This window comes from Squalius cephalus (assembly GCF_949319135.1).
Source record: "Squalius cephalus genome assembly, chromosome: 1".
NCBI classification, from domain to species: Eukaryota; Metazoa; Chordata; class Actinopteri; order Cypriniformes; family Leuciscidae; genus Squalius; species Squalius cephalus.
This window is the reverse complement of record NC_137122.1, coordinates 20829736-20901824: the sequence shown is the minus strand read 5'-3', so window position 1 is coordinate 20901824 and position 72089 is coordinate 20829736. Positions and strand designations below refer to the sequence as shown.

Here is a 72089-nt window from a genome sequence, read left to right as displayed (position 1 = left end):
AGAGCCACCTAGAAACCATATTGCAACATATAGAAGCCATATTTCAGCTCCACAACATCGTACAGACATGGTTGTTGGCTTGTATGCAATCATGTACAACACCCTAGCAACCGAGTGGCGAGTTTTGCCACTGCAAGCACCACTTCACATTTTCTTCAGGAAATGTACATTCTAGTTAGTGGTGCTTTTTTAAAAGCATCACTATTGTTATTGCTCATACTTATTATTAGTGGTGCTTGCTGAAAGCAAGGCATCACTATTGTTATTGCTCATACTTATTATTCTTCTTCTTCTTCTTATTGTTCTGGACAAAAGTTTGGCGCGTAACTCGCCCCGCACCGTTTGTCACAGACCCATGAATGAGGTGTCAAATCGACCGGCTTATTGAGGAGAGGTGTGCTATGACTTTTATAAGCGATCGGGGGTGCGGTGTTCGCCCCAGGGGCGAAAAAGCGCCCCAAAAAGTTCCATTGACTTAACATTGCGACGAACTTTGAGCACTCATAGCTCTGAGCGAGGATTTTGCAGAAACGTGTGATTTGCCACATTTGAAGAGGCTGACAGGCTCTGTAAGAACATACCTCACAATGGGGTAAAAGTTGCACCCCTGGGGGGCAGGAGCGTCCCAAAGTTGTCCCATTGACTTACTATGGGGAAGGAATGTCCCGTGAAACACACATGCTTTTCCTACTATGGTAAATTGCATAGGGATTTTGTAATGAACGTAGCTCTGGATCACAGTGTCATAGAGACAAGGGGGAGGGCTCATCTTACTCAGATGACCAATCAGTCTCTCAGGATCATTGTGAAGCTATCAAGCCACGCCCTAGCAACCATTTAGAGCACCTTAGCAACAAGTCCCATAGACTTCCATTGAAAGAGATCAAAGGGATATCTCAGGACTGAATTGTCATAGAAACATGGGGGTGGTCTCATTTGACTCGGGGCAGCAAACAGCCAATCATGAATCACCTCACCACTTCCTAGGCCCTCCCTAGCAACCATTGTCGAGCACCTTAGCAACCAAAATTCATAGAGAGATATCTTCTATTCTGAATGTCACAGAGGCATGGGAGTTGGTTTATATCATACATACTGACAAGCAGCCTTTGGAGTTTCATGATTGGCAGCTGCCAAGCCACTCCCTAGCAACCAAACAGAGTACCCTAGCAACCATTTTGCAAGACCTATATCTCTGCATCAGAACATCATAAAGAGATGGGGTTAACACAAGTTTGACTCAGGGCAGCAAACGGCCAATCATAAATCACCTCAACACTTCCTAGCCCCTCCCTAGCAACCATTGTCGAGCACCTTAGCAACAACAATCCAAAGAGGGATATCTTCCATTCTGAATGTCACAGAGGCATGGGAGTTGGTTTATATCATTCATAGTGACAAGAAGCCTTTGGAATTGCATCATTGGCAGGTGCCAAGTAACTCCATAGCAACCAAAAAGAGTACCCTAGCAACCAAAATCCAAAGAGGCATATCTTACATTCTGAATGTCACAGAGGCATGGGAGTTGGATTATATAATTCATAATGACAAGAAGCCTTTGGAATTTCATCATTGACAGCTGACAAGCCACTCCCTAGCAACCAAACAGAGTACCCTAGCAACCAAAATCCAAAGAGGCATATCTTCCATTCTGAATGTCGCAGAGGCATGGGAGTTGGTTTATATCATTCATAGTGACAAGAAGCCTTTGGAGTTTCATGATTGGCAGCTGACAAGCCACTCGCTAGCAACCAAATAGAGTACCCTAGCAACCGTTTAGCAAAACGTATATCTCTGCATCAGAACATCGTATAGAGATGGGAGTTGGTTTATATCATTCATGCTAACAAGAAGCCTTTGTAGTTTCATCATTAGCAGCTGACAAGCATCTCCATAGCAACCAAACAGAGTACCCTAGCAACCATTTTACAAGACCTACATCTCTGCATCAGAATATTGTATAGAGATGGGGGTTGGCTCATTAGTTTCAGTTGTAAAACAGCCTGTAAATATCACCATGGTAACTGTGTATTCACACCCTAGCAACCATTTAGAGCCACCTAGCAACCATATTGCAACATATAGAAGCCATATTTCAGCTCCACAACATCGTACAGACATGGTTGTTGGCTCGAATGCAAACATGTACAACACCCTAGCAACCGAGTGGCGAGTTTTGCCACTGCAAGCACCACTTCACATTTTCTTCAGGAAATGTACATTCTAGTTAGTGGTGCTTGCTGAAAGCAAGACATCACTATTGTTATTGCTCATACTTATTATTCTTATTATTATTATTATTATTATTATTCTGGACAAAGTTTGGCGCGAAACTCGCCCCGCACCGTTTGTCACAGACCCCTGAGTGAAGTGTCAAATCGACCGGCTCATTGAGGAGAGGTGTGCTATGACTTTTCTAAGTGATCGGGTGTACGATGTTCGCACAGCGGACGAAAAAGCGGCCAAAAAAGTCCCCATTGACTTTACATTGGGAGTTCTAAAAACATTTGAATCCCAACTGCCGTTTTCACAGACTCCAAAGGGCCTGACACCCCTGCGTCTCTCCCTCTCTCTCTCCCTCAGAGGATTTATATTATCAAGCAGCCAATAAGTAATGGCCTAAAATCTTCATAGCCACACCCTAGCAACCAGTTTCAGCACCCTAGCAACCACTAAGAGCTCCCTAGCAACCACCCTATACCAAAAAAAAAAAAGTTTTTTATTTTTTTTTATTTTTTAAAGCAATATTACACTCGTGGCCATCCGAAATCACTCCATGCTTGTGCCTATTCGGCCATAGGCACGAGGCCGCAGGCCGAGTGCCGTACTGAACCACCCAGAACACCCTATTCGGCCATAGGCACGAGGCCGCAGGCCGAGTGCCGTACTGAAGGCACTCGCAACTACTCAGAACACCCTAGCAACTGCTTTTTTTTTAAAAAATTAAAGCAATATTACACTCGTGGCCTTGCGAAATTGCTCCATGCTTGTGCCTATTCGGCCATAGGCACGAGGCCGCAGGCCGAGTGCCGTACATAAGGCACTCGCAACCACCCAGAACACCCTAGCAACTGCCTAGCAACCACCCAGAACACCTAGCAACTGCCTAGTAACCACCCAGAACACTCTAGCAACTGCCTAGCAACGCCCTAGCATCTATCCAGAATACGATAGCAACGCCCTAGCAACCACCCAGAATACCCTAGCAACTGCCTAGCAACGCCCTAGCAACCACCCAGAATACCCTAGCAACCGCCTAGCAACACCATAGCAACCACCCAGAACACCCTAGCAACTGCCTAGCAACGCCCTAGCAACCACCAAGAATACCTTAGCAACTGCCTAGCAACTACCCAGAATACCCTAGCAACCGCCTAGCAACACCATAGCAACAACCCAGAATACCCTAGCAACCACCTAGCAACACCATAGCAACCACCCAGAAAACCCTAGCAACTGCCTAGCAAAATCCTAGCAACCACTCAGAATACCCTAGCAACCGCCTAGCAACATCATAGCAACCACCCAGAATACCCTAGCAACCGCCTAGCAACACCATAGCAACCACCCAGAACACCCTAGCAACTGCCTAGCAACGCCCTAGCATCTATCCAGAATACGATAGCAACGCCCTAGCAACCACCCAGAATACCCTAGCAACTGCCTAGCAACACCCTAGCAACCACCCAGAATACCCTAGCAACCGCCTAGCAACACCATAGCAACCACCCAGAACACCCTAGCAACTGCCTAGCAACGCCCTAGCATCTATCCAGAATACGATAGCAACGCCCTAGCAACCACCCAGAATACCCTAGCAACTGCCTAGCAACGCCCTAGCAACCACCCAGAATACCCTAGCAACCGCCTAGCAACACCATAGCAACCACCCAGAACACCCTAGCAACTGCCTAGCAACGCCCTAGCAACCACCAAGAATACCTTAGCAACTGCCTAGCAACTACCCAGAATACCCTAGCAACCGCCTAGCAACACCATAGCAACAACCCAGAATACCCTAGCAACCACCTAGCAACACCATAGCAACCACCCAGAAAACCCTAGCAACTGCCTAGCAACATCCTAGCAACCACTCAGAATACCCTAGCAACCGCCTAGCAACATCATAGCAACCACCCAGAATACCCTAGCAACCGCCTAGCAACACCATAGCAACCACCCAGAACACCCTAGCAACTGCCTAGAAACGCCCTAGCAACCACCCAGAACACCCTAGCAACCACCTAGCAAAGCCCTAGCAACCACACAGAACACCCTAGCAACACCCTAGCAACCACCTGAACAACACGAATAAGCCATATCTCAGCACCAGAACATCGTACAGACATGTTTGTTGGCTTGTATGCAATCATGTAACACACTCTAGCAACCGAGTGGCGAGTTTTGCCACTGCAAGCACCACTTCACATTTTCTTCAGGAAATGTACATTCTAGTGTTGTGATTACTATTCACCTAGACAAAACTTTGGCGCGTAACTCGCCCTGCACCGTTTCTCGTAGACCCATGAATGAGGTGTCAAATCGACCGGTTTATTTTGGTGAGGTGTGCTATGACTTTTATAAGCGATCGGGTCTACGATGTTCGTCTGGCGGGCGAAAAATAAGCCGAAAAATGTCCCATAGACTTAACATTGGCACAAAATTTGTAAAATCATATCTTTGGCTCAGAAGGTCATAGAGGCTTGGGGTTGGGCTCTTTTGATTCGTCCTATCAAGCAGCCAATAAGTAGTGACATAAAAACTTCATAGTCACGCCCCTAGCAACCAGTTACAGGCCCCTAGCAACCATTGAACAACATTTACAAGCCATATCTCAGCAACAAAACATTGTAAAAACACAGAGTTGGGCATTTTTTGACCCAGACTCCCATACACTCTTTAAATATTACCCCATAAATTGTATAAACAAACCTTAGCAACCATTTGGAGTACCCTAGCAACCGTACAAACACATGACTGGGCTATATCTCATCACCAGAACATTGTATAGACATGGGGATGTGTTTGTTTGTTTCGGTTGGGAAACCAGTCTGTAAATACATCATGGTAACTGTGTAGCCACACCCTAGCAACCGTTTAGAGCCACCTAGCAACCATATTGCAACATATAGAAGCCATATTTCAGCTCCACAACGTCGTACAGACATGGTTGTTGGATCGTATGCAATCATGTACAACACCCTAGCAACCGAGTTGCAAGTTTTGCCACTGCAAGCACCACTTCACATTTTCTTCAGGAAATGTACATTCTAGTTCTTCTTATTATTATTATTCCGCCCAAAGTTTGGCGCGTAATGCGCCCCGCATCGTTTGTCACAGACCCCTGAGTGAGGTGTCAAATCGACCGGCTCATTGAGGAGAGGTGTGCTATGACTTTTCTAAGCGATCGGGTGTACGATGTTCGCACAGCGGACGAAAAAGCGGCCAAAAAAGTCCCATTGACTTAACATGGGGAGTTCTAAAAATATTTGAATCCCAACCGACGTTTTCACACACACAGACTCCAAAGGGCCTGACACCCCTGCATCTCTCCCTCTCTCTCTCCCTCAGAGGATTTATATTATCAAGCAGCCAATAAGTAATGGCCTAAAATCTTCATAGCCACACCCTAGCAACCAGTTTCAGCACCCTAGCAACCACTAAGAGCTCCCTAGCAACCACCCTAAACCAAAAAAAAATTGTTTTTACATTTTTTTGTATTTTTTAAAGCAATATTACACTCGTGGCCTTGCGATATCGCTCCATGCTTGTGCCTATTCGGCCATAGGCACGAGGCCGCAGGCCGAGTGCTGTACTGAAGGCACTCGTTATTAAAGATTTTAATAACTCTATAAAAACTCCATAGTAACCATCTTTGACACATACCAACCACCTAGTAACACCATAGCAACTAACAAAAATACCTTAGCAACCATCCTGAACACCCTAGCAACGTCTAGAAATGCTCTAGTAACCACCAAAAATACTGTAGCAACCACCCAGAACACCCTAGCAACTGCCTAGCAACCACCCAGAACATTCAGCATCTTGCTAAAAACATGCTATCAACATGCTAATCATGCTAGCAACATGCTAATCAAGCTAGCAACATGCTAATCAAGCTAGCATTATGCTAGCAACATGCTAATCAAGCTAGCAACATGCTAATCATGCTAGCATTAATGCTAGCAACATGCTAATCAAGCTAGCATAATGCTAGCAACATGCTAATCATGTTAGCATCTAGCCAAAAACATACTAACAACATGCTAATCATGCTAGCATTATGCTAGCAACATGCTAATCGTGCTAGCATTGTGCTAATCATGCTAGCATTATGCTAGCAACATGCTAATCAAGCTAGCATCATGCTAGCAACATGCTAATCATGCTAGCATTATGCTAGCACCATGCTAATCATGTTAGCATCTAGCTAAAAACATGCTAGCAAACATGCTAATCATGCTAGCATCTTGTTAAAAGCATGCTAATCATGCTAGCATCATCCAACCAACATGCTAATCATGCTAGCAACATGCTAATCCTGCTAGCATCATTCTAACAACATGTTAATCATAATAAATCATGCTGGAATGTGGTAAATCGTAGTAAATCATCTTAGAAACATGGTAAATCATGGTAAATGATGCTAAAATGTGGTATATCATGGTATCACAACATGTCAATTGTGTTAGCATCTGCCCAGTGGCGAATTTTGCCACTGCAAGCACCACTTCACATTTTCTTCAGGAAATGTACATTCTAGTTAGTGGTGCTTGCTGAAAGCAAGGCATCACTATTGTTATTGCTCATACTTATTATTCTTATTCTTATTCTTATTATTATTATTATTATTATTATTATTATTCTGGACAAAGTTTGGCGCGTAATGCGCCCCGCACCGTTTGTCACAGACCCCTGAGTGAAGTGTCAAATCGACCGGCTCATTGAGGAGAGGTGTGCTATGACTTTTCTAAGCGATCGGGTGTACGATGTTCGCACAGCGGACGAAAAAGCGGCCAAAAAAGTCCCCATTGACTTTACATTGGGAGTTCTAAAAATATTTGAATCCCAACTGCCGTTTTCACACACACAGACTCCAAAGGGCCTGACACCCCTGCGTCTCTCCCTCTCTCTCTCCCTCAGAGGATTTATATTATCAAGCAGCCAATAAGTAATGGCCTAAAATCTTCATAGCCACACCCTAGCAACCAGTTTCAGCACCCTAGCAACCACTAAGAGCTCCCTAGCAACCACCCTATACCAAAAAAAAAAAAGTTTTTTATTTTTTTTTTATTTTTTAAAGCAATATTACACTCGTGGCCTTCCGAAATCACTCCATGCTGGTGCCTATTCGGCCATAGGCACGAGGCCGCAGGCCGAGTGCCGTACTGAACCACCCAGAACACCCTATTCAGCCATAGGCACGAGGCCGCAGGCCGAGTGCCGTACTGAAGGCACTCGCAACCACCCAGAACACCCTAGCAACTGCTTTTTTTTAAAAAATTAAAGCAATATTACACTCGTGGCCTTGCGAAATTGCTCCATGCTTGTGCCTATTCGGCCATAGGCACGAGGCCGCAGGCCGAGTGCCGTACATAAGGCACTCGCAACCACCCAGAACACCCTAGCAACTGCCTAGCAACCACCCAGAACACCTAGCAACTGCCTAGTAACCACCCAGAACACTCTAGCAACTGCCTAGCAACGCCCTAGCATCCACCCAGAATACGATAGCAACTGTCTAGCAACACCATAGCAACCACCCAGAACACCCTAGCAACCACCTAGCAATGCCCTAGCAACCACCAAGAATACCCTAGCAACTGCCTAGCAACCACCAAGAATACCCTAGCAACTACCTAGCAACCACCCAGAACACCATAGCAACTGCCTAGCAACACCATAGCAACCACCCAGAACACCCTAGCAACCACCTGGCAACAGCATCTTGCTAAAAACATGCTAGCAACATGCTAATCATGCTAGCATCATGCTAGCAACATGCTAATCAAGCTAGCATATTGCTAGCAACATGCTAATCATGTTAACATCTAGCTAAAAACATGCTAGCAAATTGCTAATCATGCTAGCATCTTGTTAAAAGCATGCTAGCAACATGCTAATCATGCTAGCATCATGCTACCAACATGCTAATCAAGCTAGCATCATGCGACCAAGATGCTAATCATGTTAACAACATGCTAATCATGCTAGCATCATTCTAACAACATGTTAATCATAGTAAATCATGGTGGAATGTGGTAAATCGTAGTAAATCATCTTATAATCATGGTAAACCGTGGTAAATAATGCTAAAACGTGGTATATCATGGTATCACAACATGGTAATTGTGTTAGCATCTGCCCAGTGCCGAATTTTGCCACTGCAAGCACCACTTCACATTTTCTTCAGGAAATGTACATTCTAGTTATTATTATTATTCTGGACAACTTTTCGGCGCGTAATGTGCCCCGCACCGTTTGTCTCAGACCCCTGAATGAGGCATCAAATCGACCGGCTCATTGAGGAGAGGTGTGCTATGACTTTTCTAAGCGATCGGGTGTACGATGTTCGCACAGCGGACGAAAAAGCGGCCAAAAAAGTCCCCATTGACTTTACATTGGGAGTTCTAAAAACATTTGAATCCCAACTGCCGTTTTCACACACACAGACTCCAAAGGGCCTGACAGCCCTGCGTCTCTCCCTCTCTCTCTCCCTCAGAGGATTTATATTATCAAGCAGCCAATAAGTAATGGCCTAAAATCTTCATAGCCACACCCTAGCAACCAGTTTCAGCACCCTAGCAACCACTAAGAGCTCCCTAGCAACCACCCTAAACCAAAAAAAAAAAAAAAAAATACATTTTTTTTATTTTTTAAAGCAATTTTACTCTCGTGGCCTTGCGATATCGCTCCATGCTTGTGCCTATTCGTACTGAAGGCACTCGTTATTAAAGATTTTAAGAACTCTATAAAAACTCCATAGAAACCATATTTGACAACTACCAACCACCTAGTAACACCATAGCAACTACCAAACATACCTTAGCAACCACCCTGTACACCCTAACAACGTCTAGAAATGCTCTAGTAACCACCAAAAAACTCTAGCAACCACCCAGAACACCTAGCAACTGCCTAGCAACCACCCAGAGCACCTAGAAAACACAACACCCTAGCAACTGCCTAGCATCCACCCAGAATACCATAGCAACTGCCTAGCAACCCCATAGCAACCACCCAGAACACCCTAGCAACCACCTAGCAATGCCCTAACAACCACCAAGAATACCCTAGCAACTGCCTAGCAACGCCCTAGCAACCACATAGAATACCCTAGCAAACATCCTAGCAACCACCCAGAATACCCTAGCAACCGCCTAGCAACACCATAGCAACCACCCAGAATACCCTAGCAACTGCCTAGCAACGCCCTAGCAACCACCCAGAATACCCTAGCAACTGCCTAGCAACGCCCTAGCAACCACCAATAATACCCTAGCAACCGCCTAGCAACCACCCAGAACACCCTAGCAACCGCCTAGCAACACCATAGCAACCACCCAGAATACCCTAGCAACGGCCTAGCAACACCATAGCAACCACCTGCACAACATGAATAAGCCATATCTCAGCACCAGAACATCGTACAGACATGTTTGTTGGCTTGTATGCAATCATGTACCACACTCTAGCAACCGAGTGGCGAGTTTTCCCACTGCAAGCACCACTTCACATTTTCTTCAGGAAATGTACATTCTAGTTAAGTTGGCTTGAGAGAGCCAACATATTGAAATCCTATTTAAACTTATTATTATTATTATTAAGTTGGCTTGAGAGAGTGCCTCAAAATCACATGGAATGATGCTGATAGACTTAAAAGATCGTATTAAAGATCTCTGTGAGGCATTACTGAAGGAACGGTTCATCTTCAGCTTCAGAACTGCTCTGGAGATTTCAGCCTACAGGAAACTGGAGACCGAATACAGCAAGTGGTCCTGGAGTCTTCGCAGTGCCATGATGGAAACTGAGAACAAACTACACAACAAAATAGAAAATGAAGCAATTCATGAGGTTGAGGAAACTGATCTTCAAACCGAACTGAAAAAGACAAGTGAAGAGGTGGAGAACTCAATATCAGGATTCTTTGAGAAAGACACAGATGCAGAAATGCTGATTCAGTGGAAATCATCATTTGACATAAAAATGTATGAGACTCAGGAAAACATTGTGAGAGAAACAAAGAGGAAATTAACTGCGATTCTTCAGCAGCGAGACCTGAAGAAAAAGATTGATGCTCAGAGGACAAATCATGAAAACACTTTCTATGAAAAGAGCAAAGAGCTTGCCTTACAACTCAAAGACAAAGCAAATAATGAAGAAACACTGAAGAAAGAATTTGATTTGTGTTGGGAACAGAGTGTGAATATGATTATCTCAGACACTCCTCCAATCAAAGACATTGACATAATGAGAGATGTGAGAGAGATCCTCAAAAACATCTATAGAAGTAGTCTTGTATACCATTGCAGTGAGAGCTGTGATATTTTTACTGTGTCAACATTCTCTCAATATGTTATTTTCAGAAAGTCCACAAAAACAGTTAAAGAAACATGTGGATTTGTTCAAACTCTTTCTCCAGAAGATGCATCTGAAATAAGATCATTAGTTACAGACGTTGCTCAGCAGACAAACAGAATGATTCAGTCATTTAACATTTCAAAGATGGGATACAACATCAGCTGCATTCAACAGCTCATAGATTACATCAAGAAGAGAGTAACAGAACATCAGAAAGGACCAGTGAATTATGTGTTCAAGATTGAATTCTTCATGGATTTGGTTCTTTCCATCTGTAAGAGAGCAAACAAGATGATCACTGACCAACACAGACTGTTCAAGGAAGCCAATGATCATGTTCTCTATTTGGAGAAGAAGAGAGAAGAATATTACAGTATTTTCCAGAAATACTGTCATGGAGCAACATCAGCTGCCATTTTTGGAGAGATCATCTGTCAGAAACTTAAAGAGCCCATTGAGCAGAGTGTCTACAAGAAGACTGCCAGAGATCTGACAGATGAAATGATGAAAAACTGTTCATCACTGAACGGGAACAGATCAGATCTGGAGAAACACATCCTGAAGACACTGGCAGAAGAGGAGGATTTCAACAAATATATGAACTACATTCATAATACCAGAGATCACTTCAAGAGTTTCATCAGAGATGAAGTCAGTCGGTACATCTGTGAAAAGTTCAGTGACAGTGTTTTACCCAAAATGAAGGAGAACATTAAACTCCTGCAGCAGAAGATCATGAAAGCAGCACATGAATCTACTGAACATGTTCAAGTGAACAGAGGAGATGTTGGTTTGTGGTTGAAGAGATTCACACAGCAGCTCTCAGATGAGCTGATCTTCTCTGAAAAAGACCTCAGTGGAGTGAAACATGATGATGTTGATGATTTCATCCTCCTAAAATATGTGATAAGAGAAGAACTTCCTCCTGTAATGTCCTATATGAGCAGTAGATTCAACACAAAGACTTTTCCTGCAAATCTGGACTATAAGTTCAGACCAGATGAGCTTCTGATTGATCACTTCTGTCAGTGCTGTTGGGTTCAGTGTCCTATTCGTAAAGACGTCTGCACCAACACCATAGAAAACCATCATGGAGATCACAGTGTTGCTTTCCACAGAGAGAGAGGAATTAATGAAAGGCATTTCCCTCACGCACAGTATCTCTGTGCTGTTGTTTGCAAAAAATTAGTGGCAAGTGATGCACCAGATGGAAAGTTCCCTTGTCGAGAATACAGAAGAGCAGGAGGAGTTTATGAAGACTTGAGCATCACCCCTGATCTCTCTGAACTGCCCTACTGGAAGTGGTTTGTGTGTCGATTCCAAAAAGATCTGGAAAAACACTACAGTAAAACATCTGAGGGGAGTTTTAAGATATCAGATGAATGGAGAAAATACTCAAAACAGAATGCTATTGAGTGTTTGGGTCAATGCATCTAATGGGGCAGAGAGTGAATAGCCGGGCTAGTGCGAGACAGGGCTTTCAACATTCCGGGCCGGGCTCCGGCGCTTCACTTTAACCCGCCGTAACAAGCCTCTCTGGAACAATGTCACACAAACCCATCATTTCACCAACAAATGGAAGTTTTAGCAGAAAACTAATCAGAAAGAAATCACTGAAAACAAGCGATCCCAAAACGAACATAATAAAAGCTGCTGTTTGTTGCCATTTTTGTTGTTAACCTACATAAAGTCCCCTGTAGTCAATAATTTCATCCCTTAAAAATCATCTGTGATCACCAAAATGACATATTTAAAAGTTTTTTCCTTGAACTTTTTTTTCTTAATAACTCGCCACCCTTGCCTCATTTAGTATAAGCGGTTCTATGAATATGCAAATGAGCCCCGACTCCGCATTCAATAAAGTGGTATTTACCATTATTTCACAAAAGCAAGAAGACACACAAAGTACTTATTCGGTCGTGTCTATTTCTGTTTATATGTGTGATGCGATCTGGGAAAACCCGTCGGATGTCGCGCTGGGCGGTTTTCAGTAAATTCCAAAATAGTTTGAATGTCAGTTTTTTTGTCAAATTTTTTTTTCCATTAAATTATTATTCTATAACATCTTTTCTCTTATCTCTGAAAATATCTTGGCAAAATTCCCTTGTTTAGTGCAGAAAAACAGCGATTTATAGTGTCAAGCTGAAAATACTCTCTTTCTCTAATGCATTCTATGCGACCATTAACGCCCGGCAGAGGTGAAAAAAAAAAAAAACAATCGCCGTATACCCCATACACCTGTCCGTCTCGTAACACTACAAAGATAGTTTACCTTTAAAATAAACCACATACATGTACAGTGAATGTGTATAGTGCGCATTTCGCGCCAATCCTGTTTAAACTATAACGTCACGCAGTTTCATAACAATCGCGAGATGGACGCGTCTCAACGGTGACAGTTATTTAAACCTGTTTTTCTCAAAATTCCGTTCCAGAAAATCATAGAGATCAGCCGACTTCAGATAAACATAACTTCTGCTACCAACAAGCTATGATAAAAATAAAAACAGATTTGGAAAGGGCTTGATACCAGCATCCATATGATATCAAAACCTGTAATAGGTAAAATTTCACCATGTGGTGGGTTTTCCCAGATCGCATCACATGTAGTCACAGGACACCATTTACAATTTACAACATAAACCATTTCTGTCAGGACCACTATCGTCAAATACGATTGACAATTAGCATACAGTTAGGATTGACGGTATGGTTCTGTTCTGGGCAAGAGCTCCCTGCACATCCATGCAGCCTAGCATGGATAAGAGTAGGGAGAGCAGCAATAACCCCTATTAACAGAACATACATTTATTAACATAAATTAATTGCAGATATCGTTAATGTCAATATCCTAATGTAAAAAATAATTAGAGAATTTAGTCTGATTTAAAGGGGAATCAGAGTGCCATACTAACTGGAAGAGAGGAAGAGCTGGGGATGGAGGAAGGTAATTCACTCCTGAGAAATGCGATAGCTGTTGATAATACTGAAGGAGCTTATATATGAATACAGAGATAGGCGTCAACAGTCAACATCACCTGATCTCATTTTCGCATGGCTTTTTTTGCCACAACAATTGTGCTTTAAAAATACTCAATTACAGCAGTCAGAGAAAATTTTATATTAAAAAGTCAAGGGTCAAGAGCACAACTAAAGCAAACGCTAACCACCATCATGGTGACTTTAAAATACAAAATATGATTTCTTTAAACCAGAAATTAAATAAAGTAAATCTGGTTAGTTTTAAGTGAAGCTGTAATAAGTGTACGGCCATGCATTTCACCTTTTTGTTTGGCAAAATGACATCAGCAGAGGTCAAAATCTTGGCATCAAATTGACATCGACACTTTGACGTCAACATGACTTTCATTTTTGACCTATTTTGTGACGTCATTTTGACATCAATGTTGATGTCATATTGATGTTAAATTGACGTCAAGGTGCCCGCTGGGTACCTTTTACACTACGTAATACCTCATCTGTGGCTACTTTCAAGACCCAGTTAAAAACATATCTATATAACATGCATTTTGGATAATGTGACTATCTGTATCCTATGTGACTGTAATGTATGTGTGGGTGTTTAAATGTATTGTAATGTACAATGTAAAGCGACCTTGAGCTATGGAAAGGCGCTATATAAATAAAACCTTCTTCTTCTTCTTCTTCTTCTTCTTCTCCTACAAGTTTTTACAGACAGAGGAAGGTCATTCCAGAGCCTAGGAGCTGCAACAGAGAATGCCCGACCACCTTTACATTTTAAACGGGATCGCGGAACCATGAGAAGCAATTGATCATTTGAGCACAGAGATCTACTGGATTGACAGCGGCTGATTAAATCAGTAACATACTCACACAGCAAAATCTGGGGATAATAATTTAACTCTGGGGATTTTGCTGTGCAGGTGTTAGGCCATGCAGAGACTTAAAAACATACAACAACACTTTGTATTGAATTCTGTATCGTATGGGTAACCAATGTAGTTTAATTAACACCGGAGTAATGTGCTCTCTTTTCTTAGTACCAGTTAAAAGACTGGCAGCTGAGTTCTGAACGAGCTGCAAACGGGAGAGAGAAGCCTGACTCACACCCAGATACAACACATTGCAATAATCCAAACGGGATGACACAAAGGCATGAACAACCTTCTCCATATCGTCAAAAGAAAGGATAGATTTAAATTTAGATATTGATCTAAGATGGAAGAAACTATTCTTAACGACAGCATTGATTTGCCGGTCAAATTTAAGCTCCGAGTCAAAAATGACACCAAGGTTCCTCACGCTAGACAGTTTTTTTTCCCAGGAAACAACCCCAGGCAGTCATCATCCACACACCCCTTTTTTCCAAATAAAATAATCTCGGCCTTATACTCATTTAATTGGAGAAAGTTATTTGCAAGCCAACACTTAACTTCGCCCAAACATGCATGAAGAGACTGAATGGCACATTTATACCCATGTTTCAATGGTACACAGCAAAATCCCCAGTGTTAAATTAACACTCCTCAGTGTACATATGTGTCCACACTACAGGGTAGGGGTGGGCGATATGGCAAAAATATCATATCACGATTTTTTTCAGGAAAATCACGATTCATGATTTTATCACGATTCTTTTAAGTTGGTTTTACTATTTTGTGACTGAGCATTACAGCCAAACTAATGTCCATATTTTTAAAAACAAAGCCTTAGGTAACAAAATATAAAATAAAAAAGAATGGCAGACGGGGACGAAGATAAATAAATATCAATTTAGGCTTAAGATGCTTTTAGGAAACACAGCCCTGGTTATGTTTTGATGTTGAAATTACTAGTGACTTGATTCACTAATCTCACCCAGCATTATAAACTGATTATTCAAATACTTTATTAATTTTTCATTACAGTAGCTATTTCCAACAATGTTTTAATAATCTGAAAGTTTTTAAATCACACACAGACATCAAGAATCTACATATGAATCTCAACAATGGTGGCAATCACACAAATGCGTCATGTTGCAGTGCATGATGGGAGCCACCAATCAGAACGCATCTCTGGCTTACATCATGCATTGCAGCATGAATAAATTATGCAGCTGAATTGTCCTGTAATTTTCATTGTTTTTTCTGTTGGCTTTTATTTTGCTATTGTTTTGTTCTGACTTTAGTAGCTTGTTTTGTGATGTCCAGAGTTGATCTGTTTGTCACTAGTTTGTTTTTTGTCACCATTGTTGAGATTCATATGCTGATTCTTGATGTCTGTGTGTTTAAACACAATAACTTCTTTGCACAAAGTATTTAAAAAAAAAATTATATTGCTGTTGGATCTCAAACTGTAGAATCTCAGAGCTACAATCACCAATACTAAAACAAAACATCAAGCATATAGTCAAAAATGTAGACTCTGAATGACATCAGTGAATCAGGACACTACATGATGATAATGTTTTTATCATCAAAACATACTGTCAGCAGGTCATGTTTTCTCTTGCAGTAACAAATGTGCTTTATAAACACAATGTTATAGCAACCAAAGAAAAACTAAAATTAAAAAATGAAAAGGGTCAAGAGCCCAACTAAAGCAAACACTGACCACTGTAAGGCCCGTGAGATTGGCCCAATGGAGGTTTTCCAATAACACAGGGAAGGTATCACATGTTCTGTCCTCACCCATGCAAAGTATTTGGTTGTTTAAATTTACAATACATTTAGTCATGTATTCTCTCGTAATTTCATCTGACTCCATAAATGAAAGGTTTTAATAATATCTGTCCTCACTAACAGTGAGCAAATGTTTGACTGTTCCTTTTAACTATTAAATGAACAATGTCAAGATCAGTTAGAATAATCGAATGTAACAATTTATTATGTCAGGTAAATGTATCATGCCAATTTCATAATCAATTCAAAGATAATCGATACAAAACATCAAATTCTCTGGAATAAAGAAAAGAGGTGCATACCCAACATTTAAGAAATACATTAGGCTGAGAGATCTATATCTCTCAGCCTAACGGACCGATCTGAAATACAGAAAAGGCCCCGAACTCTCTGCTGCATCTCATTAAATAGTCAGACCTCTTTCACATGGAAACATGTGCTAACAAAAGAAATTTGCATGCAGTAGTCGCACCTTCATGGGGGTGGGTGACCATTTGCTTGAGAGACCACCTTCCTTTGTAAGTCAGTTATCCATAAACTCTTAAAACCTAATTACCTTTTATTTTATCTATCTGGAAATGAGATATCTGTACCACTCACTTTGAGACATTTCAAATGACACCAAAAACATAACAGTCAATGATAAGAATTCACATTAAACCATATTCTTGTGTGAGTTCTTAGTAGTTTGCGGAAGTGAGGTCGTATGGGGGAGGTCAAATGGTAATTAGACCAGCAAGGCCCTTTTGTCTCAGATCAGGGCCCCAACCAGTATTTTCAGTCTTACAGCTCCCTCCTTGACTCCGTGGGTCAAATTCAAATGAGCTCCTATGGAGTCACTGATAAACGTCTGTTGTCATTCTTGAGATGTCACCCAAAAATTGTCTTTTCAATGTTAGCATCTGTAGAAGCTTAGTGAGCTCAGTGTTCACCTGCAGAACACCTGTTCACAGAACACCTGTTCTCACCAGTGCATAGCTTGAGTCCAGCAGGTGGATGAATACATTCAGGTTCTCTTCCTGCAATCCTGTGACGTGAGCAAAGTTCATAGAGTCGATCTGGACCTTTAGTGACTTGTTCAGTTGACGTGTCATTCCATCATGGGGAAACTTCCGCTTCCCTTGCACCTTCTCCACGATGATGATCTGACCCTTCTTGACCAACCCTGTCACCTCCAGCGGTACGGTGGTCTGGGCAGACCTCAGTGGACGAAGGGGTTCTCCTTGGTTCACACTGCTTTGTGTGAGACACCTGAAAAGCATCTTAAATGTCCGCTTCACGATTGAGCACATGAACTTGAAGTCGTATGGAAATGCATGGGAACACATAATGCAACAAAACAAAATCATATCATGTCTAATATAAAATATCATGTTCATGTCAGCGAGTGCGAATGGTACATCTGGTCTCAAGTGTTTCTCAAGGTCAAGTAGGATGGTCTTGTTTTAAATATCCAATTCTTCACTACCACTGTGATATTAAATGGTAGTGGAATTTAAATATTCTTGATCTGGATTATTCAAAGGAAATGCAGCAAGAGGTTGGTGTAACCTAAATAAATAACAGCAATAATAATATGCAATATAATAAGCACTTTGTTCATGAATCCTCCAATGCAAGCCACCTATGCAGATCTAAGAAGTGACTTGGAACATGTTTAAGCATATAAGAATGGAGATTGTTCATTCATTGAATTAGTCAATGGAAATGCAGAAATCAAAATAAGTTTCAGAAATGTTTTTCTGAACTACTCAAAGGAAATCAAAATAAGTTTCAGAATTATTCAAATGAAATGCAGAAAGCAAAATAAGTTTCAGAAATTAAAATCAAAATAAGTTTCAGAAATGTAGCAAGAGTTCGGTGTAAACCAATCAATGGTTTTGTGTGAGAGTGTTTTTTAGAATGTCAGAGTGTGTTTTTGTCTGTGAGAGAGTGTGTGTGTGTGTGTGTGTGTGTGTGTGTGTGTGTGTGTGTGTGTGTGTGTGTGTGTGTGTGTGTGTGTGTGTGTGTGTGTGTGTGTCTGTGAGAGAGTGTGTATTGATCTGGCTAAGTCACAGTCGATGACAGAGTTGAATTGTAAATTTTTGTAATTGATTGAAGCGGTAATTATGTTTCTGTTATTAGTGGTAAGTTGAGAAATCAGGGGCCCTCTGATTTTCCAACCCCCACCAACAATCATAGAGTTTGAAATTTAATGGCAGGTCTGCCTTAGAATTTGTCTTGATTTGTGACTATAGCCATTCAGTTGTCCATGTGTGTTGCATTAGTTGGCAGTTTGTTGTGAATAGCATATGCTATTCTCTGTGTCATGAGATCAGCTCCACCTTGTGTGTGTGAAGCTATCTGGATCTGTTAGTGTGAAGATGACACATCTTCGTCTGATGTGCAGTGTTCAGCCTGGATAGACCATCTACCCCAGGTGATGATGCTGTGAGGGTATAGTGATGGAGGTGTGTGTTCAGTGTTTATGTCTAGGAGATGGGCGGAATATAATCTATAACAATTGTGTTGCAAATTTCGATCCAGTTCTAAACTGGGAGGCCATATTTATGCAGTAATGTGATGGTGTGACATGTGAAAAGGCCTTTTGTAATATCTTTTCACCCATCTCCCGAGTCTCAGGTTAAGTTCTAACAGTTCCGCTGTCCTGGATTTGCTCCAGGTGTGCTCCTGGCATCCATCTTCTGAGGAATTTGCGGAAGTAAGCCTGAGACAGAAAACAGAGGAGAGCGAACCACAGACAATTCCAATATTTCAAAAACATTCAATTCAGACGTGTGGAATTCTTTTACTTGTTCCATGATCATGTCAGTTGGAATTTTTAATTCCAGATGTCACATGAAACCGAGTTTCATTGACCAAGTCTGAATTGTTGCTGTTGTCTCAGTGTGTTGTGACACCTGAAGCTGCTCTTTCAGTTCAGCCTTCAGTCTGCTGCATGTGCAATGCTCATTGCTTTCTCTCATTACAGCCAGATCTCTGGGTTGTCTGGTTAGCATTTTGCTGTTTATGGTGTCGTTCACACATTTTAGTTAGTGCAGATATTTTTTGACCTGCAAAAAACTGTGGTACTTCTGTCTGCTGTTTAGCATTTCACACCCTCCTTGTAAATTTACTTCTCTGATTAGATTACATTTTAGTTGTTGCACAATTTGGTTTGCTATTACCTGTGCCACAATTCTAGCCGTGTTTTCTAACGGTGAAAAATAAAGGCATACCCCGCCCCTTTTGGCACTGGGTAGCACACAAATGAAATTCTGTTTCAGAAATTCAGTTTTAATGACGAAAGTCACACTTCTCCAATTATTATCCTACTCTGTGAGTGTAATATAATGTTTATTATAATTCAAGTTATAATATAATTATATTCTTTAACAATACAAGTCAAATTATATTGTTTTCAGTCTCTGAAGAGTCTCTGGAACAACTTAACGCATGGTCAAATCTCTACTTGTTCTCATGTCAATACATTTGAGTATGAAAAAGGCTTTTCTGGCTCAGGGCTGATAAGATGTACATTTGCTGTTTCTCTTTTTTCTTTGCTAGGTTTCAAATACCTTTTCTTCTCATTTAGTCTTTTTAAATGGCCATTTTAATGTTTGATTATTCTATTTGCTCTTACTTTATATTTTCCGTTTATAGATAAGGAAACTATATTGCTTTGCAGTCCTTCTCCTAAGGATGCACGACACAATCTCGCCAGTCTGGCTTACCAAAACAGAGGTAATTGTCTAAATATCTGGAATCTGCCGTATTCACACGTACAAAATAACAGACACTTAAATAGCCCCCTTGAATGCCACCTCAGGAACTTAATTCAATCGTTTCGATTAGTAGAGGTCAAGACCACCATTAAAAGACGTTAGCCGATCAACTTACTTTTCTTAAAATGGCTTTGGTATAGTCAAGCCCGTAGAATATCCACGTACACTTATCTAAAAGAACATTAAATTAGAACAGAGGTTATGGAACGCACCCGAATCCAGGTTGATCAAACAGCAGTAGCTGATTCTGGACGGAAATTAACTCGTCCCCCTCATTCAAGTACACTTGAATCTGATATCCAGTATTAGTCGTCACTAATGTCTGGCGCAAACTTGTGGAAATATACGAATCCGGTAATCTATTTTGGAAAAAACGAATCTCAGAGCAATTCAGAATACATTCAAACATAACAATACTTAGTTCTCTGAAGCCTTAAATATAAAAAGATTTTTGTTTCAAGATTAATGAGATGCATTCGTTTCTGATTTTCCGATTTCTTTGTCTTGTGATTTACATTGTAGCCACATGGCAATCCTATGCTCCTCTTAGGAGACAAACAAATTCAACAAACACACTTGATATTTAATCCAGTTTACCCAGGATACATGGCCTAGAATACAACATCTACAACCTTTTACCTAAGTGTTCCAAATACACTCACAGCAAAGCAATCCTGTGTTTTTAAAGAATAAATTCAACTAGCCTATGTGCACATTTTCATAGCACAAACAACTATAAAGTGTGTTCTAGCACAATGTGTTAAGCACAACTACAAATTTGAAAATCCAAACAGAATATGCATTGCTCAGAGTAGTATTCTCAAATATTTGAACAGCTTGACATCAAAATCAGGATGCGTGCGATCATAGCTAGTTATAACGGCTAATTTTCCCGAATTTTTGACTAGATAGCATATCAAATACTTTAGAGGTTTACTTTTCAGAGGAACTGAAATAAGCCAAATTAAATTGAAAAATCTTAATTTAATTCCATCAATGTTAACGTTTTAGCATTTAGCATTAGCCTTGAATGCAGCATGGACAATAGCGTTTAGCATTAGCCTTGAGCGCAGCATGGCTTTAGCATTTAGCGTAGCCTTGAGCGTTTTGAAAGCAACATGGACAATAGCATTTAGCATTAGCCTTGAGCGCAGCATGGCTTTAGCATTTAGCGTAGCCTTGAGCGTTTTGAAAGCAACATGGACAATAGCATTTAGCATTATCCTTGAGCGCAGCATGGCTTTAGCATTTAGCGTAGCCTTGAGCGTTTTGAAAGCAACATGGACAATAGCATTTAGCATTATCCTTGATATTTGAGTTTTAGCCTGTACATCATATCATCCTGTTTTCCCAAAATTTTCTTTCCATAAACAATGCATCGATCTGCCTTTTTATTTATAAAATCACGTGTTTTCCGATTGTTTACAAACGTAGATTTTTCTTTCTCTGTTTCTTGTTAGTTTGCTCATTCTCTTCACGTGTTGCTGGTTTGTTTAACAAGCCCAGATACAACAATGGCCGGAAAACATGCGGCTGATTTTAAAACTTTTTAGGCTTTACTTTTTTCAGCTCTTCATCGAGTTATTCAAATTGTTTGGAAGATGTTATTCTCACTTTAGTTTTCGTTTCTTGTTGCTTAGGCAAAACAAGGCGATCTTTAAAATCTAATACACAAGGTTTTTCATTCTTCATCTGGCTGCCACATCAAACATTTCTTCAACACTTCTAAAAATGCAAAGAAAATTGACTTACCACAACTGCAGAAGAAAGAGATGATTTTCAAACCTCTTGTTGATTTTAAGATCCCAATACTTGCTGGAAAGGACGTTTCTCGTGAATCTGTTTTTATCTGTTTTGAGATCACGTCGAGGTCACCATTTTGTAAGGCCCGTGAGATTGGCCCAATGGAGGTTTTCCAATAACACAGGGAAGGTATCACATGTTCTGTCCTCACCCATGCAAAGTATTTGGTTGTTTAAATTTACAATACATTTAGTCATGTATTCTCTCGTAATTTCATCTGACTCCATAAATGAAAGGTTTTAATAATATCTGTCCTCACTAACAGTGAGCAAATGTTTGACTGTTCCTTTTAACTATTAAATGAACAATGTCAAGATCAGTTAGAATAATCGAATGTAACAATTTATTATGTCAGGTAAATGTATCATGCCAATTTCATAATCAATTCAAAGATAATCGATACAAAACATCAAATTCTCTGGAATAAAGAAAAGAGGTGCATACCCAACATTTAAGAAATACATTAGGCTGAGAGATCTATATCTCTCAGCCTAACGGACCGATCTGAAATACAGAAAAGGCCCCGAACTCTCTGCTGCATCTCATTAAATAGTCAGACCTCTTTCACATGGAAACATGTGCTAACAAAAGAAATTTGCATGCAGTAGTCGCACCTTCATGGGGGTGGGTGACCATTTGCTTGAGAGACCACCTTCCTTTGTAAGTCAGTTATCCATAAACTCTTAAAACCTAATTACCTTTTATTTTATCTATCTGGAAATGAGATATCTGTACCACTCACTTTGAGACATTTCAAATGACACCAAAAACATAACAGTCAATGATAAGAATTCACATTAAACCATATTCTTGTGTGAGTTCTTAGTAGTTTGCGGAAGTGAGGTCGTATGGGGGAGGTCAAATGGTAATTAGACCAGCAAGGCCCTTTTGTCTCAGATCAGGGCCCCAACCAGTATTTTCAGTCTTACACCACCAAAATGGTACCTTGAAAAGAAAAATTCCATAAAACATTACCGTCTAAACTTCTGTTAAATCTCAAGAACTTTTGTCGATGTATGACAGAAATAAAGTCAAACTGGTAATAATAAGTGCAACAATGTGTAATGACTCGAAGTCAGTTGTAGTTCTTGTGTTTCTCTTTTTTCTGTTATTGTTTTTTCTCTTTCCGTCAATGATTCTGCTTATTAACATCAGGTGTCACCACTAATGGCCAATCATCACTTAATTAATCACTTAATTATCGCATTAAATTCAACACTGCTTCAGTGTTAACTTAATTATCTCATTAACTTCAACACTGCTTCAGTGTTAATTTTTAACAGCCTGTAGTGTGGACACATATGTACACTGAGGAGTGTTAATTTAACACTGGGGATTTTGCTGTGTATACCCGGTAAGTATGTGTCTCCTTTAACTGCAAGGAGCTCCATGAGCAGGTCTGCGAGTTCCCTGAGTTTTGTGTTGTCTTTTGGAGATAGACGTGGAAAGTTATCCAAGCGCTTAAATAAAGCACTTTCTATCACTTCAGGAGTGGCATAACATTCTTGAAGTCTCATCCAAGACAGTGAAAGAGCAGCTTGTGGATTAGTAACATACACAGCTCGAATCCTCCTCATATGATCCGACGATTCCTTCCCCAGCCACTTGACTAATAAGTCTAATTCTTCACCAGCTGAGAGCTGTAAGTCTTGTGTAGCATTAACAAATGAAGACTCCCATGCTCTGAAGTTCTCTGGGTTATCATCAAACTTAGTAAGTCCTGTGGTGAGTAGCTCTCTACGCGCTACAAATCTAGCAAAATCTAACATAGGCACGGCTTGACTTTGAGAGAAATGCTGCATATCTGGATGGACTGCGTACCTTTGTGAAGCAGGATTTTGACATGGAGATGCTTTAGATGCAGTATTCGGTATGGAATGAGGCAGATTGTACAGTGACTCTGGATATCTTCCCCGCTGCTGACGATCACCTTGACAGATTCTGCTCAACTCCTGAACGGTATCTCCGGAACGTCATCGTATGCAGCGTTCATGCTCTATCGCCTGTCGCATGTGGAGTCGATTCCTTTACACAGGTTAACAAAGAGTTATTCAGAGGTAAGGTAGCAAAGTCAGAGCTCACCTGAGACTGGTGTTTCACATATTCTTCTGTTCTCATTGAAATCACATGTGATGAAAGTATGCTCTTTTCACTGCGATTGTCGTCACGTTCCATTGCTACTGCTGTCTCTAACGCTTCAGCTTCTGCCAGAGCAGCGGCAGCTTCCTTTTCAATTTCCAATGCTTCTAAACTTGTTTCCACCATAGCTCTCTCCTGTTCCAGCCTGGCATTCTCCTGCTTCATTTCAAGCTGTCTTTTTGCAAACGCCATCTTAGCACGTGCAGCTTCTGCTGAGGCTCTAGCTTTAGCGGCAGCACTGGCAACAGAACACTTGGAGGAAGATGATGAGCGTTTAGAACTGACCTCTAAAGATGCCCTTTCTTTTCCTCCACTTTCCATGATTACATCTATAACTTCTTGCACCCGCTGATCCTTGGCTTTTTACTATACTGTTCTCTCTACGTGTTTGCTCTCGAAGCGTGAACATAGACAAACAGCAAGCCAAACTCTGTTCAAGAGCCAGGATATGAGCGTCTTGCTCCTTTAATGGTACATGTAGTGCAATTTACATGGGCAAAAAACACCGGCCATTGAACCGAGTAAAACTGTAAATGAAATGAAATAAATATAAAAAACTTATTAGAAATCAAAATGACATGCTTATTAACAGTGTAGCAAGTAAAATGTATACAGATACATTGCTAACTCGGGTTAGAAGCATTATCAATACAACGCATCAGCGTCGAACGGCAATAACATAAACATCTTCAATTATATCATGTTTAAACTCCTGCAGTATACACTAGAAGGATAAATTATTGAAATAAACTTACAGCCAATGCTTTCATCAGGGATTAGAAGGATTGATGCAACACAAACATATCTCAAGTGTTCACTGCACCATGAGCTCGCCGTTTCCTGTTACCCAATGCGCATTGTGGAAACGTGTCAAAATAAAAGTCCTCACATAGGAACTTACATAATAGCGGCAGTTAAATAAAACTTACACAGAATATTAAACAATCACGAAATTATAATATTTATAAATGTAGATGTCCATTGTAAATTATACACAGGCTCTAACAGAGGCAGAATAGTTGGTAATGTAGGTGTTGTTGATGTAGATGTTGTTGATGGAGATCTAGGAGCAGAATCATTTGTTGGTGATGCAGGTGTTGTGGATGGAGATGTTGGTGCAGAATCATTTGCAGGTGATGCAGGTGTTGTTGATGGATATGTTGTGGTTGGAGATATTGTGGATAGAGATGTTGGTGCAGAATCATTTGTTGGTGATGCAGGTGTTGTTTATGGAGATGTTGTGGATTGAGATGTTGGTGTAGAATCATTTGTTGGTGATGCAGGTGTTGTTGATGGAGATGTTGGTGCAGAATCATTTGTTGGTGATGCAGGTGTTGTTGATGAAGATGTTGGTGCAGAATCATTTGTTGGTAATGCAGGGGCCTGTACCATGAAGGTAGCTGGACAAACTCGGGGTTACAGGATTGGTTTTGAGTTGACAAATCCAAACCGATGCGATCAGGCTTTATTGGTACCATGATGCAGCTCATCAACTTTCTCTGTCAACTCAGGCTTTGATCTTTAAGCTATGATTACTCTGCGCGCGCGTGCACATAAAAGAGTGACGTCGACACTGAACAGCCAATCGCGGATAGTAGAGCGAGAGCGTTATATTTTTCCGCGGAGGAGCAAGAGATAATTATTCAGAATTACGATGAATTTAAATATGTAGGCCTATTTCAAGCTCGAAACAATACGGTCTCTGCTGCCAAAGCAAGAGAAGACTGTTGGAGAAAGATTGCTGATTGTTAATGTGTAAGTTAAACAAATACGTTCTATATTTATGTAAAATTATGTATATGTATGTGTAGCCTATATGTTTACTATACCCTATAGCCTATTTGTATAATATATAAAAAAGGTACATGTATGTACTAAGAAAGATTAATATTCCTTGATTTTTAGATGCAACCCCAACTCCAAATGTTCTTGGCAGCAGATAAAGACAAAATATAAAAATAACAATTCAAAGTGGTGAGTATTTACCACAACCTTTTATTACTTTTGTGAACATTTGATCACAAACACTTGTTTGCAGCAAACAGAAATAAAGAGTTAAATTCAGAACACCAGAATACACTGTGGCGGAGGAGTTGGCTCTTAGTAGGCAAGGGGCGGCCGATTATGGATGGGATTAGAGGTGCTGTACAGTCTGACCCTGGTGCTGGCTCCTTTAAGTAAGTAACACTGGGTACGTGTGCAATACATTACTACTTTTAAGTTGTAAATATGGCTGACTGTATGTTCTGCAGTAGAGGGAAATACAGAGTCCCTGTTGAAGCCAGCACACACACACAGTCTCCCACACAGAGGTCAGTATGCAGCAGACAGAACACCAAATATAACCTGCTTTACAACAGTTATGCTTTACATTGGCCTATTTTTATTTATTAGGGTGGAGGAAATGAAGACACTCTGTCTGTGTGTTCTCAGACAGTTGCTGATGTGAATGCACTGGGCTTTTTACTATGGCAAACATTTGAATGTGTGGCATAAAAAAGGGATGGGCACTTACTCATCTCTTTTATTGTAGGATTTTTCACAACCTGCCCCAGAAACTGAGGCCTCTACCTCAATGGGCTTCAGAAGAAATGTGTAAGGATTTAAAACCCTTGACATAAATTACAGTCAGTCCTGTGTTTCTAGGAAGTCAAGGAACTTTTTGTGATTTGATGAGCCTCCAGAAAACTTGTAATGATCATGTTTGTGGTGGAATTATGTTTCAGGTGGAAACAGACTCAGTCAGGGCCCTGTACAATTGGAGACTTGAACTAGACTGCACACTAAAGGAGACTTGAACTAGACTGCACACTAAAGGAGACTTGAACTAGACTGCACACTAAAGGAGACTTGAACTAGACTGCACACTAAAGGAGTCTTGAACTAGACTGCACACTAAAGGAGACTTGAACTAGACTGCACACTAAAGGAGTCTTGAACTAGACTGCACACTAAAGGAGACTTGAACTAGACTGCACACTAAATGAGACTTGAACTAGACTGCACACTAAAGGAGACTTGAACTAGACTGCACACTAAAGGAGACTTGAACTAGACTGCACACTAAAGGAGACTTGAACTAGACTGCACACTAAAGGAGACTTGAACTAGACTGCACACTAAAGGAGACTTGAACTAGACTGCACACTAAAGGAGTCTTGAACTAGACTGCACACTAAAGGAGACTTGAACTAGACTGCACACTAAAGGAGACTTGAACTAGACTGCACACTAAAGGAGACTTGAACTAGACTGCACACTAAAGGAGACTTGAACTAGACTGTTCACTAGGAGCTGACTGTGAGCTGAGAAAAAAAAAGGAGATCAAACAGCTTAATAAAACTGATCTCAGTATGTGAACTTATTTAACCAAGTAACACTTTAGTATTAATATTTATTAATGAAACTTTCTCTTGCTCTCTTTCTCCCTCTCATCCCACAAAACCAATAAAACAGTTTGAGACTTATCTGCAGTTTCAATGTGCTTTTATTAATATTGTATGGTGATTGCATCTGCACCAGCTGAGTGGTCAAGTGTGATCGGGTCAGTTTCATCGGGGAGAAGCTGGTTTTGTGGTGGTTCTCGCTCTGTTCTACTGGTGGCTATAATGTGCAGAATGGCACATGCATGCAGCCACTATCTCTGATGCCCGCTCTGGTGACTCTTAAGGGCTGAACATAGTTGAAACGTGCCTTTAGGATGCCAAAGGTCATCTCGATCTTCACTCTGGTTTTACTGAGGGCCACATTGAAGCGGTGCTGTGGCCCTGTCTGAAGGTCATGATAGGGGTTATTGTGTAGGTTTTTCTATCTCAGTTCAAATTAACTGTTTTGTACTGTACCAAATTTAACTTGCTTTCCTCAAAGTGCTGACACAACAAAGACTCACGGAAAATGTGTGAATCAAGCACTGGAGCCAGGCCATTTAGCATCCAAACTTGTGATCATACGTTCATGACCACAAGTCATCAGCAGATGAAATGTTTAGTAGATCATTTTTATATCTGTTAATGTTACTAATTTAAAGATTCATCTCACAGAAAATAATCATCTCACAAATTCACATCTCTACCTGAAGTGATAGGATTTCCTATTAACATCTGCCTCATGTTCTCTTAGAGCAGTGGAGACTGGAGCAATAGACTATAGGGAATCCTATCATAAGATTAACAGAATAATAATAAAGATTTAAAATAATTCTTAACATGTATTATATTGTATAGTACATTTGTGAAATGTGCTTTAAAAAAATAAATAAAAAAAAAGTGTTCATGTGATGTCACCCTATCAATATATCTTACCGGCAATTTTATAAAAGCCCTCTTTTATGGACATAGTCGATAAATGTCCGGGGAACAATATTAATGAAACTATTCATGTAGGCATACTCCTGCAGAGCAAGGACCACCTTGCGAATGGTTCGACAAACCGTGTTTTCCCCTAGCTTCTGTGCATCACCCACCATGCAAGTATGTACCACTTGCAAAAAAACACAAACGCAATACCATTTGCGGTACAGTAAGTGCATGAATTCGACGTGTTAAATTCTTTATGTGCGGCTCAAGAAGTTCGCAAAGATAAGACGTTCCTTCCGCGGAAAAGCTGTATCTTTCATACAAGTAACTATCAGGAAAGGCAAGGGGATTTTGTCAGGCTAAAAACTCTTTCTTTACAAAGTGCTCGTCTAACAATTTGCGCTGAGATGTCCACCGGATTTGGAAGAAAAGGTGAAGTCATTGCAACAAACACTTGGAATAAGTTACGTCACCTATATGTTTCTTTGCTCTCAGCTGATTGGTCAAACTTCAGTCTGAGATCTCGAATCCAGAACATAACCTGCCCCGGAGCAGGTTAGCCGTGCAGCGTAAGATACCATGGCAACGAACACCGATTAAAGCCGAGCTACTTTCATAGTACCTAAAACCCAGGGTTGGCGGAAACTAAGCTGAAACATAGCTGGATAGCCACCTAATCCGGCTTCATGGTACAGGCCCCAGGTGTTGTTGATAGAGATGTTGTAGTTGGATATGTTGGTGCAGAATATTTTGTTGTTGGAGGAGATGTTGTGGATGGAAATGTTGGTGCAGAATCATTTGTTGGAGATGCAGGTGTTGTTGATGGAGTTGTTGTGGATGGACATGTAGGTGCAGAATCATTTGTTGGAGATGCAGGTGTTATTGATGGAGATGTTGGTGCAGAATCATTTGTTGGTGATGCAGGTGTTGTTGATGGAGATGTTGTGGATGGACATGTAGGTGCAGAATCATTTGTTGGTGATGCAGGTGTTGTTGATGGAGATGTTGTGTGTTTTATGGTGCGTAATTTTAAGCACCTTTTACCTAATTTTAATTATTCTCAGGTTAGGGAAAGTAAGTCAAATCTGTCCTAAATAATAAGTATTTGAATTTCCAAACTTACAATATTTAGATCACAGAGGACTTTTCCGTGGTCAGTTCAGCTCAATCTTTTGTAAAATAGAGACTTATGGCAGGCGAGCTTTTAATTTCAATTATATATATATTTTTTATTAAATACAGGTTAACTAGTTTACATAAAGGGTACTAATATATTAAATAAAAATAAAAGTAAATCAAAACCAAATAATTTACAAGCTTTTAACATCATGAGGCACAAAGGCAAGGCATCTGACACCGGAGAGGCCGTCCTTGGTGAATCAGCGTCTGCCTGGACATTATCTCTTCAGTCCTTTTAAAGTCCATCAACTTTTTGACATCTTCAGAAATCCCCTCCTGGAAACTCCCTAAATTTGTTCATTGGTAATCCCCTCCTGGAAACCCCCTAGGACTTGGTCATTAAAGCCTTTATCTCTTTGTCATCCTCCTTCTGGAAATTTTCTTCGAGTACTCTGCATCTCGTCCTGAACACACAGATGGTATTGCTTGCATTTTTCCTCTTTCTTTGGCAAAGCTCTTTCTAATACATCTTCAATTTCTCTCTACTCTTCCATATGCTTAATAAATGCTTACAACATTCAGTGTGGTATTTTTTCTTTATAAACCATTTTCTCAATAAATGAGTTTACAAAAACAATTGCAGTGTTTTTCTTCACTAACAATTTTGTCAATAAATGATTTTACAACAACAATTGCAGTATTTTTCTTGATAAACATTTTCTCAATATATGGTTACAATGATTATTACAAGTGTCTTATATAATATAACACTTTCTTTATAAAACGGTTTAACAACATCTTGTAGTGTCTTTCTTTATAAAACCACTTTTTTTAATAGAGTTACAATTGTGGTTCACTGAGACCCATAAGTACTTTATATACCAAAAAGCATAATTATAATAGAATAAGTGCATATTACATAACAAGTGGATGGAGATGGTGCAGAATAATTTGTTGGTGATGCAGGTGTTGTTGATGGAGATGTTGGTGCAGAATAATTTGTTGGTGATGCAGGTGTTGTTGATGGAGATGTTGGTGCAGAATCACATGTTGGTGATGCAGGTGTTGTTCATGGAGATGTAGGTGCAGAATCATATGTTGGTGATGCAGGTGTTGTTGATGGAGATGTTGGTGCAGAATCATATGTTGGTGATGCAGGTGTTGTTGATGGAGATGTTGGTGCAGAATCAAATGTTGGGGATGCAGGTGTTGTTGATGGAGATGTTGGTGCAGAATCAAATGTTGGAGATGCAGGTGTTGTTGATGCAGGTGTTGTTGATGGAGATGTTGGTGCAGAATCATTTGTTGGTGATGCAGGTGTTGTTGATGGAGATGTTGTGGAAGGAGATGTTGGTGCAGAATCATTTGTTGGTGATGAAGGTGTTGTTGATAGAGATGTTGTGGATGGAGATTTTGGTGCAGAATCATTTGTTGGTAATGTAGGTGCTGTTGATGTAGATGTTGTGGATGGACATGTTGGTGCAGAATCATTTTTGGTGATGCAGGTGTTGTTGATGGATATGTTGTGGATGGAGATGTTGGTGCAGAATAATTTGTTGGTGATGCAGGTGTTGTTGATGGAGATGTTGGTGCAGAATCATTTGTTGGTGAAGCTGGTGTTGTTGATTGAGATGTTGGTGCAGAATCATATGTTGGTGATGCAGGGGTTGTTGATGGAGATGTTGGTGCAGAATCATATATTGGTGATACAGGTGTTGTTGATGGAGATGTAGGTGCATAATCATATGTTGGTGATGCAGATGTTGTTGATGGAGATGTTGGTGCAGAATCAAATGTTGGTGATGCAGGGGTTGTTGATGGAGATGTAGGTGCAGAATCACATGTTGGTGAAGCTGGTGTTGTAGATGGAGATGCTGGTGCAGAATGACATGTTGGTGATGCAGGTGTTGTTGATGAAGATGTTGGTGCAGAATCATTTGTTGGTGATGCAGGTGTTGTTGATGGAGATGTTGGTGCAGAATCATTTGTTGGTGATGGAGGTGTTGGTAATGGAGATGTTGGTGCAGAATCAAATGTTGGTGATGCAGGTGTTGTTGGAGATGTTGGTGCAGAATCAAAAGTTGGTGATGCAGGTGTTGTTGATGGAGATGTTGGTGCAGAATCATTTGTTGGTGAAGCTGGTGTTTTTGATGGTGATGATGGTGCAGAATCATTTGTTGGTGATGCAGGTGTTGGTAATGGAGATTTTGGTGCAGAATCAAATGTTGTTGATGCAGGTGTTGTTGGAGATGTTGGTGCAGAATCAAATGTTGGTGATGCAAGTGTTGTTGTTGGAGATGTTGGTGCAGAATCATATGTTGGTGATGCAGGTATTGTTGATGGAGATGTTGATGCAGAATCATATGTTGGTGGTGAAGATGTTGTTGAAGAAGATGTAGGTGCAGGATCATATATTGGTCCTGCAGGTGTTGTTGATGGAGATGTTGGTGCCGAATCAAATGTTGATGATGCAGGTGTTGTTGACGGAGATGTTGTTGCAGAATCATATGTTGGTGTGCAGGTGTTGTTGATGGAGATGTTGGTGCAGAATCAAATGTTGAAGATGCACGTATTGTTGATGGAGATGTTGGTGCAGAATTATATGTTGGTGATGCAGGTGTTCTTGATGGTGATGTTGGTGCAGAATCATTTGTTGTTGATGCAGGTGTTGTTGATGGAGATGTAGGTGCAGAATCATATGTTGGTGATGCAGGTGTTGTTGATGGAGATGTTGGTGCAGAATCATATGTTGGTGAAGCTGGTGTTGTTGATGCAGATGTTAGTGCAGAATCAAATGTTGGTGATGCAGGTGTTGTTGATGGATATGTTGGTGATGGAGATGTTGTGGATGGAGATGTTGTGGATGGAGATGTTGTGGATGGAGATGTTGATGCAGAATCATTTGTTGTTGATGGAGATGTTGATGCAGAATCATTTGTTGGTGATGCAGGTGTTGCTGATGGAGATGTTGTGGATGGGGATGTTGGTTTAGAATCATTTGATAGTGAAACTGGTGTTGTAGATGGAGATGTTGGTGCAGAATCATATGTTGGTGATGCAAGTGTTGTTGATGGAGATGTTTGTGCAGAATCAAATAATGGAGACGCAGATGTTGTTGATGCAGGTGTTGTTGATGGAGATGTTGTGGATGGAGATGTTGGTGCAGAAACATTTGTTGTTGATGCAGGTCTTGTTGATGAAGATGTTGGTGCAGAATCATTTGTTGGTGATGCAGGTGTTGTTGATGGAGATGTTGGTGCAGAATCAAATGACTGAGATGCAGATGTTGTCGATGCAGGTGTTGTTGATGCAGGTGTTGTTGATGGAGATGTTCTGGATGGAGATGTTGGTGCAGAATCATTTGTTGTTGATGCAGGTGTTGTTGATGGAGATGTTGGTTCAGAATCATTTGTTGGTAAAGCAGGTGTTGTTGATGGAGATGGTGTGGATGGAGATGTTGGTAGAGAATCATTTGTTGGTGAAGCTGGTGTTGTAGATGGAGATGTTGGTGCAGAATCATATGTTGGTGATGCAGGTGTTGTTGATGGAGATGTTGGTGAAGAATCAAATGATGGAGATGCATATGTTGTTGATGCAGGTGTTGATGATGGAGATTTTGTGGATGTAGATGTTGGTGCAGAATCATTTGTTGATGATGCAGGTGTTGTTAATGGAGATGTTGGTGCAGAATCATTTGTTGTGGATGCAGGTGTTGTTGATGGAGATGTTGTGGATGTAGATGTTGGTGCAGAATCATTTGATGGTGATGCAGGTGTTGTTGATGGAAATGTTGGTGCAGAATCATATGTTGATGATGCAAGTGTTGTTGATGCAGATGTTGTTGATGCAGGTGTTGTTGATGTAGATGTTGTGGATGGAGATGTTGGTGCAGAATCATTTGTTGGAGATGCAGGTGTTGTTGATGGAGATGTTGTGGATGGAGATGTTGGTGAAGAATCATTTGTTGGTGATGCAGGTGTTGTTGATGTAGATGTTGTGGATGGAGATGTTGGTGCAGAATCATTTGTTGGAGATGCAGGTGTTGTTGATGGAGATGTTGTGGATGGAGATGTTGGTGCAGAATCATATGTTGATGATGCAAGTGTTGTTGATGGAGGTGTTAGTTCAGAATCAAATGATGGAGATGCAGATGTTGTTGATGCAGGTGTTGATGATGCAGGTGTTGTTGATGGAGATGTTGGTGCAGAATCATTTGTTGGTGATGCAGGTGTTGTTGATGGAGATGTTGTGGATGGAGATGTTGGTGAAGAATCATTTGTTGGTGATGCAGGTGTTGTTGATGGAGATGTTGTGGATGGAGATGTTGGTGCAGAATCATTTGTTGGTGAATCTGGTGTTGTAGATGGAGATGTTGGTGCAGAATCATATGTTGGTGATGCAAGTGTTGTTGATGGAGATGTTGGTGCAGAATCATATGTTGGTGATGCAGCTGTTGTTGATGGAGATGATGGTGCAGAATCATATGTTGGTGATGCAGGTGTTGTTGATGGTGATGTTGGTGCAGAATCATATGTTGGTGATGCAAGTGTTGTTGATGGAGATGTTGGTGCAGAATCATATGTTAGTGATGCAGGTGTTGTTGATGGAGATGTTGGTGCAGAATTATATGTTGGTGATGCAGGTGTTGTTGACGGAGATGTTGGTGCAGAATCATATGTTGGTGATGCAGGTGTTGTTGATGGTGATGTTGGTGCAGAATCATATGTTGGTGAATCAGGTGTTGTTAATGCAGTTGTTGTTGATGGAGATGTTGTGGATGGAGATGTTGGTGCAGAATCATTTGTTGTGAATGCAGGTGTTGTTGATGGAGATGTTGGTTCAGAATCATTTGTTGGTGATGCAGGTGTTGTTGATGGAGATGTTGGTGCAGAATCATATGTTGGTGATGCAGGTGTTGTTGATGGAGATGTTGGTGCAGAATCATATGTTGGTGATGCAAGTGTTGGTGACGGAGATGTTGGTGCAGAATAAAATGATGGAGATGCAGATGTTGTTGATGCAGGTGTTGTTGATGGAGATGTTGTGGATGGAGATGTTGGTGCAGAATCATTTGTTGTTGATGCAGGTGTTGTTGATGGAGATGTTGGTGCAGAATCATTTGTTGGTGATGCAGGAGTTGTTGATGAAGATGTTGGTGCAGAATCATTTGTTGGTGATGCTGGTGTTGTTGATGGAGATGTTGGTGCAGATTCAAATGTTGGTGATGCAGGTGTTGTTGATGGAGATGTAGGTGCAGAATCATATCTTGGTGATGCAGGTGTTGTTGATGGAGATGTTGGTGCAGAATCATTTGTTGTTGATGCAGGTGTTGTTGATGGATATGTTGTGGATGGAGAAGTTGGTGCAGAATCATTTGTTGTTGATGCAGGTGTTGTTGATAAAGATGTTGTGGATGGAGATGTTGGTGCAGAATCATTTGTTGTTGATGCAGGTGTTGTTGATGGAGATGTAGGTGTAGAATCATTTGTTGGTGATGCAGGAGTTGTGGATGGAGATGTTGGTGCAGAATCATTTGTTAGTGATGCAGGAGTTGTTGATGGAGATGTTGGTACAGAATCATATGTTGGTGATGCAGGTGTTGTTGATGGAGATGTAGGTGCAGAATCATTTGTTGGTGATGCAGGTGTTGTTGATGGAGATGTAGGTGCAGAATCATATGTTGGTGATGCAGGTGTTGTTGATGGAGATGTTGGTGCAGAATCAAATGTTGGTGATGCAGATGTTGTTGATGGAGATGTTGGTGCAGAATCATATGTTGCTGATGCAGGTGTTGTTGATGGAGATGTAGGTGCATAATCATTTGTTGGTGATGCAGGTGTTGTTGATGGAGATGTAGTTGCAGAATCATATCTTGGTGATGCAGGTGTTGTTGATGGAGATGTTGGTGCAGAATCATTTGTTGTTGATGCAGGTGTTGTTGATGGAGATGTTGTTGATGGAAATGTTGGTGCAGAATCATATGTTGGTGATGCAAGTGTTGTTGATGGAGATGTTGGTTCAGAATCAAATGTTGGAGATGCAGATGTTGTTGATGCAGGTGTTGTTGATGGAGATGTTGTGGATGGAGATGGTGCAGAATCATTTGTTGTTGAAGCAGGTGTTGTTGATGGAGATGTTGGTTCAGAATCAAATGTTGGAGATGCAGATGTTGTGTATGCAGGTGTTGTTGATGGAGATGTTGTGGATGGAGATGTTGGTGCAGAATCATTTGTTGTTGATGCAGGTGTTGTTGATGGAGATGTTGGTTCAGAATCAAATGATAGAGAGGCAGGTGTAGTTGATGCAGGTGTTGTTGATGGATATGTTGTGGATGGAGAAGTTGGTGCAGAATCATTTGTTGTTGATGCAGGTGTTGTTGATGGAAATGTTGGTGCAGAATCAAATGTTGGTGATGCAAGTGTTGTTGATGGAGATGTTGGTTCAGAATCAAATGTTGGAGATGCAGATGTTGTTGATGCAGGTGTTGTTGATGGAGATGTTGTGGATGGAGATGTTGGTGCAGAATCATTTGTTGTTGATGCAGGTGTTGTGGATGGAGATGTTGGTGCAGAAACATATGTTGGTGATGCAGGTGTTGTGGATGGAGATGTTGGTGGAGACTCATTTGTTGTTGATGCAGGTGTTGTTGGTGGAGATGTAGGTGCAGAATCATTTGTTGGTGATGCAGGAGTTGTTGATGGAGATGTTGGTGCAGAATCATTTGTTGGTGATGCAGGAGTTGTTGATGGAGATGTTGGTACAGAATCATATGTTGGTGATGCAGGTGTTGTTGATGGAGATGTAGGTGCAGAATCATATCTTGGTGATGCAGGTGTTGTTGATGGAGATTTAGGTGCAGAATCATTTGTTGGTGATGCAGGTGTTGTTGATGGAGATGTAGGTGCAGAATCATATCTTGGTGATGCAGGTGTTGTTGATGGAGATGTTGGTGCAGAATCATTTGTTGTTGATGCAGGTGTTGTTGATGGAGATGTTGGTTCAGAATCAAATGATAGAGATGCAGGTGTTGTTGATGCAGGTGTTGTTGATGGATATGTTGTGGATGGAGATGTTGGTGCAGAATCATTTGTTGGTGATGCAGGTGTTGTTGATGGAGATGTTGTGGATGGAGATGTTCGTGCAGAGTCATTTGTTGTTGATGCAGGTGTTGTTGATGGAGATGTAGGTGCAGAATCATTTGTTGGTGATGCAGGAGTTGTTGATGGAGATGTTGGTGCAGAATCATTTGTTGGTGATGCAGGACTTGTTGATGGAGATGTTGGTACAGAATCATATGTTGGTGATGCAGGTGTTGTTGATGGAGATGTTGGTTCAGAATCAAATGTTGGAGATGCAGATGTTGTTGATGCAGGTGTTGTTGATGGAGATGTTGTGGATGGAGATGTTGGTGCAGACTCATTTGTTGTTGATGCAGGTGTTGTTGATGTAGATGTAGGTGCAGAATCATATGTTGGTGATGCAGGTGTTGTTGATGGAGATGTTGGTGCAGAATCAAATGTTGGTGATGCAGGTGTTGTTGATGGAGATGTTGGTGCAGAATCATATGTTGCTGATGCAGGTGTTGTTGATGGAGATGTAGGTGCAGAATCATATCTTGGTGATGCAGGTGTTGTTGATGGAGATGATGGTGCAGAATCATATGTTGCTGATGCAGGTGTTGTTGATGGAGATGTAGGTGCAGAATCATTTGTTGGTGATGCAGGTGTTGTTGATGGAGATGTTGGTGCAGAATCATATGTTGCTGATGCAGGTGTTGTTGATGGAGATGTAGGTGCAGAATCATTTTTTGGTGATGCAGGTGTTGTTGATGGAGATGTAGGTGCAGAATCATATCTTGGTGATGCAGGTGTTGTTGATGGAGATGATGGTGCAGAATCATTTGTTGTTGATGCAGGTGTTGTTGATGGAGATGTTGTGGATGGAGATGTTGGTGCATAATCATTTGTTGGTGATGCAGGTGTTGTTGATGGAAATGTTGTGGATGGAGATGTTCGTGCAGACTCATTTGTTGTTGATGCAGGTGTTGTTGATGGAGATGTAGGTGCAGAATCATTTGTTGGTGATGCAGGAGTTGTTGATGGAGATGTTGGTGCAGAATCATTTGTTGGTGATGCAGGAGTTGTTGATGGAGATGTTGGTACAGAATCATATGTTGGTGATGCAGGTGTTGTTGATGGAGATGTTGGTTCAGAATCAAATGTTGGAGATGCAGATGTTGTTGATGCAGGTGTTGTTGATGGAGATGTTGTGGATGGAGATGTTGGTGCAGACTCATTTGTTGTTGATGCAGGTGTTGTTGATGGAGATGTTGGTGCAGAATCATATGTTGGTGATGCAGGTGTTGTTGATGGAGATGTTGGTGCAGAATCAAATGTTGGTGATGCAGGTGTTGTTGATGGAGATGTTGGTGCAGAATCATATGTTGCTGATGCAGGTGTTGTTGATGGAGATGTAGGTGCATAATCATTTGTTGGTGATGCAGGTGTTGTTGATGGAGATGTATTTGCAGAATCATATCTTGGTGATGCAGGTGTTGTTGATGGAGATGATGGTGCAGAATCATTTGTTGTTGATGCAGGTGTTGTTGATGGAGATGTTGTGGATGGAGATGTTGGTGCATAATCATTTGTTGGTGATGCAGGTGTTGTTGATGGAAATGTTGGTGCAGAATCATATGTTGGTGATGCAAGTGTTGTTGATGGAGATGTTGGTTCAGAATCAAATGTTGGAGATGCAGATGTTGTTGATGCAGGTGTTGTTGATGGAGATGTTGTGGATGGAGATGTTGGTGCAGAATCATTTGTTGTTGATGCAGGTGTTGTTGATGGAGATGTTTGTTCAGAATCAAATGATAGAGAGGCAGGTGTTGTTGATGGAGGTGTTGTTGATGGATATGTTGTGGATGGAGAAGTTGGTGCAGAATCATTTGTTGGAGATGCAGGTGTTATTGATGGAGATGCTGGTGCAGAATCATTTGTTGTTGATGGAAATGTTGGTGCAGAATCATATGTTGGTGATGCAAGTGTTGTTGATGGAGATGTTGGTTCAGAATCAAATGTTGGAGATGCAGATGTTGTTGATGCAGGTGTTGTTGATGGAGATGTTGTGGATGGAGATGTTGGTGCAGAATCATTTGTTGTTGATGCAGGTGTTGTTGATGGAGATGTAGGTGCAGAATCATATCTTGGTGATGCAGGTGTTGTTGATGGAGATGTTGGTGCAGAATCATTTGTTGTTGATGCAGGTGTTGTTGATGGAGATGTTGGTTCAGAATCAAATGATAGAGATGCAGGTGTTGTTGATGCAGGTGTTGTTGATGGATATGTTGTGGATGGAGAAGTTGGTGCAGAATCATTTGTTGGAGATGCAGGTGTTATTGATGGAAATGTTGGTGCAGAATCATTTGTTGTTGATGCAGGTGTTGTTGATAAAGATGTTGTGGATGGAGATGTTGGTGCAGAATCATTTGTTGGTGATGCAGGTGTTGTTGATGGAGATGTTGTGGATGGAGATGTTCGTGCAGACTCATTTGTTGTTGATGCAAGTGTTGTTGATGGAGATGTAGGTGCAGAATCATTTGTTGGTGATGCAGGAGTTGTTGATGGAGATGTTGCTGCAGAATCATTTGTTGGTGATGCAGGAGTTGTTGATGGAGATGTTGGTACAGAATCATATGTTGGTGATGCAGGTGTTGTTGATGGAGATGTTGGTTCAGAATCAAATGTTGGAGATGCAGATGTTGTTGATGCAGGTGTTGTTGATGGAGATGTTGTGGATGGAGATGTTGGTGCAGACTCATTTGTTGTTGATGCAAGTGTTGTTGATGGAGATGTAGGTGCAGAATCATTTGTTGGTGATGCAGGAGTTGTTGATGGAGATGTTGGTGCAGAATCATTTGTTGGTGATGCAGGAGTTGTTGATGGAGATGTTGGTACAGAATCATATGTTGGTGATGCAGGTGTTGTTGATGGAGATGTAGGTGCAGAATCATATCTTGGTGATGCAGGTGTTGTTGATGGAGATGTAGGTGCAGAATCATTTGTTGGTGATGCAGGTGTTGTTGATGGAGATGTAGGTGCAGAATCATATGTTGGTGATGCAGGTGTTGTTGATGGAGATGTTGGTGCAGAATCAAATGTTGGTGATGCAGGTGTTGTTGATGGAGATGTTGGTGCAGAATCATATGTTGCTGATGCAGGTGTTGTTGATGGAGATGTAGGTGCATAATCATTTGTTGGTGATGCAGGTGTTGTTGATGGAGATGTAGGTGCAGAATCATATCTTGGTGATGCAGGTGTTGTTGATGGAGATGTTGGTGCAGAATCATTTGTTGTTGATGCAGGTGTTGTTGATGGAGATGTTGTGGATGGAGATGTTGGTGCATAATCATTTGTTGGTGATGCAGGTGTTGTTGATGGAAATGTTGGTGCAGAATCATATGTTGGTGATGCAAGTGTTGTTGATGGAGATGTTGGTTCAGAATCAAATGTTGGAGATGCAGATGTTGTTGATGCAGGTGTTGTTGATGGAGATGTTGTGGATGGAGATGTTGGTGCAGAATCATTTGTTGTTGATGCAGGTGTTGTTGATGGAGATGTTGGTTCAGAATCAAATGATAGAGATGCAGGTGTTGTTGATGCAGGTGTTGTTGATGGATATGTTGTGGATGGAGATGTTGGTGCAGAATCATTTGTTGGTGATGCAGGTGTTGTTGATGGAGATGTTGGTGCAGAATCATATGTTGGTGATGCAGGTGTTGTTGATGGAGATGTTGGTGCATAATCATTTGTTGGTGATGCAGGTGTTGTTGATGGAGATGTAGGTGCAGAATCATATCTTGGTGATGCAGGTGTTGTTGATGGAGATGTTGGTGCAGAATCATTTGTTGTTGATGCAGGTGTTGTTGATGGAGATGTTGGTTCAGAATGAAATGATAGAGATGCAGGTGTTGTTGATGCAGGTGTTGTTGATGGATATGTTGTGGATGGAGAAGTTGGTGCAGAATCATTTGTTGGAGATGCAGGTGTTATTGATGGAGATGTTGGTGCAGAATCATTTGTTGTTGATGCAGGTGTTGTTGATAAAGATGTTGTGGATGGAGATGTTGGTGCAGAATCATTTGTTGGTGATGCAGGTGTTGTTGATGGAGATGTTGTGGATGGAGATGTTCGTGCAGAGTCATTTGTTGTTGATGCAGGTGTTGTTGATGGAGATGTAGGTGCAGAATAATTTGTTGGTGATGCAGGAGTTGTTGATGGAGATGTTGGTGCAGAATCATTTGTTGGTGATGCAGGACTTGTTGATGGAGATGTTGGTACAGAATCATATGTTGGTGATGCAGGTGTTGTTGATGGAGATGTTGGTTCAGAATCAAATGTTGGAGATGCAGATGTTGTTGATGCAGGTGTTGTTGATGGAGATGTTGTGGATGGAGATGTTGGTGCAGACTCATTTGTTGTTGATGCAGGTGTTGTTGATGGAGATGTAGGTGCAGAATCATATGTTGGTGATGCAGGTGTTGTTGATGGAGATGTTGGTGCAGAATCAAATGTTGGTGATGCAGGTGTTGTTGATGGAGATGTTGGTGCAGAATCATATGTTGCTGATGCAGGTGTTGTTGATGGAGATGTAGGTGCAGAATCATATCTTGGTGATGCAGGTGTTGTTGATGGAGATGATGGTGCAGAATCATATGTTGCTGATGCAGGTGTTGTTGATGGAGATGTAGGTGCAGAATCATTTGTTGGTGATGCAGGTGTTGTTGATGGAGATGTTGGTGCAGAATCATATGTTGCTGATGCAGGTGTTGTTGATGGAGATGTAGGTGCAGAATCATTTGTTGGTGATGCAGGTGTTGTTGATGGAGATGTAGGTGCAGAATCATATCTTGGTGATGCAGGTGTTGTTGATGGAGATGATGGTGCAGAATCATTTGTTGTTGATGCAGGTGTTGTTGATGGAGATGTTGTGGATGGAGATGTTGGTGCATAATCATTTGTTGGTGATGCAGGTGTTGTTGATGGAAATGTTGTGGATGGAGATGTTCGTGCAGACTCATTTGTTGTTGATGCAGGTGTTGTTGATGGAGATGTAGGTGCAGAATCATTTGTTGGTGATGCAGGAGTTGTTGATGGAGATGTTGGTGCAGAATCATTTGTTGGTGATGCAGGAGTTGTTGATGGAGATGTTGGTACAGAATCATATGTTGGTGATGCAGGTGTTGTTGATGGAGATGTTGGTTCAGAATCAAATGTTGGAGATGCAGATGTTGTTGATGCAGGTGTTGTTGATGGAGATGTTGTGGATGGAGATGTTGGTGCAGACTCATTTGTTGTTGATGCAGGTGTTGTTGATGGAGATGTTGGTGCAGAATCATATGTTGGTGATGCAGGTGTTGTTGATGGAGATGTTGGTGCAGAATCAAATGTTGGTGATGCAGGTGTTGTTGATGGAGATGTTGGTGCAGAATCATATGTTGCTGATGCAGGTGTTGTTGATGCAGATGTAGGTGCATAATCATTTGTTGGTGATGCAGGTGTTGTTGATGGAGATGTATTTGCAGAATCATATCTTGGTGATGCAGGTGTTGTTGATGGAGATGATGGTGCAGAATCATTTGTTGTTGATGCAGGTGTTGTTGATGGAGATGTTGTGGATGGAGATGTTGGTGCATAATCATTTGTTGGTGATGCAGGTGTTGTTGATGGAAATGTTGGTGCAGAATCATATGTTGGTGATGCAAGTGTTGTTGATGGAGATGTTGGTTCAGAATCAAATGTTGGAGATGCAGATGTTGTTGATGCAGGTGTTGTTGATGGAGATGTTGTGGATGGAGATGTTGGTGCAGAATCATTTGTTGGTGATGCAGGTGTTGTTGATGGAGATGTTGTGGATGGAGATGTTCGTGCAGACTCATTTGTTGTTGATGCAAGTGTTGTTGATGGAGATGTAGGTGCAGAATCATTTGTTGGTGATGCAGGAGTTGTTGATGGAGATGTTGCTGCAGAATCATTTGTTGGTGATGCAGGAGTTGTTGATGGAGATGTTGGTACAGAATCATATGTTGGTGATGCAGGTGTTGTTGATGGAGATGTTGGTTCAGAATCAAATGTTGGAGATGCAGATGTTGTTGATGCAGGTGTTGTTGATGGAGATGTTGTGGATGGAGATGTTGGTGCAGACTCATTTGTTGTTGATGCAGGTGTTGTTGATGGAGATGTAGGTGCAGAATCATTTGTTGGTGATGCAGGAGTTGTTGATGGAGATGTTGGTGCAGAATCATTTGTTGGTGATGCAGGAGTTGTTGATGGAGATGTTGGTACAGAATCATATGTTGGTGATGCAGGTGTTGTTGATGGAGATGTAGGTGCAAAATCATATCTTGGTGATGCAGGTGTTGTTGATGGAGATGTAGGTGCAGAATCATTTGTTGGTGATGCAGGTGTTGTTGATGGAGATGTAGGTGCAGAATCATATGTTGGTGATGCAGGTGTTGTTGATGGAGATGTTGGTGCAGAATCAAATGTTGGTGATGCAGGTGTTGTTGATGGAGATGTTGGTGCAGAATCATATGTTGCTGATGCAGGTGTTGTTGATGGAGATGTAGGTGCATAATCATTTGTTGGTGATGCAGGTGTTGTTGATGGAGATGTAGGTGCAGAATCATATCTTGGTGATGCAGGTGTTGTTGATGGAGATGTTGGTGCAGAATCATTTGTTGTTGATGCAGGTGTTGTTGATGGAGATGTTGTGGATGGAGATGTTGGTGCATAATCATTTGTTGGTGATGCAGGTGTTGTTGATGGAAATGTTGGTGCAGAATCATATGTTGGTGATGCAAGTGTTGTTGATGGAGATGTTGGTTCAGAATCAAATGTTGGAGATGCAGATGTTGTTGATGCAGGTGTTGTTGATGGAGATGTTGTGGATGGAGATGTTGGTGCAGAATCATTTGTTGTTGATGCAGGTGTTGTTGATGGAGATGTTGGTTCAGAATCAAATGATAGAGATGCAGGTGTTGTTGATGCAGGTGTTGTTGATGGATATGTTGTGGATGGAGATGTTGGTGCAGAATCATTTGTTGGTGATGCAGGTGTTGTTGATGGAGATGTTGGTGCAGAATCATATGTTGGTGATGCAGGTGTTGTGGATGGAGATGTTGGTGGAGACTCATTTGTTGTTGATGCAGGTGGTGTTGATGGAGATGTAGGTGCAGAATCATTTGTTGGTGATGCAGGAGTTGTAGATGGAGATGTTGGTGCAGAATCATTTGTTGGTGATGCAGGAGTTGTTGATGGAGATGTTGGTACAGAATCATATGTTGGTGATGCAGGTGTTGTTGATGGAGATGTAGGTGCAGAATCATATCTTGGTGATGCAGGTGTTGTTGATGGAGATGTAGGTGCAGAATCATTTGTTGGTGATGCAGGTGTTGTTGATGGAGATGTAGGTGCAGAATCATATGTTGGTGATGCAGGTGTTGTTGATGGAGATGTTGGTGCAGATTCAAATGTTGGTGATGCAGGTGTTGTTGATGGAGATGTTGGTGCATAATCATTTGTTGGTGATGCAGGTGTTGTTGATGGAGATGTAGGTGCAGAAACATATCTTGGTGATGCAGGTGTTGTTGATGGAGATGTTGGTGCAGAATCATTTGTTGTTGATGCAGGTGTTGTTGATGGAGATGTTGGTTCAGAATCAAATGATAGAGATGCAGGTGTTGTTGATGCAGGTGTTGTTGATGGATATGTTGTGGATGGAGAAGTTGGTGCAGAATCATTTGTTGGAGATGCAGGTGTTATTGATGGAGATGTTGGTGCAGAATCATTTGTTGTTGATGCAGGTGTTGTTGATGCAGGTGTTGTTGATAAAGATGTTGTGGATGGAGATGTTGGTGCACAATCATTTGTTGGTGAAGCAGGTGTTGTTGATGGAGATGTTGTGGATGGAGATGTTCGTGCAGACTCATTTGTTGTTGATGCAGGTGTTGTTGATGGAGATGTAGGTGCAGAATCATTTGTTGGTGATGCAGGAGTTGTTGATGGAGATGTAGGTGCAGAATCATTTGTTGGAGATGCAGGAGTTGTTGATGGAGATGTTGGTGCAGAATCATATCTTGGTGATGCAGGTGTTGTTGATGGAGATGTTGGTGCAGAATCATTTGTTGTTGATGCAGGTGTTGTTGATGGAGATGTTGTGGATGGAGATGTTGGTGCAGAATCATTTGTTGGTGATGCAGGTGTTGTTGATGGAAATGTTGGTGCAGAATCATATGTTGGTGATGCAAGTGTTGTTGATGGAGATGTTGGTTCAGAATCAAATGTTGGAGATGCAGATGTTGTTGATGCAGGTGTTGTTGATGGATATGTTGTGGATGGAGAAGTTGGTGCAGAATCATTTGTTGGAGATGCAGGTGTTATTGATGGAGATGCTGGTGCAGAATCATTTGTTGTTGATGGAAATGTTGGTGCAGAATCATATGTTGGTGATGCAAGTGTTGTTGATGGAGATGTTGGTTCAGAATCAAATGTTGGAGATGCAGATGTTGTTGATGCAGGTGTTGTTGATGGAGATGTTGTGGATGGAGATGTTGGTGCAGAATCATTTGTTGTTGATGCAGGTGTTGTTGATGGAGATGTTGGTTCAGAATCAAATGATAGAGATGCAGGTGTTGTTGATGCAGGTGTTGTTGATGGATATGTTGTGGATGGAGATGTTGGTGCAGAATCATTTGTTGGTGATGCAGGTGTTGTTGATGGAGATGTTGGTGCAGAATCATATGTTGGTGATGCAGGTGTTGTGGATGGAGATGTTGGTGGAGACTCATTTGTTGTTGATGCAGGTGGTGTTGATGGAGATGTAGGTGCAGAATCATTTGTTGGTGATGCAGGAGTTGTTGATGGAGATGTTGGTGCAGAATCATTTGTTGGTGATGCAGGAGTTGTTGATGGAGATGTTGGTACAGAATCATATGTTGGTGATGCAGGTGTTGTTGATGGAGATGTAGGTGCAGAATCATATCTTGGTGATGCAGGTGTTGTTGATGGAGATGTAGGTGCAGAATCATTTGTTGGTGATGCAGGTGTTGTTGATGGAGATGTAGGTGCAGAATCATATGTTGGTGATGCAGGTGTTGTTGATGGAGATGTTGGTGCAGATTCAAATGTTGGTGATGCAGGTGTTGTTGATGGAGATGTTGGTGCATAATCATTTGTTGGTGATGCAGGTGTTGTTGATGGAGATGTAGGTGCAGAATCATATCTTGGTGATGCAGGTGTTGTTGATGGAGAAGTTGGTTCAGAATCAAATGATAGAGATGCAGGTGTTGTTGATGCAGGTGTTGTTGATGGATATGTTGTGGATGGAGATGTTGGTGCAGAATCATTTGTTGGTGATGCAGGTGTTGTTGATGGAGATGTTGGTGCAGAATCATATGTTGGTGATGCAGGTGTTGTGGATGGAGATGTTGGTGGAGACTCATTTGTTGTTGATGCAGGTGGTGTTGATGGAGATGTAGGTGCAGAATCATTTGTTGGTGATGCAGGAGTTGTTGATGGAGATGTTGGTGCAGAATCATTTGTTGGTGATGCAGGAGTTGTTGATGGAGATGTTGGTACAGAATCATATGTTGGTGATGCAGGTGTTGTTGATGGAGATGTAGGTGCAGAATCATATCTTGGTGATGCAGGTGTTGTTGATGGAGATGTAGGTGCAGAATCATTTGTTGGTGATGCAGGTGTTGTTGATGGAGATGTTGGTACAGAATCATATGTTGGTGATGCAGGTGTTGTTGATGGAGATGTAGGTGCAGAATCATATCTTGGTGATGCAGGTGTTGTTGATGGAGATGTAGGTGCAGAATCATTTGTTGGTGATGCAGGTGTTGTTGATGGAGATGTAGGTGCAGAATCATATGTTGGTGATGCAGGTGTTGTTGATGGAGATGTTGGTGCAGATTCAAATGTTGGTGATGCAGGTGTTGTTGATGGAGATGTTGGTGCATAATCATTTGTTGGTGATGCAGGTGTTGTTGATGGAGATGTAGGTGCAGAAACATATCTTGGTGATGCAGGTGTTGTTGATGGAGATGTTGGTGCAGAATCATTTGTTGTTGATGCAGGTGTTGTTGATGGAGATGTTGGTTCAGAATCAAATGATAGAGATGCAGGTGTTGTTGATGCAGGTGTTGTTGATGGATATGTTGTGGATGGAGAAGTTGGTGCAGAATCATTTGTTGGAGATGCAGGTGTTATTGATGGAGATGTTGGTGCAGAATCATTTGTTGTTGATGCAGGTGTTGTTGATAAAGATGTTGTGGATGGAGATGTTGGTGCACAATCATTTGTTGGTGAAGCAGGTGTTGTTGATGGAGATGTTGTGGATGGAGATGTTCGTGTAGACTCATTTGTTGTTGATGCAGGTGTTGTTGATGGAGATGTAGGTGCAGAAACATTTGTTGGTGATGCAGGAGTTGTTGATGGAGATGTTGGTGCAGAATCATTTGTTGGTGATGCAGGAGTTGTTGATGGAGATGTTGGTACAGAATCATATGTTGGTGATGCAGGTGTTGTTGATGGAGATGTTGGTTCAGAATCAAATGTTGGAGATGCAGATGTTGTTGATGCAGGTGTTGTTGATGGAGATGTTGTGGATGGAGATGTTGGTGCAGACTCATTTGTTGTTGATGCAGGTGTTGTTGATGGAGATGTAGGTGCATAATCATTTGTTGGTGATGCAGGAGTTGTTGATGGAGATGTTGGTGCAGAATCATTTGTTGGTGATGCAGGAGTTGTTGATGGAGATGTTGGTACAGAATCATATGTTGGTGATGCAGGTGTTGTTGATGGAGATGTAGGTGCAGAATCATATCTTGGTGATGCAGGTGTTGTTGTTGGAGATGTAGGTGCAGAATCATTTGTTGGTGATGCAGGTGTTGTTGATGGAGATGTAGGTTCAGAATCAAATGATAGAGATGCAGGTGTTGTTGATGCAGGTGTTGTTGATGGATATGTTGTGGATGGAGATGTTGGTGCAGAATCATTTGTTGGTGATGCAGGAGTTGTTGATGGAGATGTTGGTGCAGAATCATTTGTTGGTGATGCAGGAGTTGTGGATGGAGATGTTGGTGCAGAATCATTTGTTGGTGATGCAGGTGTTGTTGATGGAGATGTTGGTGCAGAATCATATGTTGGTGATGCAGGTGTTGTGGATGGAGATGTTGGTGGAGACTCATTTGTTGTTGACGCAGGTGGTGTTGATGGAGATGTAGGTGCAGAATCATTTGTTGGTGATGCAGGAGTTGTTGATGGAGATGTTGGTGCAGAATCATTTGTTGGTGATGCAGGAGTTGTTGATGGAGATGTTGGTACAGAATCATATGTTGGTGATGCAGGTGTTGTTGATGGAGATGTAGGTGCAGAATCATATCTTGGTGATGCAGGTGTTGTTGATGGAGATGTAGGTGCAGAATCATTTGTTGGTGATGCAGGTGTTGTTGATGGAGATGTAGGTGCAGAATCATATGTTGGTGATGCAGGTGTTGTTGATGGAGATGTTGGTGCAGATTCAAATGTTGGTGATGCAGGTGTTGTTGATGGAGATGTTGGTGCATAATCATTTGTTGGTGATGCAGGTGTTGTTGATGGAGATGTAGGTGCAGAATCATATCTTGGTGATGCAGGTGTTGTTGATGGAGATGTTGGTGCAGAATCATTTGTTGTTGATGCAAGTGTTGTTGATGGAGAGGTTGGTTCAGAATCAAATGATAGAGATGCAGGTGTTGTTGATGCAGGTGTTGTTGATGGATATGTTGTGGATGGAGAAGTTGGTGCAGAATCATTTGTTGGAGATGCAGGTGTTATTGATGGAGATGTTGGTGCAGAATCATTTGTTGTTGATGCAGGTGTTGTTGATAAAGATGTTGTGGATGGAGATGTTGGTGCACAATCATTTGTTGGTGAAGCAGGTGTTGTTGATGGAGATGTTGTGGATGGAGATGTTCGTGCAGACTCATTTGTTGTTGATGCAGGTGTTGTTGATGGAGATGTAGGTGCAGAATCATTTGTTGGTGATGCAGGAGTTGTTGATGGAGATGTTGGTGCAGAATCATTTGTTGGTGATGCAGGAGTTGTTGATGGAGATGTTGGTACAGAATCATATGTTGGTGATGCAGGTGTTGTTGATGGAGATGTTGGTTCAGAATCAAATGTTGGAGATGCAGATGTTGTTGATGCAGGTGTTGTTGATGGAGATGTTGTGGATGGAGATGTTGGTGCAGACTCATTTGTTGTTGATGCAGGTGTTGTTGATGGAGATGTAGGTGCAGAATCATTTGTTGGTGATGCAGGAGTTGTTGATGGAGATGTTGGTGCAGAATCATTTGTTGGTGATGCAGGAGTTGTTGATGGAGATGTTGGTACAGAATCATATGTTGGTGATGCAGGTGTTGTTGATGGAGATGTAGGTGCAGAATCATATCTTGGTGATGCAGGTGTTGTTGATGGAGATGTAGGTGCAGAATCATTTGTTGGTGATGCAGGTGTTGTTGATGGAGATGTAGGTGCAGAATCATATCTTGGTGATGCAGGTGTTGTTGATGGAGATGTTGGTGCAGAATCATTTGTTGTTGATGCAGGTGTTGTTGATGGAGATGTTGGTTCAGAATCAAATGATAGAGATGCAGGTGTTGTTGATGCAGGTGTTGTTGATGGATATGTTGTGGATGGATAAGTTGGTGCAGAATCATTTGTTGGAGATGCAGGTGTTATTGATGGAGATGTTGGTGCAGAATCATTTGTTGTTGATGCAGGTGTTGTTGATAAAGATGTTGTGGATGGAGATGTTGGTGCACAATCATTTGTTGGTGAAGCAGGTGTTGTTGATGGAGATGTTGTGGATGGAGATGTTCGTGCAGACTCATTTGTTGTTGATGCAGGTGTTGTTGATGGAGATGTAGGTGCAGAATCATTTGTTGGTGATGCAGGAGTTGTTGATGGAGATGTAGGTGCAGAATCATTTGTTGGTGATGCAGGAGTTGTTGATGGAGATGTTGGTGCAGAATCATATCTTGGTGATGCAGGTGTTGTTGATGGAGATGTTGGTGCAGAATCATTTGTTGTTGATGCAGGTGTTGTTGATGGAGATGTTGTGGATGGAGATGTTGGTGCATAATCATTTGTTGGTGATGCAGGTGTTGTTGATGGAAATGTTGGTGCAGAATCATATGTTGGTGATGCAAGTGTTGTTGATGGAGATGTTGGTTCAGAATCAAATGTTGGAGATGCAGATGTTGTTGATGCAGGTGTTGTTGATGGATATGTTGTGGATGGAGAAGTTGGTGCAGAATCATTTGTTGGAGATGCAGGTGTTATTGATGGAGATGCTGGTGCAGAATCATTTGTTGTTGATGGAAATGTTGGTGCAGAATCAAATGTTGGAGATGCAGATGTTGTTGATGCAGGTGTTGTTGATGGAGATGTTGTGGATGGAGATGTTGGTGCAGAATCATTTGTTGTTGATGCAGGTGTTGTTGATGGAGATGTTGTGGATGGAGATGTTGGTGCATAATCATTTGTTGGTGATGCAGGTGTTGTTGATGGAAATGTTGGTGCAGAATCATATGTTGGTGATGCAAGTGTTGTTGATGGAGATGTTGGTTCAGAATCAAATGTTGGAGATGCAGATGTTGTTGATGCAGGTGTTGTTGATGGAGATGTTGTGGATGGAGATGTTGGTGCAGAATCATTTGTTGTTGATGCAGGTGTTGTTGATGGAGATGTTGGTTCAGAATCAAATGATAGAGATGCAGGTGTTGTTGATGCAGGTGTTGTTGATGGATATGTTGTGGATGGAGATGTTGGTGCAGAATCATTTGTTGGTGATGCAGCTGTTGTTGATGGAGATGTTGGTGCAGAATCATATGTTGGTGATGCAGGTGTTGTGGATGGAGATGTTGGTGGAGACTCATTTGTTGTTGATGCAGGTGGTGTTGATGGAGATGTAGGTGCAGAATCATTTGTTGGTGATGCAGGAGTTGTTGATGGAGATGTTGGTGCAGAATCATTTGTTGGTGATGCAGGAGTTGTTGATGGAGATGTTGGTACAGAATCATATGTTGGTGATGCAGGTGTTGTTGATGGAGATGTAGGATCAGAATCATATCTTGGTGATGCAGGTGTTGTTGATGGAGATGTAGGTGCAGAATCATTTGTTGGTGATGCAGGTGTTGTTGATGGAGATGTAGGTGCAGAATCATTTGTTGGTGATGCAGGTGTTGTTGATGGAGATGTAGGTGCAGAATCATATGTTGGTGATGCAGGTGTTGTTGATGGAGATGTTGGTGCAGATTCAAATGTTGGTGATGCAGGTGTTGTTGATGGAGATGTTGGTGCATAATCATTTGTTGGTGATGCAGGTGTTGTTGATGGAGATGTAGGTGCAGAATCATATCTTGGTGATGCAGGTGTTGTTGATGGAGATGTTGGTGCAGAATCATTTGTTGCTGATGCAGGTGTTGTTGATGGAAATGTTGGTTCAGAATCAAATGATAGAGATGCAGGTGTTGTTGATGCAGGTGTTGTTGATGGATATGTTGTGGATGGAGAAGTTGGTGCAGAATCATTTGTTGGAGATGCAGGTGTTATTGATGGAGATGTTGGTGCAGAATCATTTGTTGTTGATGCAGGTGTTGTTGATAAAGATGTTGTGGATGGAGATGTTGGTGCACAATCATTTGTTGGTGAAGCAGGTGTTGTTGATGGAGATGTTGTGGATGGAGATGTTCGTGCAGACTCATTTGTTGTTGATGCAGGTGTTGTTGATGGAGATGTAGGTGCAGAAATATTTGTTGGTGATGCAGGAGTTGTTGATGGAGATGTTGGTGCAGAATCATTTGTTGGTGATGCAGGAGTTGTTGATGGAGATGTTGGTACAGAATCATATGTTGTTGATGCAGGTGTTGTTGATGGATATGTTGTGGATGGAGAAGTTGGTGCAGAATCATTTGTTGGAGATGCAGGTGTTATTGATGGAGATGCTGGTGCAGAATCATTTGTTGTTGATGGAAATGTTGGTGCAGAATCAAATGTTGGAGATGCAGATGTTGTTGATGCAGGTGTTGTTGATGGAGATGTTGTGGATGGAGATGTTGGTGCAGAATCATTTGTTGTTGATGCAGGTGTTGTTGATGGAGATGTTGTGGATGGAGATGTTGGTGCATAATCATTTGTTGGTGATGCAGGTGTTGTTGATGGAAATGTTGGTGCAGAATCATATGTTGGTGATGCAAGTGTTGTTGATGGAGATGTTGGTTCAGAATCAAATGTTGGAGATGCAGATGTTGTTGATGCAGGTGTTGTTGATGGAGATGTTGTGGATGGAGATGTTGGTGCAGAATCATTTGTTGTTGATGCAGGTGTTGTTGATGGAGATGTAGGTTCAGAATCAAATGATAGAGAGGCAGGTGTTGTTGATGCAGGTGTTGTTGATGGATATGTTGTGGATGGAGAAGTTGGTGCAGAATCATTTGTTGGAGATGCAGGTGTTATTGATGGAGATGCTGGTGCAGAATCATTTGTTGTTGATGGAAATGTTGGTGCAGAATCATATGTTGGTGATGCAAGTGTTGTTGATGGAGATGTTGGTTCAGAATCAAATGTTGGAGATGCAGATGTTGTTGATGCAGGTGTTGTTGATGGAGATGTTGTTGATGGAGATGTTGGTGCAGAATCATTTGTTGTTGATGCAGGTGTTGTTGATGGAGATGTTGGTTCAGAATCAAATGATAGAGATGCAGGTGTTGTTGATGCAGGTGTTGTTGATGGATATGTTGTGGATGGAGATGTTGGTGCAGAATCATTTGTTGGTGATGCAGGTGTTGTTGATGGAGATGTTGGTGCAGAATCATATGTTGGTGATGCAGGTGTTGTGGATGGAGATGTTGGTGGAGACTCATTTGTTGTTGATGCAGGTGGTGTTGATGGAGATGTAGGTGCAGAATCATTTGTTGGTGATGCAGGAGTTGTAGATGGAGATGTTGGTGCAGAATCATTTGTTGGTGATGCAGGAGTTGTTGATGGAGATGTTGGTACAGAATCATATGTTGGTGATGCAGGTGTTGTTGATGGAGATGTAGGTGCAGAATCATATCTTGGTGATGCAGGTGTTGTTGATGGAGATGTAGGTGCAGAATCATTTGTTGGTGATGCAGGTGTTGTTGATGGAGATGTAGGTGCAGAATCATATGTTGGTGATGCAGGTGTTGTTGATGGAGATGTTGGTGCAGATTCAAATGTTGGTGATGCAGGTGTTGTTGATGGAGATGTTGGTGCATAATCATTTGTTGGTGATGCAGGTGTTGTTGATGGAGATGTAGGTGCAGAAACATATCTTGGTGATGCAGGTGTTGTTGATGGAGATGTTGGTGCAGAATCATTTGTTGTTGATGCAGGTGTTGTTGATGGAGATGTTGGTTCAGAATCAAATGATAGAGATGCAGGTGTTGTTGATGCAGGTGTTGTTGATGGATATGTTGTTGATGGATATGTTGTGGATGGATAAGTTGGTGCAGAATCATTTGTTGGAGATGCAGGTGTTATTGATGGAGATGTTGGTGCAGAATCATTTGTTGTTGATGCAGGTGTTGTTGATAAAGATGTTGTGGATGGAGATGTTGGTGCACAATCATTTGTTGGTGAAGCAGGTGTTGTTGATGGAGATGTTGTGGATGGAGATGTTCGTGCAGACTCATTTGTTGTTGATGCAGGTGTTGTTGATGGAGATGTAGGTGCAGAATCATTTGTTGGTGATGCAGGAGTTGTTGATGGAGATGTAGGTGCAGAATCATTTGTTGGTGATGCAGGAGTTGTTGATGGAGATGTTGGTGCAGAATCATATCTTGGTGATGCAGTTGTTGTTGATGGAGATGTTGGTGCAGAATCATTTGTTGTTGATGCAGGTGTTGTTGATGGAGATGTTGTGGATGGAGATGTTGGTGCATAATCATTTGTTGGTGATGCAGGTGTTGTTGATGGAAATGTTGGTGCAGAATCATATGTTGGTGATGCAAGTGTTGTTGATGGAGATGTTGGTTCAGAATCAAATGTTGGAGATGCAGATGTTGTTGATGCAGGTGTTGTTGATGGATATGTTGTGGATGGAGAAGTTGGTGCAGAATCATTTATTGGAGATGCAGGTGTTATTGATGGAGATGCTGGTGCAGAATCATTTGTTGTTGATGGAAATGTTGGTGCAGAATCATATGTTGGTGATGCAAGTGTTGTTGATGGAGATGTTGGTTCAGAATCAAATGTTGGAGATGCAGATGTTGTTGATGCAGGTGTTGTTGATGGAGATGTTGTGGATGGAGATGTTGGTGCAGAATCATTTGTTGTTGATGCAGGTGTTGTTGATGGAGATGTTGGTTCAGAATCAAATGATAGAGATGCAGGTGTTGTTGATGCAGGTGTTGTTGATTGATATGTTGTGGATGGAGATGTTGGTGCAGAATCATTTGTTGGTGATGCAGGTGTTGTTGATGGAGATGTTGGTGCAGAATCATATGTTGGTGATGCAGGTGTTGTGGATGGAGATGTTGGTGGAGACTCATTTGTTGTTGATGCAGGTGGTGTTGATGGAGATGTAGGTGCAGAATCATTTGTTGGTGATGCAGGAGTTGTTGATGGAGATGTTGGTGCAGAATCATTTGTTGGTGATGCAGGAGTTGTTGATGGAGATGTTGGTACAGAATCATATGTTGGTGATGCAGGTGTTGTTGATGGAGATGTAGGTGCAGAATCATATCTTGGTGATGCAGGTGTTGTTGATGGAGATGTAGGTGCAGAATCATTTGTTGGTGATGCAGGTGTTGTTGATGGAGATGTAGGTGCAGAATCATATGTTGGTGATGCAGGTGTTGTTGATGGAGATGTTGGTGCAGATTCAAATGTTGGTGATGCAGGTGTTGTTGATGGAGATGTAGGTGCAGAATCATATCTTGGTGATGCAGGTGTTGTTGATGGAGATGTAGGTGCAGAATCATTTGTTGGTGATGCAGGTGTTGTTGATGGAGATGTTGGTGCATAATCATTTGTTGGTGATGCAGGTGTTGTTGATGGAGATGTAGGTGCAGAATCATATCTTGGTGATGCAGGTGTTGTTGATGGAGATGTTGGTTCAGAATCAAATGATAGAGATGCAGGTGTTGTTGATGCAGGTGTTGTTGATGGATATGTTGTGGATGGAGATGTTGGTGCAGAATCATTTGTTGGTGATGCAGGTGTTGTTGATGGAGATGTTGGTGCAGAATCATATGTTGGTGATGCAGGTGTTGTGGATGGAGATGTTGGTGGAGACTCATTTGTTGTTGATGCAGGTGGTGTTGATGGAGATGTAGGTGCAGAATCATTTGTTGGTGATGCAGGAGTTGTTGATGGAGATGTTGGTGCAGAATCATTTGTTGGTGATGCAGGAGTTGTTGATGGAGATGTTGGTACAGAATCATATGTTGGTGATGCAGGTGTTGTTGATGGAGATGTAGGTGCAGAATCATATCTTGGTGATGCAGGTGTTGTTGATGGAGATGTAGGTGCAGAATCATTTGTTGGTGATGCAGGTGTTGTTGATGGAGATGTAGGTGCAGAATCATATGTTGGTGATGCAGGTGTTGTTGATGGAGATGTTGGTGCAGATTCAAATGTTGGTGATGCAGGTGTTGTTGATGGAGATGTTGGTGCATAATCATTTGTTGGTGATGCAGGTGTTGTTGATGGAGATGTAGGTGCAGAATCATATCTTGGTGATGCAGGTGTTGTTGATGGAGATGTTGGTGCAGAATCATTTGTTGCTGATGCAGGTGTTGTTGATGGAGATGTTGGTTCAGAATCAAATGATAGAGATGCAGGTGTTGTTGATGCAGGTGTTGTTGATGGATATGTTGTGGATGGAGAAGTTGGTGCAGAATCATTTGTTGGAGATGCAGGTGTTATTGATGGAGATGTTGGTGCAGAATCATTTGTTGTTGATGCAGGTGTTGTTGATAAAGATGTTGTGGATGGAGATGTTGGTGCACAATCATTTGTTGGTGAAGCAGGTGTTGTTGATGGAGATGTTGTGGATGGAGATGTTCGTGCAGACTCATTTGTTGTTGATGCAGGTGTTGTTGATGGAGATGTAGGTGCAGAAACATTTGTTGGTGATGCAGGAGTTGTTGATGGAGATGTTGGTGCAGAATCATTTGTTGGTGATGCAGGAGTTGTTGATGGAGATGTTGGTACAGAATCATATGTTGGTGATGCAGGTGTTGTTGATGGAGATGTTGGTTCCGAATCAAATGTTGGAGATGCAGATGTTGTTGATGCAGGTGTTGTTGATGGAGATGTTGTGGATGGAGATGTTGGTGCAGACTCATTTGTTGTTGATGCAGGTGTTGTTGATGGAGATGTAGGTGCAGAATCATTTGTTGGTGATGCAGGAGTTGTTGATGGAGATGTTGGTGCAGAATCATTTGTTGGTGATGCAGGAGATGTTGATGGAGATGTTGGTACAGAATCACATGTTGGTGATGCAGGTGTTGTTGATGGAGATGTAGGTGCAGAATCATATCTTGGTGATGCAGGTGTTGTTGTTGGAGATGTAGGTGCAGAATCATTTGTTGGTGATGCAGGTGTTGTTGATGGAGATGTAGGTTCAGAATCAAATGATAGAGATGCAGGTGTTGTTGATGCAGGTGTTGTTGATGGATATGTTGTGGATGGAGATGTTGGTGCAGAATCATTTGTTGGTGATGCAGGAGTTGTTGATGGAGATGTTGGTGCAGAATCATTTGTTGGTGATGCAGGAGTTGTGGATGGAGATGTTGGTGCAGAATCATTTGTTGGTGATGCAGGTGTTGTTGATGGAGATGTTGGTGCAGAATCATATGTTGGTGATGCCGGAGATGTTGATGGACATGTTGGTGCAGAATCATTGGTTGGTGATGCAGGTGTTGTTGATGGAGATGATGTGGATGGAGATGTTGGTGCAGAATCATTTGTTGGTGAAGCAGGTGTTGTTGATGGAGATGTTGGTGCAGAATCATTTGTTGGTGATGCAGGTGTTGTTGATGGAGATGTTGGTGCAGAATAATTTGTTGATGCAGGTGTTGTTGATGGAGATGTTGGTGCAGAATCATTTGTTGGTGATGCAGGTGTTGTTGAAGGAGATGTAGGTGCAGAATCATATGTTGGTGATGCAGGTGTTGCTGATGGAGATGTTGGTGATGCAGCTGTTGTTGATGGAGATGTTGTTGCAGAATCATATGTTGGTGATGCAGGTGTTGTTGATGGAGATGTAGGTGCAGAATCAAATGTTGGTGATGCAGGTGTTGTTGATGGAGATGTTGGTGCAGAATCATTTGTTGGTGATGCAGGTGTTGTTGACGGAGATGTTGGTGCAGAATCATATGTTGGTGATGCAGGTGTTGTTGATGGAGATGTTGGTGCAGAATCAAATGATGGAGATGCAGATTTTGTTGATGCAGGTGTTGTTGATGCAGGTGTTGTTGATGGAGATGTTGTGGATTGAGATGTAGGTGCAGAATCATTTGTTGGTGATGCAGGTGTTGTTGATGGAGATGTTGGTGCAGAGTCATTTGTTGGTGATGCAGGTGTTGTTGATGGAGATATTGTGGATGGGGATGTTGGTGCAGAATCATTTATTGGTGAAGCTGGTATTGTAGATGGAGATGTTGGTGCAGAATCATTTGTTGGTGATGCTGGTGTTGTTGATGGAGATGTTGGTGCAGAATCATATGTTGGTGATGCAGGTGTTGTTGATGGAGATGATGTGGATGGAGATGTTGGTGCAGAATAATTTGTTGGTGAAGCAGGTGTTGTTGATGGAGATGTTGGTGCAGAATCATATGTTGGTGATGCAAATGTTGTTGATGGAGATGTTTGTGCAGAATCATATGTTGGTGACGCAGGTGTTGTTGATGGAGATGTTGGTGCAGAATCATTTGTTGGTGATGCAGGTGTTGTTGATGGAGATGTTGTGGATGGGGATGTTGGTGCAGAATCATTTATTGGTGAAGCTGGTATTGTTGATGGAGATGTTGGTGCAGAATCATTTGTTGGTGATGCTGGTGTTGTTGATTGAGATGTTTGTGCAGAATCATTTGTTGGTGATGCTAGTGTTGTTGATGGAGATGTTAGTGCAGAATCATTTGTTGGTGATGCTGGTGTTGTTGATTGAGATGTTTGTGCAGAATCATTTGTTGGTGATGCCGGAGATGTTGATGGACATGTTGGTGCAGAATCATTGGTTGGTGATGCAGGTGTTGTTGATGGAGATGATGTGGATGGAGATGTTGGTGCAGAATCATTTGTTGGTGAAGCAGGTGTTGTTGATGGAGATGTTGGTGCAGAATCATTTGTTGGTGATGCAGGTGTTGTTGATGGAGATGTTGGTGCAGAATAATTTGTTGATGCAGGTGTTGTTGATGGAGATGTTGGTGCAGAATCATTTGTTGGTGATGCAGGTGTTGTTGAAGGAGATGTAGGTGCCGAATCATATGTTGGTGATGCAGGTGTTGCTGATGGAGATGTTGGTGATGCAGCTGTTGTTGATGGAGATGTTGTTGCAGAATCATATGTTGGTGATGCAGGTGTTGTTGATGGAGATGTAGGTGCAGAATCAAATGTTGGTGATGCAGGTGTTGTTGATGGAGATGTTGGTGATGCAGCTGTTGTTGATGGAGATGTTGGTGCAGAATCATATGTTGGTGATGCAGGTGTTGTTGATGGAGATGTAGGTGCAGAATCAAATGTTGGTGATGCAGGTGTTGTTGATGGAGATGTTGGTGCAGAATCAGTTGTTGGTGATGCAGGTGTTGTTGACGGAGATGTTGGTGCAGAATCATATGTTGGTGATGCAGGTGTTGTTGATGGAGATGTTGGTGCAGAATCAAATGATGGAGATGCAGATTTTGTTGATGCAGGTGTTGTTGATGCAGGTGTTGTTGATGGAGATGTTGTGGATGGAGATGTAGGTGCAGAATCATTTGTTGGTGATGCAGGTGTTGTTGATGGAGATGTTGGTGCAGAGTCATTTGTTGGTGATGCAGGTGTTGTTGATGGAGATATGGTGGATGGGGATGTTGGTGCAGAATCATTTATTGGTGAAGCTGGTATTGTAGATGGAGATGTTGGTGCAGAATCATTTGTTGGTGATGCTGGTGTTGTTGATGGAGATGTTGGTGCAGAATCATATGTTGGTGATGCAGGTGTTGTTGATGGAGATGATGTGGATGGAGATGTTGGTGCAGAATAATTTGTTGGTGAAGCAGGTGTTGTTGATGGAGATGTTGGTGCAGAATCATATGTTGGTGATGCAAATGTTGTTGATGGAGATGTTTGTGCAGAATCATATGTTGGTGACGCAGGTGTTGTTGATGGAGATGTTGGTGCAGAATCATTTGTTGGTGATGCAGGAGTTGTTGATGGAGATGTTGGTACAGAATCATATGTTGGTGATGCAGGTGTTGTTGATGGAGATGTAGGTGCAGAATCATATCTTGGTGATGCAGGTGTTGTTGATGCAGGTGTTGTTGATGGAGATGTAGGTGCAGAATCATATGTTGGTGATGCAGATGTTGTTGATGGAGATGTTGGTGCAGAATCATTTGTTGGTGATGCAGGTGTTGTTGATGGAGATGTTGGTGCAGAATCATTTGTTGGTGATTCAGGTGTTGTTGATGGAGATTTAGGTGCAGAATCATATGTTGTTGATGCAGGTGTTGTTGATGGAGATGTTGGTGCAGAATCATTTGTTGGTGATGCAGGTGTTGTTGATGGAGATGTTGGTGCAGAATCATTTGTTGGTGATGGAGGAGTTGTTGATGGAGATGTTGGTACAGAATCATATGTTGGTGATGCAGGTGTTGTTGATGGAGATGTAGGTGCAGAATCAAATCTTGGTGATGCAGGTGTTGTTGATGCAGGTGTTGTTAATGGAGATGTTGGTGCAGAATCATTTATTGGTGATTCAGGTGTTGTTGATGGAGATGTAGGTGCAGAATCATATGTTGGTGATGCAGATGTTGTTGATGATGTTGGGGCAGAATCAAATGTTGGAGATGAAGATGTTGCTTCAGTTGTTGTTGATGGAGATGTTAGTGCAGAATCATTTGTTGGTGATGCAGGTGTTGTGGATGGGGATGTTGGTGCAGAATCATTTATTGGTGAAGCTGGTATTGTAGATGGAGATGTTGGTGCAGAATCATTTGTTGGTGATGCTGGTGTTGTTGATTGAGATGTTTGTGCAGAATCATTTGTTGGTGATGCTGCTGTTGTTGATGGAGATGTTGGTGCAGAATCATTTGTTGGTGATGCAGGAGTTGTTGATGGAGATGTTGGTGCAGAATCATTGGTTGGTGATGCAGGTGTTGTTGATGGAGATGATGTGGATGGAGATGTTGGTGCAGAATCATTTGTTGGTGAAGCAGGTGTTGTTGATGGAGATGTTGGTGCAGAATCATATGTTCGTGATGCAAGTGTTGTTGATGGAGATGTTGTTGCAGAATCATTTGTTGGTGATGCTGGTGTTGTTGATGGAGATGTTTGTGCAGAATCATTTGTTGGTGATGCTGGTGTTGTTGATGGAGATGTTGGTGCAGAATCGTATGTTGGTGATGCAGGTGTTGTTGATGGAGATGATGTGGATGGAGATGTTGGTGCAGAATCATTTGTTGGTGAAGCAGGTGTTGATGGAGATGTTGGTGCAGAATCATATGTTGGTGACGCAGATGTTGTTGATGGAGATGTTGGTGCAGAATCATATGTTGGTGACGCAGATGTTGTCGATGGAGTTGTTGGTGCAGAATCATTTGTTGGTGATGCAGGTGTTGTTGATGGAGATGTTGGTGCAGAATCATTTGTTGGTGATGCAGGTGTTGTTGTTGGAGATGTAGGTGCAGAATCATATCTTGGTGATGCAGGTGTTGTTGATGCAGGTGTTGTTAATGGAGATGTTGGTGCAGAATCATTTGTTGGTGATTCAGGTGTTGTTGATGGAGATGTAGGTGCAGAATCATATCTTGGTGATGCAGATGTTGGTGATGATGTTGGGGCAGAATCAAATGTTGGTGATGCAGGTGTTGTTGATGGAGATGTAGGTGCAGAATCAAATGTTGGAGATGAAGATGTTGCTTCAGTTGTTGTTGATGGAGATGTTCTTGCATAATCAAATGTTGATGATGCAGGTGTTGTTGATGGAGATGTTGGTGCAGAATCATATGTTGGTGATGCAGACAAGTTACATGTATTGTCGTAAATAATTCCACTCAGTCCAATACTACAATGGAAAGCAACACTGTGATCTCCATGATTGTTTTCTATGGTGTTGGTGCAGACAGCTCCACAGAACGGACACTTAACCCAACAGCACTGACAGAAGTGATCAATCAGAATCTCATCTGGCCTGAACTTAAAAGTCTTTGTGTTGAATCCACTGCTGATTTCAGACATTACAGCAAGAAGCTCTTCTCTTATCACATCTTCTAGAAAGCTGAAATCATCAACTTCATCATGTTTCACTGCTCTGAGGTCTTTTTCAGAGAAGATCAGCTCATCTGAGAGCTCCCGTGTGAAACTCTTCAACCACAAACCAACATCTCCACTGTTCACTTGAACATGTTTAGTAGATTCATGTGCTGCTTTTATTATCTTCTGCTGCAAGAGTTTAATGTTCTCCTTCATCTTGGGTAAAACACTGGGACTGATTTTATCAGTGATGTACTGACTGACTTCATCTCTAATGAAAATCTTAAAGTGATCTCTGGGATTATCAACACAGTTCATGTATTTGTCAAAATCCTCCTTTTCTGCCAGTGTCTTCAGGATGTGTTTCTCCAGATTTGATCTGTTTCCATTCAGTGATGAACAGTTTTTCATTATTTCATCTGTCAGATCTCTGGCAGTCTTCTTGTAGACACTCTGCTCAATGGGCTCTTTAAGTTTCTGACAGATGATCTCAACAAAAATGGCAGCAGATGTTGCTCCATTACAGAAGTTCTGAAAAATACTGTAATATTTTGCTCTCTTCTTAACATATATTGCTTCTCTGAAAAGTGTGTGTTGGTCAGTGATCATCTTGTTTGCTCTCTTACAGACAGAATGAACCAAATCCATGAAGAATTGTTTCTTGAACACATATTTCACTTGTCCTTCCTCGTGTTCTGTTATTCTCTTCTTGATGTAATCTATGAGTTGTTGGATGTAACTGATTTTGTAACCATTATTTGAAATGTTATATGACTGAATCATCTTCTCTGTCTGCTGAGCAACATCTGTGATTAATGACTTGATTTCAGCTTCCTTCTCTAGAGACAGAGTTTGACTGTATCCAAATGTTTTTTGAATGTTTCTGTAAGCATCCTTTACAGGCTCTTTAACCCCCTTTTTTGTGGACTTTTTGAAAATAACATATTCACAATAACTCGACACAGTGAAAATCTTGGTGAACTCACTGTTCTCTTTAATGTGATCTACAGAAGCACTTTCATTGACGTCACTGAGGATATCTCTCACATCTCTCATTATGTCAATGTCTTTGACTGGAGGAGTGTCTGAGACAATCCTACTCACACTCTGTTCCCAAAACGAATCAAACGCTTTCTTAAGTGTTTCTTCATCATTTGTTTTGTTTTTTCGTTTTAGGGCAAGTTCTTTGCTATTTTCATAAAGAGTGTTTTCATGATCTGTTCTCTGAGCATCAATCATTATATTCTGTGTTTCTTCATCATTTGTTTTGTCTTTTTGTTTTAAGGCAAGTTCTTTGCTCTTTTCATAGAGAATGTTTTCATGATCATCAGACTTTTTCTTCAGGTCTCGCTGGTGAAGAATCTCATTTAACTTCCTGGTTGTTTCTCTCACAATATTTTCTTGGACATCTTTGATTTTGATATAAAATGATGTTTTCCACTGAATAATTAAATCTTTGTCTTTGTCTTTGTCAAAGAATTCTGACATTGATTTCTCCACTTCTTCACTTGTCTTTTTCAGTTCTCTTTGAAGATCAGTTTCCTCAACCACATGAATGGCTTCATTTTCTATTTGGATGTGTAGTTTGTTCTCAGTTTCCATCATGGCACTGCGAAGACTCCAGGACCACTTGCTGTATTCGGTCTCCAGTTTCCTGTAGGCTGAAATCTCCAGAGAATTTCTGAAGCTGAAGATGAATTGTTCTTTCAGTAAAGCCTCCCAGAGATCTTTAATACGATCTTTTAAATGTGTCAGCATCATTCCATGTGATTTTGAGGCATGAGACACAATAGATTTCTTTAGTTCTTGAATATTCTCACAGTAGTTTGGGTTTGGTGGTGCCATCGGTGGATTTCCCTCCCAGAGCTGAGCAAAATACTTCACATCATTCTGAACATCAAATCTAATGACATCACTGAAACATTCTGCATCATAAAGTTCATCTTTAGCAGCGAGTTTTGTCATCTCGTCCAGTGTCTCCTGCAGTCGTCTCCTTCCCTCCTTATTTTTCTCTCCAGCTGTGACGTCTGAAATGTTCTGATGCACAAACACACAGCTGGGATTCAGTCTGACCTTCTTCATCCTCAGGAAGGCCTGAACAACAATCTGAAGAATGTCCTTCATCTCAGATGGGTTTTCACCAAAGATGTTGATCAAGGTTAAATTTGCAAGACCAACAACAAATGTGGCCAATTCATTGTCATGATGTCTGATTGAACTTCCACTCAGTTCTAGAGCACGAAGACCCTCAGTATCAACAACCAGAATATAGTCAAAGTTCATCTGTGTTTTTATCTCGTCTGAGACTTTGACCAGCTGCATGAAAGCTCCTCTGGTGCACCTGCCAGCACTGACGGCAAACTGGAGTCCAAACATGGCGTTCAGCATGGTGGATTTCCCAGAGCTCTGAATCCCTAAAACTGACAGCACAAAGACTCTCTGGTCTCCCAGTTTCTGGATGAGTTTATCTAGAACAGCAGAGATCCAGATCACAGGAACATGAGCAGCATCTCCATCCATCAGCTCCAGTGGAAATCCAGAGATCATCATCTCTGCTGCAAGACTCGGGAGAGAAGAGAAGTCAAACTGCAGGTCTTTTTTGTTCTTCTTCACAGATGAACATGATTCATAGATCTGACCGATCTCCCTCATGATGTGCTCCATACCAAAGGCTGTGGCTTGAAGATCCTCAGATATTCTCTCAAGTTCTGCTTGTTTAGCTGTCAGTTTTTCTGGGTCATGTTTCTCTTTTAGCTTTAAGACCATTGACCATATTTCATCATATTTGTGATGAAGAACAGAAAATTCAGCTGATGTATATTCATCCAGGCATATTCCTAGCCATTTAATGAAATACATCTTATATCCAGTATCTGTGTTCATTTCTTTAATGAAGAACTTCATAAACTCACTGATGTCAGATTCATGCTGCTGTTCACGGATTTTCTTCATCTCAGTTAGTTTTCTGCTGATGTCCATTTCTAGTTCATCAGATTGAGGTCGATGTAGTTCTTTGTTCTTCTGACTCCACTGATGCCACAGTTTTCCCTGATGGGGCAGAAATGATTCTTTGATTTCTGTCAGATTTTTCTTCTCCAGTAAACTCATCATCTGCTGTGCTGCTTCTCTTCCTTTCCTGCAGTCTTCATCATCTTCCTCATCTACTCTGATGTCTGAGTGTTTGGACACATCTTCAAGTTTGAAAGTGGAAGATGATTCTGAGAGACAGTCATTTATAACTCTTCTGAGCTCTTCAGATACTTCTGACTGATTTCTGTCTTTCAGACCAATCCTATACTTTTTTTTCTTCACCACAGTTACAGCAGAATCATCCTCTGTAAAAAGACAAATGAGTGGCTTTGAGTCCTTGTAGAGTCGTTGAAGTTTTATCATGTTTTTGTCATTCTTCTGAAGTTGTGGTAGAAGAACAACATTGACTGAGGCCATTTCAGTGAGGATCTGCAGCTGTTTCTCATGGTCTCCTGCATCTCCGTGTAGATTACAGAACGCAACACAGTCCGTGAATTTATCATCATATGATCCAGAGGGGCAGAACCAGGCGATCTCCACCACTCCATCCATCAGGACTCTGGTTCTGCTGCTGCCTGGGCAGTTCCTGTGGAAGAACGTGTTGTGTTTCTCATTGATCTGACTGTTCATCAGCTGAGACTTGGATGAAGACACAGAGCCAAACCTGAAGAAAGACACCATTGGAGTTTGTGCCTTGTAGATCGGTTGGGTTTGACTGATGATCTCATTGTTGGTGTTTCTCATGTTCCAGCTCTTGTTGATTTGTCTGAATGTCCAGAGAGGAAACTCAATCTGTTGTTTGAATGGATCAGGAACAAGCAGAGGCAGAGCGTACTGACACTGGGACAGTTTAGTGACCATCAGCTGCTTCAGGAAACCATCAGCACAATTAAACACAGCCATCTGAACATCCATCGGGTGGATTCGCTCAGATTTACCTTCATTAGGCACTGACACTAAATTAAAAAAAAAATCATCAGAATCTGCCTCTTGTCCAAATGAATCATAGCTGCCTTGTTCATTGTGACTTTCCTCATTGGTCTCTTTAGATTTAATGTATCTTGCTCTGTAGTTCATCATCAGTAGTTTTTGTATGAAAGTCTGAACCAGCTCCTCTTCAGCACAAGACTCTTGGGAATGTAAAGAATGTACAGATGTTAATTGAAGAACATCTGCAGCTCTCAGTTTATTTTGATGTCTGCCTTCAAGATGAAGCCTGTGAAATAGATTCATTTTTTTTAGTCAACACTTCCTGTTGTAGGTGTTGATCTGTAGTGACTTCTGATGTTCCACAGTGCTTGTTTTCTGCCTGTTGAAGAAATAAACATTTCATTTACTTTGATCATTTTGTTTTGGTCAATTAAATAATAAAATCACTTAAGTCTGAACTTTACATTTTACAGTCGATAGGCATTTAGTGTATTTCTCTTGAATCTCTCCATCACACCATGACTGATTTTGTTCTACGAGTAGTGCTTTTGGATGGCTAGATTCATTTATGGTTGAAGTGTCTCTGTTCAACCCGTTTGTGTGTTATCTGCCTTCAGCTAACATTTTTTTGTTCTAAGAATGTTTTCCAAACATTCTGTTTTGGTTATGGAAATGTTAAACTATCCAGTTTTCTTGATGGTAGTGGAACGTTTATTTTAAGGTTAGTATAATGTTCCTGAAACATTCTTTCAACTTAATTTCTATTAACAACTCAACATTCTAGGAACTTGAACAGGATTTGTAACATTCCAGGTACATAAAAATGTCCAGTTTCCTTAATGTTAATAGAATGTCATGTAAAGGATGTTCCTGAAACATTATTTCAAACACCTACTGTTAAAAGCAGAATCACTGAAGGAAAGAGGAAAAACAAGAACATAAACTACAACTGACTTCCAGCCACAGCCTTAGATGAAATCATTTTTTAGTAAAAGAAAACATTAAAGCCTGGTTTCACAGACAGGGCTTACGATTAAGCCAGGATTAGACCTTAGAAGTCAGAAAAAAAAAAAGAAAAAAAAAAAAACATTAAGAGTCCAACTATGGGAAACACCTATACAAATATAATCACCACAATGGTGACTTCAAGTGTTTGTTCCTCTTTCCTTCAGTGTATCGTCACCAATGCTTGCTCAATCATTTCTTAACTCCAGCACTGCTACAATGTTATTTTAACACTCTGTGGTGTGAACACATGAATGTAAAACAGGGGATTTTGCTGTGTATCATCCAACTTTAAGCCAATTTTAAGCCAGAAAGTTAGTGACCCTTAATATTTAAAGGACTTTCGAAGAATGTTTTCTGCCAACATTATGAGAACATTCATCAAATAGCCTACTAATTACAATATGTTGCGATTTCATGAACATTGTTTTGAAAGTGTTTAATTCTAACACCTGCATAGCCAGTAGCGGTTTTTGGCACGGGCGAACCGGGCAATCGCCCGGGACGGCATTTTTGGGGGGGCGGCGCCACCGGCACGAGCAGAAAAAATAAATAAATAAATAAATCTGCGTCGCGAAGCGGTTTTCTATTATCTATCATTTCACTGTGTGGGGAATTGGCAAATTTGCGCCCTCTGCAGCTGCAGGCGCCCCTGCTTGCTGAGAAGATGCTGTGCACAGAAGCTGTTTGTTTGAGAAGGGGAAAGGGGAGGGGGCGCGGAGGCGCGGGCGCGGATGACAGTTCACCTCTGGGTCTCTCCCAAATGGAACGGACAAGGGGGGGGCGGGGGATCCATATAGTTATCTAAGTCAGTCACACCTTGACTTTCTTCCAAATAACGCACATTTCATTCAGAATATTATAAATACAGGCCTCTATATTTCCTGAACATTTTTGTTTTTCTGAATTGTCTGAATGGCTAATAAAAATAGGTAATACAAAACGATTACTTGGTCACCACCACCAAGCTGAATTGGTTTAGTATTGACTTCTGGTCGTGACGTCGTGAGTGACAGTTGGTATGGGGGGGATCAGGGGAAATCTGCTGATTGTCGATGTTGAGTGCCAAATAAGAGATGGACAAGAAAGGTCAAAGCCATCAGGTGCCCAATTTATAAACGAGCGAAAGATAAAGGTATGCAACTATATTTTCTCTGTATGATTACGGTATCCATGTCATGAATGAAGGGGCAATATTAATTGGTGGGTATAACTCTTATTTGTTAGCCTTTTTGCTATGATTCTTGCTATGCTTAACAATAATTCGGTTTTTACTCAAACACGAGATCTAATATCACCATAATATTGTGCTTTGCAACAAAACTGTTACAAGTTCAGTTATTACACTGCAAAAAATACAAATAATAGTATTTTTGTCTTGTTTCCAGTCCAAATATCAAACATTTCTTAAATAAAGATGCATAACGTTATATTACTAAAGTAGTAAAATGACATAAGATATTAAAGGTGCATTGCGCGAGAGTCTGAGTTTTCGCAGAACTACGCCCCCTCTGGCGGCAAGCGAAACTGCAACCAGAGGTGTGCACGCTCACGGACCACACGCACACGCACGCTTGCACGAGCTCGAGCTGGTCATAACCCAAGGAGCATCAGCCGCACAAATCTTTTGTTTACAATCATAATGTCTTCAGAGGTAATAAAGTTTTAAATCTGCAAGTAATTTAAAATATGTGAAAGGAAAGGCAATTGAGTAAATAACACACTTATGTGTGAGGGAAAAAATGGGGGTAGTAGAAAACTTCGTTTTTTATTCCCATCTATCTCCATGTTGAACTGTGTTATGTGTTTACTGTATCCACTTATGACTATTATTATGGAAACACGTTCATGAACAATATAAGTTATAACTTTGTAAAAGCTCAAAATTGTAATCATGATACCATACCATACACAGTCGGTCAACAAAGTACACCCAAATGTCTCAAGGTAATAAACAATCAAGTGGCACTATGACGTTACCATAAAAGCCAAACAGGCTAATCCGCCGAAGATTTGCGGGGGTTTAGCCTGTTTTATTGATCAGCTAAGTAGCATATTCCAATAGCAATACATCGTAATTAAGCAGTAATTTGCTCAAAATTTGTGTCTAAGTATCTAACTTATATATCAGCATTTTATATCACAATCATTCTGAACCTGATCACTGACAATGGTAAGTTAGTAAAACCTATTCCGATTGTACATTTATCTAGCTTACGCTAAAGCATTACACATTTTATGGATCGTCATTTATTGTCATTATTGGCCGTATCAGACATTAGAGAATGGGATATATCTTACCTTTTTATCAAGAAAAAAGCCAACTGAGGATCCCGTTTGAGCCCTAGAGCAGACCGGAGATCTCTCCATTTGTTGAAAGCCTTCCCTATGTTTACTCTCGTCTTACCCCGACGCCTGTCTGACTCCAATTTGGACCTTTTGGTTGCACTAGACAAAAGTTCTCTTTTTTTTTTATCTTACGTGGAGTTTGCGTTGGTGTTTGAAATGAACTACAAGCCGGTCTCTTAGAATCCATTTTCTACGGAGAATGGCGGCGTCGGCGCATACACAATCACAAACCTGCCAGACATATGAGCGTGCCGTGAACGCGCATGACGTCACGCCCAGTCTCAGATTCCGACCCGAATCCCTCTTATTTATTTTACTGTACAGGATTATAGAGGCAATCGCAGTGATCAGAGAAGGGCTCAGTCAGCCCATCAGGCAATTGTTTAAGCATGTATGGGTTAGAAAACGGGTATTTTTAACATGAAAAGTTGCGCAATGCACCTTTAAGTCTTGTTTTCTGGGGAATAAATAAAAATTGAGTTTTTGCTTAAAACAAGCAAAACATGATCTGCCAATGGGGTAAGAAAAATTATGTCCAAATTGGGGGGGGGGATTGGGGGGGCGCTCGAAGGGGGTCTCGCCCATGGTGTAATTCAATGTAGAACCGCCACTGTGCATAGCCTTTACATAATTTTAAGAGAGACGTCAGGAACAACTATGGGATAGGCTCCAAGTCCATACTTTCCCATGTTCCAAGGATGTTCTTTTAAAATGGGACACACAATCGTATTCATTTCAAGTTATTGTCAATCTAATGTTTAGAGCTCTTACAAAAAAAGAACATGCAATAAAACAATAAACTTGCTAATCTGAAGAAAATATCATGAAGCAAGGGCACAGAAATTCATTTCCCTAATCTTCTCTCTTCACCCATCCTAAACCACCCTCTTCCCACACCATTTCTCTTCACCCTGGCTAAAAAGTTAACAGTCTTTTGGAGTCTTTTTAAATGTCTCAGTGCAATTGGTGAAATTGTCTCAATTTCACAGCAGTCACTTATATTATGAGAAAGATTGAAAACTTAACAGCATTCTGTAGAGTCGAATATTTCTTTGTTCTGGTCTGGGTATTTAAGGGAAATTGGTAAAAAAAAAAAAAAAAAAAAAAAAAAAGGTCAACAGCGCTGTTTCTGTAACCAGAAAACCACCATACAGTGCTGAGTCTTGAGTCCTGCATTTAGAACTCATACAACTGTGGCTGTACTGTCCCCTTGTGGGAAGAGTTATTTGTGTTTTGAGTTTCTTGTGTTTTGTCCACGCAGAGCTACCGTAGTTCAGTTATGCTCCTAACAGTCCCACAGCAAGTCAAACTCCAGAGTCAAACTCTGGCAGAGTGTTAAAGCCTGTAAAATATTATTTTGGCCCCACAAAAATATCTGTCTGTAAGTATTTGTTTGATAGTGATCTTAGCTTCCATTAGATACCAAATTTAGTCATTTTAGCATGTTTCCAATTCGTAATTTGTAAGAAAATTGTTGGCGCTAATACTGTTAGCATCCCTATTGCATTTTCCATGTATATTAGCATCGTGCTAATCGCTCACTAATGCAATCGTTTTTTTGAAGGTTTTAGTTAATTCCAAGCTACTTATTTTATATTTGCATTGTATATTCACCCTATTAAGATTGTAATATGCATTCTCTTTGTTTCTATATGTTACAGTTTTACCGTCCTTCCAGTAAAACGCACCAAAAGAGCAAGACGTTTCCTGGTCCTTTATTGGAGACTGTTAGCTACCTGCAAAGCTAGTTCACACACACTAGTAAAGGCAGAATAGTAAAAAGACAAGATGGAAGGCCAGCCAAAAGTCGATACAGAAGATAACACTGCTGTCCCGGACCACCAAAGTACAGTCAGCAACGTTGGTGACCTGTGGGAAACAAGATCAAACTGTTCCAACATCTCACATGCCAGTCAGCCGTCCCGTGCCAGTCAATGGTCCAATGCAAGCGTTTTGGCAGTAAAAGCACGTGCTAAAGCAGCTGCCGCTCAAGCACAGGCATCATACGCTGAAAGAGAAGCAGAGGTGATAAAGGAACAAGCCCACATCGAAGCTGAAGCTAAGAAAAAGAAAGCAGAGCTCAGCGGTGACCTCCTCAAACTGCGTCTAGAGTGCAGCTGCAGCAGCCAACGCCGAAGCAGAGGTCCTAGAGGCAGCAGCCGAGGATGAAGGTGGAGATACCTGGTTTCCAACCTCGTCCAGCCCAAGCCAGTTCCACCTCTGCCGGCTAATACCCCCTTTTACTCCGCACAAGCTACCACACTAGTGCTTCCAGCAGCTCAGTGAGTAAAGGACAGTGGTGAGTTTGTGCAAAATAAAGTCAAAGAGCACAGCATACAAAACAGTGAGATCAGTGAATATGGGTTTCAAGAGCTACCAGTGGTGCATTCCCCACATTATACCATCACCAGTGGAGCAGATTGTTCCTATGCCCAAAGCTTGTTCAAAAATGCCTTTTTCACATCTCACCCGCAGTATCCAACCCCAGTTACTACTGACCAATGATTTCAGCCACGCTCTATGAATCAGTCTGCCCCTTTCCAGCCCAGACTGTTGCCTCCACGCCCTGTTGTCAGTGCTAACGAGTCCAATTCCCCAGCCACATCAGACTTAGCCAAATATTTGGTTCGCAGAGAGTTGGTTAGCTCAGGGCTCCTGACGTTTGATGATAAACCCGAAAATTACTGGGCCTGGAAGGCATCTTTTTTGAATGCCGTAGTAGGACTCTATTTATCCCCAAGAGAGGAGTTGGATCTCCTCTGCAAGTGGTTAGGCCCCAAATCATCAGAGCAAGCAAAACGATTAAGGGCTGTACACATCTATGATGCCACTGCTGGTGTCAAAATCGTGTGGCAAAGACTGGAGGACAGCTATGGGTCCCCTGAAGTGATAGAGAATGCTCTCCTGAAAAAGTTGGAAGATTTTCCCAAAATTGCAAACAGAGAAAATCACAAGTTGAGGGAGCTAGGTGATCTCCTCACAGAGCTTGATGCTGCCCGTGTAGATGGTCTCCTACCTGGCCTGAGTTACCTAGATACGTCCCGGGGGATCACTCCTATTGTTCAAAAACTCCCATTCCACCCCCAAGAGAAATGGATCACTTCAGCATCCTACTACAAAGAGCAACACCATGCTTCCTACCCGCCATTCCCTGTCTTCGTGAAGTTTGTGTGCGACAAAGCTAAAACTCTCAATGCCAATGTCAATGTCAATTTTATTTATATAGCACCATTAATCCCAACCGAAGTTGTCCAATGTGCTGCACATACTGTAGTAAACATAAAAAGACAATACAATATAATTAAAACAACAAACCTTAAAATAAAAACTTACAATACAACTTCCTCATTGAATATAAGCCAATTCAAACAAATGCGTTTTTAACTTAGATTTAAAAACAGATAAAGGTGATGCAGAGCGAATACACAAAGGTAGAGCATTCCACAGTCTGGGGGCAGCTACTGAAAAAGCCCGGTCACCCCTCCACCTCAGCTTCGACTTTGGAATATATAACAATCTCTGGTTAGAAGACCTGAGAGAAATACCTGGACGATATTCAGTTAGTAATTCCGAGAGGTAGGGAGGGGCCAGACCGTTTAATGATTTAAACACCAAAAGAAGAATTTTAAAATTCACTCGATAACACACGGGCAACCAGTGCAGAGAACGTAAAACCGGCATAATGTGGTCCCGTTTTTTAGTCCTGGTTAAAAGTCTTGCAGCTGCATTTTGAACTATCTGTAACCGGGATAAAGCTGACTGGCTAATCCCAAAATAAAGTGAGCTACAGTAGTCTAATCTAGAAATAATAAAAGCATGAATTAATAGTTCAACATTTTTTCTTGACAGAATAGGTTTTACTTTAGCTAGGAGTCGAAGCTGAAAGAAACA

At 41.3% G+C, this 72089-nt stretch overlaps 1 protein-coding gene across 1 annotated transcript; it reads right to left on the bottom strand.

The window, feature by feature from the left end:
- Positions 1-27796: 27796 nt before the first annotated feature.
- On the bottom strand, positions 27797-65220 carry LOC307171263 (interferon-induced very large GTPase 1-like; the record flags this gene model as incomplete). The annotated part of the gene is made up of 2 exons (XM_079892774.1): positions 60662-65220; positions 27797-27804 (listed from the first exon to the last, which is right to left on the bottom strand). The coding sequence occupies exons 1-2, from the start codon at positions 65145-65147 to the stop codon at positions 27797-27799; spliced, it is 4494 nt and encodes a 1497-aa protein (XP_079748900.1). The 5' UTR covers positions 65148-65220.
- Positions 65221-72089: the final 6869 nt, after the last annotated feature.